At 42.3% G+C, this 72,089-nt stretch overlaps 1 protein-coding gene across 1 annotated transcript; it reads right to left on the minus strand.

Moving 5' to 3' along the window:
- Positions 1-22,440: 22,440 nt before the first annotated feature.
- On the minus strand, positions 22,441-27,770 carry LOC128270491 (uncharacterized). The gene is made up of 9 exons (XM_053007896.1): positions 27,698-27,770; positions 25,490-25,606; positions 25,139-25,386; positions 24,879-25,017; positions 24,506-24,655; positions 24,214-24,357; positions 23,888-24,115; positions 23,530-23,837; positions 22,441-23,136 (listed from the first exon to the last, which is right to left on the minus strand). Exons 1-9 carry the CDS (start codon positions 27,768-27,770, stop codon positions 22,441-22,443), a joined length of 2,103 nt encoding a protein of 700 aa, XP_052863856.1.
- Positions 27,771-72,089: the final 44,319 nt, after the last annotated feature.

A 72,089-nucleotide genomic window follows, 5' to 3' on the forward strand; every position in this document is an offset into this window, starting at 1 on the left:
GAGTAAAATATATTTCACTCACGTCTGAAAGTAATCTGTAAAACAATACAATGTTTACACTATCTCAAACGTTAAGCTCCAAAAACATCATAATTGTTGCTTAAGAATTTTTTATAACGACCTGCTCTCGTACTAATTGTGTACGTTTTATCGACGGTACCATCAATCCATTCTCTCGAGTTTATATTAGGATTAATTTAGGGAAATATGCCAGAACATTCCACGCCTAGCGCGAAATTCTAGGCAATAAAAACTCTCTTTAATTAAACCCATATTCAGCAGGATACAGCACTAGCGAATCAAAAACCCGTTCCACATCTGCCAGAAGTCAAGGAAGTTGGTCGACCAAAATGGCCACTTTCGTAGGCGTTAGCGTACTCGCTCCGTAGGTTAACTTTCCGCTACACAAGGGACCACTTTCGACAGGAATGCCGATCCCTTGCCTTACAGTGGTACAGGCCACCCCCAAGATACTAATACAGCACACACAAATTGGAGGTTTTTTAGGGCCGAAACGTGAATCTGTTTTCAGAGAATTGCTTAATTGCTATATTTGCGTGCTGATGGAGGGAGTAATAGTACTGGAGAAGTTTCCAAATATTTTACGCGTAAATGATCCACCAGCAATGGCTGCTAATGGTCCAGCCTTATCCTACTTTGGTCGCACCAAAACCTCCCCCGAACGGAAGTCTCAAGAATTACTTTTAAGCGTAAACTAGACACCGGGGAAAACAGCGCCTAAGCTACACAAATATTCACACTTACAAGCAAGATGAGCGAGGTTTTCTGTAAAACGGTATGAATGGAAGAAATTTCTGACACTTCTTTCAGGTACTGCGAAACCGTACAATATATATTATATACCAACAAATGTCTCGCAATCGAACTATTTTTCGCATCACATTCTCTAATTCACAATCATTTGTGTCTTGGAGCAAACATATTTTCATTCAATTCTAAGTTTCAAGATGTTAAGTTATATAAATTACATGGTTTACGTTTCTTATGCAATATTCTTTACTTTTCAACGCATTTCCAAATGACCATATCATGGAACAAGGAAAAAATGGCAACCTGCATGCCGGGCGAGCAAGGATAGTTCTAAGAATAACGTGATACATCAAGAGTCGATTGAATTTTTCCATTCAAAACCGGGAACATCTGTTCGTGGTAATGAAATGTGTTCACATCAAACTCAATCCCGTGGAAAAGATATTCGTTGTAATGACTGCCGTTCAGTGTAGACGACAAATTTCCTTGCAACGGTTTACGGCCGCAAAGTGGAGGTGTTCAAAACACTATTTTCTTGTCCTAACACAACTAAAGCATTAACAATGTCAGGGAAAAAGAACCCTTTTTTCTGATTTTTTTTACTGTGGACAAAGATAATCATTGGGCAGTATCCTAAATTACGGCTATGAACCGTGGAGTTTTTTGTTCACCAGATTTAACTTTCAGAGGCTTACCTATGTAGTGTAGAAATGTTTCGTTTAAGTAGAAAAAATGTTTTATTTTTTCCTGGTCCTAGTCCACTACACCTGAGAACAAATATTCCGCAGCCACGTGTTTGAAGGTTGAGCACCATTTTGGTGCACCGCTGTTTCTGTTATACGGCTGCCCATAAAAGACCCATTTCAGAAGGACTACGTGGAAACCTGATACAACAATGTCCTAGTGGAACAAGAGCGCTGGTTTATAAATCTTCCTTTCGGCAAAAGATAAATGGGCACAGTCTGCTGAAAAATGAAGATTATTCCTGTACAGAGTTCGTCGCGAAACAGGTGATATTCTAGTTCTCTCGCAGTAGTTAAGCCTTTTGACCTGAATTTATTTAGTGATGCCAAGTGCTAAACGAACAGAAACAGAAATGCTAAATATAGTAGCACGGTGGCACAACTTTGAGTGACAAAGAAATGTCTTCATTAAAAGATTTATTGTTGTCAAAAGTACGCATAAGTTAAGTTAACGTCCTTTTCGAGGTTGTAGATTTTAAAAAGTGCTTCTGTAGATTAAGGATAACAATATAAATAGTTAAATGAGCTTGCAAAAGTTAGGGTCTCAAACTACTAAAAGTTAAGCATATACTCGTATAGCATTTGCAGGAACATTTCATGGAATGCTTGTAACTCTTGAATAACTTGCGACGTATGATTTAGTTAACCTAGTTACTTTCTAGTCATATGTCTCTGTTTTTAAGACTTCTAAAGTCTCGATAAAAATGCTTTTGATAGGGACATGCAACTGCTCTCACCATCGTTTCGATCCATGTTTAATGTCTTCAAAGAGTTCACAACAAGATCTAGGCTTGGGCTTCGCTGTTTCTGTCACTTGATTGATTGGCACTTTGTTGCCGACTTTAAACAATGGTAAAGAAAACTTGATGCAAGGCTAGTTTTGCCTAACCATCCGTGTGAGGGCTCTCGGTTCAACGGTAGAAAGTATTAACTCAAAACATTGACGTAATTGAAGTGATGATAATACTAATTGATTACTCAACCAACCGTGCATTAAATTAAAGTTGCCGTGCAATGTTGACTCACCAATAAATCAGCTTTATTCAATTTGTCACTTCAGGCACCATGGATGCAAGACGCAAGTATATGTATTAATCCAAAACAGAACGAAAAATCACCTCAAGAACAATGAAAATGCATTCGAAACTTTATATGATGATGGCTTGCAAGTGTTTTTAACGAAAATTTTAGTCCACCAACTACGTTAAATAAGGCTGACGATGTACCGAACCGAGAACTCTTGTCTGGTATATGTTTCAAAATGTATGATTCGTCACTACTGTAATCGAATAATTGACAAAAAATTTTCACGTAAAAGAACTAACTTCAAATAATAAAGTGTTTTATTAAATACCATATTTTGACTTTGAATTAATTCATGTAATTCTATAATAAACTACCAACGTCTAACAACGGCAGCAACAATAAAACATATGACTACTTTATTGAAAGTATTGTCCATCGTTAGTTACTGCTTTCTACCATTTTCTTCCCGGATTCCGTATCACTAGAACTCCTCATCTTTCATCGTGAACAATAGATCTAACTAACGAATACGGTAACTTCTCGCTTACTTTCAGAACATTGTTAACCCTCACCGATTTTCCGATGAACGATATAATCCAATTTATTAATTATTCACTATTTCTAACATTCATTTCGCAAAGTGTCAGACTGACTAATGCTAATCAAGAGTTAGTTCGGAGAGTTGGAAGCTTACGCAATGCATGTTTAATGTAGCCCAAGAACCGGAAAAAGGAAACGGAAAGAGGTTGTTCAAATTAAGAATCATCATCAAATGTAAAATCGCAAAAGGCCGCCCATAGCATTAACTCGATGGTCCTTCATAGTTAAGCACAACATCTTACCGCACGTATGCTCTGGCCACATTTATTTGATCACGGTCTACGCACAACAGATGCGCGAATAGAACCGTAACTCCCGTTGATGCTGCCAAGTGCGTACTCGATTTTTGTTTATGAATGGACTCTTCCAATGTCAACCTGCAGGTAACAAGAGAATTTTATTTCACAATTTTCTTCGACTATAGCTAACATTTTATAATCCTAAACGTAAAACGCATCTGCGTCCAATTAGCAGCGAGAAAAAGTACCATTATTATAAAATATGCCTAAAAGCATAAAAGCATCATATGTGGAAGCGTTTTGGTAACGAAGATATGTTTTGTTGCTAAAAGAACTGCTGATCTGACCGACCGACCAAACAACCAATTTTGCTTTCCACTTGGTTGACACAGGTTTGCCGAATAGCTCCAACCTTTTCTTGCTCTTATCTGACATCTTTCAATTAAAAGACAAGATGACGAATTCACTTTCATTATCATTGCGACTCAGAAGGGTGCGGATTAGGCATTTGAAAACCTTCAACGCAGGCAGACTTTTACATTATCCATTTTAAGGATGATGTTTTCGTTGACAAGAAACAGAAACAAAACAAATTTCTTAGCAATTCCAACCATCGACAAAGAATCATTAAACAACATCATACATCTTTCGTAATCCATAGACCGGTATGTTTCGTATGTTTTTTTAAAGTTACTTGAAGCGTTGACAAGAACACTTGTTCAGGTTGATGTAACACAATTTCTTCCTTTTTAATAAGCAAACAGTTATCCAAGATCATGGATGGTACGGTACAATGCGTGTTACAGCCTGTGTTGTACTCATCATCTCGGCAAGAGTCTTTCAAGTAGATTAGCCATAACTTGAGGCCAAATTAATTATGCTTTCTAATTATAATCATACATTTACCGCACATGCCACATATCAATTACGAAGTTTAAGCTAAGGCTACACAAAGTTTCGCCGACACCGAGGGCATCCTCGGTGTCGGTATATAACTCAGAGGTTCAGGCACTAAAAACCGTCGGTACAAAATGATACCCAGCAATACACATATGCTGTCCTTGGCTAAGCAAAAATGTACAGCTCTTGGCGACGTCTTGAAACGGAATTTTCGTCTTGGAAGGACTCGCACTGTAGACATTTTTAATATCTGTCTGTGGCAGAATTTCAGCGATGCACCGGAAAAGTGCAACTATAAATATTAATCAACGAGACGGCGGTGCCTGAAGAAGGCAGAAGACGATAGACACGGACGTGCAAATACGAGGTTGCCGGACCAAAATTAGGCGTAATAATAAGAAAAAAGTGCATCACTGTTTCCACTAGGTGGATGCAGATAAGTTCCGGGCCTATTTGCATGCTTTCGTTTCGAAGTAGTAATCTTTTTTGAAGCACGATTTAGCTAGAGTGACCAGGAGTGAGAAGACATTGTAAGAGAGTTGCTCAAATGCTTGCTTTCGGAGTGGTTGTGGACAAAGTTCGTTATTTTCAACTCTTTTGTGATTTATTAGTTTGTCTACACGTTTTTCTGTTTTGTTGCTCGTTCGTCCATAAATCTTTTGCTTTTCATTGGGCTCTCCAAGAACTTCTTGAAAAAAATATTATCTGCGATCTATCACAAAAAAGGACAAACTTTATGTTTGGTATGCCGATCGAAGAAAGAATGCCATCTTACTTTTTTTCATTTTACCCGAGTTTTTGTGGATAGCACAGTAGGCTACTTTCGAAAAAGGAACTCCACTTCTTTGCTTTTACGGTAATTTATATTAATTACACCAACACAAGACGGAAACACTAACGACGCTCGTTGAAACCACCAGCCGATGGCTACCACTATTGGTCGGCCCCCAGCAGGCTGCACTTTTCGGTGTTCGTTTAACATTCGCCGTACGGTTTTTCTTCCGCCCCCGAAACATTGTTTCGGTAGCTTGGACCAAGCTGCGGGAACAAGTTTTGAGGTTATGTTTCACATGGGCTGGATGGGTTCACAGCCGCTAAATGGTTTCCCAAAATTGTGGCCCTGCTGGCCGAGATGATGGTGGTGCCAAAGTTTGTAGTCCAACAACCGGTTCCGGAGAGCGGGCCAAAAGTGTAGAAAGAAATCTTGTTAAATCCGGTATAATGTTTTCGTAATTAGCAGAGGCAGCAAAGTAAGTTGCCTTCCTGGGACCTCGTTTGGAATTCACCAGAAAACACCACTGGCAAGCTGCTCTGGAGGGCCAGTTCCAGTTACAGAAATGTAGCAAACTGGTATCGGGTAAACGAACTTCGGGTTGGTGGTAGGTTGTAAACTCTTGCCCCGTTGCTAGAGATGGCTTCCGGCAAGCATCCTGTTTGCGGCCTGGTATGTGCAGCTCTTTGACCGTTGACTCTCAGCTGTGCCCTAAAATCGTCAGTGAATAGCAGTTTTCTACATTTCGGCCACTCAATCCGATCTTTGCCGCAGGTGTCGAGAGACTCCGAATGGTGTGCGAATGAAAAGGATTATTTCAACACCAAACCGGCAACTTCACTGAGAGCACTTCGAAGAACACATAAATTCATCAACCAACCACAAGACCGAGATTACTCAGGACGGAGAGTTCTTTACCGTCTATGTGCAAAAATTAGCTCAACGCTTCGCAGCTTCAACGCTCTTCCGATGGCACTGGGAATGACTGAACAACCGGTGGCAGTCCAAAGAGCTTCTCAATGATGGCGCAAGTCATTAGTTTGGGAAGAAGCCTTTGTTGTGTTCCAGACACATTTGGCGGTCGGTCTGGTTGTTTTCCAAATTCTGCCTACCGGAAGAACAGTCTCCAATGGGCTTGTGCTTCACAACTCCCTATGCTATCGAATTGAAAAACGCTTCCCTGCTCTAACACGATTGCATTCGCATTAATATCGCTGGACGATGTTCAAGGCATCCCGAAACGGTAGATCAGGAAGACAGCTCCAGGAGGAGGACAAACATGATCAGTTGGATAGCAACTAACTAGCTATTGCAAACTAGCTAAAGAAATACCATCGTTAGGAGTTGCTCTTGTCTATTTTGTCATGTCGGACCGCTTGGTTCATTTAAAACTCTTCAAGTCCGCCATCTTTTGCTCGTGTAAATGTATTTGCTGCTCTTCGCACCTTATATTTCCGGCAAACAACTTTCATTGATGTCATAGCTACATTTGCAAAAGCAACAACTTATCAGAATGGAACAAATAATTCCTGATAGTGACACACATTTATATTTCGTCAAGAGAATGCAACCAGAGGCGTTACTGAAAGAGCTTAAACATAGTGCGCTTCACAATAAACGTATGCAACCAAAAACGTTGCGTTACGATGCTTTTGAAATATAAACAACTCTATCTACGTTTTCCAGATCCGAGTTAAGACATGACAATTAAAGACAATTAGAGACATTAAAAAAAAAGATCTCATATATGTTCCAAGAGAGTATTGAGCATATAATTGACAACAAGAGAGTACTAAAATTGACAATATCAATCATAACAAAAACGCTCTGATTCAGAAATTTGTTCTATGGTTTTTTATCAATTACCTCACTTCGGGAACCCAATGCCTAGATATTTGCCCCACAGATTTCAATTGTTACGTTTATCTTCCACGAACCTACTACCCGTAGAGTACTCCCGTCCCTGGTTTTGAAAATAAATTATTTTGCACAAGGCCTTTCTTTTTTGCACAAAGCAATACGACTCAGTCCTAATGCTATCGAAAATATAATATGAGCCACTAGGGTGAGCCTCTTTTATGCATACTTAGGATCGAGAAGGACATTTCTCAAATCCTAATAGAAGAATTGCTACTTGGGAAACACGTGCGTTCATGCTGTCTTTTTGGATAGTTGCTAACTTCTGCACTGCGAAAGGACATGTTGGGGGATACTTGCAATTCTCGTCGCACTATTTCGGAAAACGAGCCATGGGGAAAATAATTTCGTACTCATATTAGTTTCGCATAGCCTTGCGTTTCTAGCAAATTTTTACGGAAGAAATATTCGGCACAATTGCGATGAAGTAAAATTCAATTTCCTACCACCGATGTTGACCGTTTGAGAGGCGTGGTATTTTCGCATATTTTGTAGATTGAGTCCGGCATACTTCTCTACAGCTTCGGTGACGTGGCATGTGTGTGTACGCAATACTTCTATGAACCCCACCCCCCTTTCAGAAAATATGAATTCCTGAGGAAATGACATTTTAAATCATGCTGGCCACCGCAATAAAGATGTCTTTCCGTTACGCCTTTTGTCTGGATACCATCAAATCGAGTCCCGTAAATCAGTAAATGGAGAACTAGAACTTGTGAACGACTGACTGGACTGCATGGCGAACGTTGTGAAGCACTATCGAAACCAGTTGAGATAAAACGGATAGAAGTGAACAATTGTACAAATGATCGAACTCAGCAATGTTCATCCAATAGCCTATTTAATAAGTATAATGTTACGCAGCATATGAATTTCTCACAACCGCGAACACTGATCAATGAACAACGATCACAACGGAACAAGTTGTACGGCAAAGAAGACTCGCCAAACCACGACTAGGTTAGATAGATCACTTCGCATGCATACACTTGAAAATGACAACTGCTTCACTGGCTTTTCACCACCTGCTATTCCAAAATATCTCGTGAGCTCTGAGTGATCCCCTCTAGTCCAGCTTATCCACCACCTTCAAGTTCAACTTTTCGTTGCAACACAAGAAGAAATGAAAGTCGGGCATCGACATTGTTGTTGAGAATGAGTAAAGGTTTGGTTTGTAGGTTGGTTGAGGTTTACACTTTCGTGTAATGTGACCAGAGTTGTTACTGTGTCTTAAGACAATATAGTTTGGAGTACTTTTTTTCAAATCTTTTTCTATGTGTATCAGCCCTACGTTTGATGCATACCCATGAAAGAAACAAAGTTCTGTTGTTCATTTTCTACCCTAACAAAGGCTTCGTTGACCGTTCAAACATGCAAACAAGTATTCCAATTTATTGAAGAAAAGTTGCAAATCTTTTAAAGGGCGTAGTGTTTTGCCACATTTCAAATACGGGACATGTGATAAGTTGCTCTATTAAAGCAATGAACTTCGCATGAAATATTTTGTCAGCAGTATCAAATCTGCTCGTTGACATATCAGATTGAGAGAATTGTGACAAGTGAACAGAACAGTGATTGAAAAGCTGTACATCTGATGAAAACGTCACTCAACTTTCTTTTGTAAGCCTTGTTGCTGAACATTACGGGTAAGATGCCTTGCAGTGTTTCAAAGGTGGTCTTGTGGCATCAGATGTTTAATAAAACTGAAAGCATTATCTCGAAAGGCATCCAAAAATGACACAAATATTGATCTTTCTTTCCAGTCTTTAGTTCATGTACACACACACAGCACCGATATTTCATCCTGTACTACCAATACAGTAGAATACTATAGGACGTGTCGTTGGTCTTATCATGGGGTAGGCCGTGCCCAGACCATGTCGGTTATATTGAGTGCAAACTTTATTATGCTAATATTTTTCAGAACGTCATAACTCGATAGAGCCTTGCATACACGAGAACGATGTACACAAGGTAAAGGTAGCTTATACGTAGGGCAGTCGAATAAATTTGATGGTGTAAAATGGGCGACCAGGCGCCTCCATTATTTCCGTTGTTTGAAACCCTTTCAGCATTCATGGAAAGCGAGGTTCGCTTTAAGCGTCGCTCTGGAAGTAAACAATAGGATATTGCTGCTCTCAATCGTTACAGCATTTCGCAGTCGATTCGGGTTTTTTCATCATTCTGTTTGCACTTTTCTTGTGTGTAGCCCCCGTATACACGACAGTCGCTGCATTTGCTAGTGCCTCGAATCAACCCTATGGAGAGTGGACCGTTGGAGTTTGTGCTGTTCAGTTCGTGTGCCTGACGGGTGGTTTTCGCTTAGCCTGGTGATTATTTATGGGCGTTGATTTAATCCTGGGCCGTTCTCGCCTGGGGGACTACATTTCCGACTCGAACGCCAAGCTTTGATAGTTGAAGCTGAACAGCGGAGAACTCGTTTTATTTACTTCCAGCGTTATGCAATTAATTATGCGTTTCTTTTGACCATTTGGCTATCCATGAAAAGGTTTTAATGGACTATTTGTAGGTATTCTGGAAATTCTGCAAATGACGGTCAAATGTAGCAATTAATGGTGAATTTTTCCATGTAGAATAAAAAAAAGATGGACTATAATCATAGAAAGAATAAAAGTACATTTAATATCATCACACATTTGGTCGACTGATCTAAATTTTTATGTTTATTACGAAATTGCCAATAGTTCATCATTAATAGAACGTTCATTTAAATTTTACGTTAAAATCAATCATTATCGATCGATTTTCACATCGACGAAATTTAAATCTCAAGCATAGGCACAAACAACAAAGTCTTAAGTCCCTTTATGAAATATTTAATGCAAATCGTTACTAGTGTTCGCTTCTTGCTGAGTCAATTATCAAAGTCTTGAGGATGTGTGAAACCGTTTCTTGCTGATAAATTTATTTGGTGGCAAACTATTGGCAATGAATAGTAAAAGAACTGACCTAGGAACCATACTCATTCAAAAATCGTGGTAACGTTTGCCAAATGAAACGCTCTGGTCATTAACTGCATTCGGGTTTCTTGCTATCGATGTCATTGTCGGTACCGTTCTGCCTTTCATTTGCACATTAAACTCTCAAGATAAGTTTTTGCAGCTAGCTATCTTATTTCCGGCCACCACCTGACTAGCGTATCAGCCGGTCAGCTTCATTTCCGTTTGCACATTGCTTCTAACTGACCAACATAAGCCACCTTTCCCTGCGGTCATGTTGAAACTTTGTACCATCGACCACAAAATGGTGGAAAGGTTGTGTGGTATTATGCTTGAAAAAAACAGGCAACGTCAAATGCAAATGCAGCAGAATTCCACACTTCCTGCAACGAGATCCTTGCAGCAAGAAGTTTCACATAGGTGTTCCACTGCTTCGACGTTCATGAACGCCATGGATGCGCTATCCTTGTGACCTTTCGTTATGTGAAAGGTTGTGGAACTTCGAGCCGTGAAATCTGAATGCATCGCCAACTGTAGCAACGAGCCGTCGGGCGTCGACTTGAACTAGTTGCTCTTCAGTCATCACATATCAACAAATGGAACTGTAACAAATGCTTTGAAACATTTTCCAGTACCGAATATTAGTTTTAATGTAAAAACTAAATTTTCTCCAAATGATGATAATTAATTCTTTTACCTGTATTTTTCATTAGCTTTGGAATGGTATTTATATTTGATTTTTATCGTTTCTTTGAATGCAAATATAGGGCACAGTTATTGAATAAATCCATAATTATTCTTTCAAAGTATGTTTATGATCTTTGAAATGAAAAATGTAATGGAATAAGTATCCTGAGGTGCTCTTGAACTAGAAGCTATCTTGTGAAAAACAACGCATACAATTTAAGAACGATGTGCGGTTTACCAAACGACAACATTCAAAATATATTAAAATGCAAATTAATACGACAATACATTCTATTCGAGAAGGGCATTATCTATTTAAGTGGTGGTGGTCGGTGCCTGCAGCGATCAGATGCTCGTACACGGTACTGTAAAATATATTTTACCGCTTTGTTCCCAGTTGAGTGGTTATTTACATATACATGGTTTCGAATAATTTTAAGCGATGCTATTAGGCCATTGAAACTACTGGATATATAACATAGTAGATACACTACAGAAACACACTGTACTCAATGACGAAGGTGGTCGGTAGTTCTCTCACGATGACTTCCAATCTTCGAATAACGAACAATTTCAACGCATGAAATAAATAAATTCCACAACACCCTGAATGAACACGAGAAATGTTCCTGTTATAGTAATAAATTAGTCGCAAAGAACATCACTTTGCTTCATTAACAAGAAAATCGCTAATGCTGCTAGAACCATATTATTTTCAACAGTTGTAAACCACGTAAAAATGACCAACAAGACGGTTATTAGAAAATTATGCATATTCACTGTTCATATTTCTAAAACAGTGTTGAACTCTTCTATTAACGCGTAGTACGTATACGTAATCACGTTGAACTCCGTACGCAAACTGTCATCTTGTGATTCATAAGAACAAATGGTCAGTGTCTTTGAACAACTTTAACTTCCTTTTCTTCCATTTGCTTCAAGTGTGCTAATAAAAGGGCTTAGGGCAAAGTAAAGTGAACCTAAGATTGGTACCAAACAGTTAGAAAAAACATAGCAAATTAAACGATAAATTTGTAAGATAACTTCTATGGAATGATTTGGCAAATTATCTGCTTTTCTAAACTACAACAGATGTTGGTGTTTCTCTCCTAACTCATAACGGTTTATAGTGGATGGCTGAATGAATAAGCAACAAAAAAATGGCTACACAGCAATTTGCTAAAGTAGAATTTCAGAGGTGAATAAATTGTTAAGAGAAATACATGAAAAACTTTTTTAATCGCTTAAAAGCAACATGATTAAAACAAACGTTTCGCTGAAAAAAGGTCCGCACATTGCCATAATTCAGTAATACTCTAGAATGAACAAGAATCGATCTTAAACCAAAGCATCCCTCGTTGCCGTTCGTTGCGTTTGCCAAAAATTGCTTAGTGTCGGACCATGCACGGAACGCATGCATGTATGCTGCACCTTCACCCGAATTTTGGTGGCGAAGTTTTCGGAAACATTCTTCACCTGATGTGTGAGCTCGCTGGTAACACTGATCGGGTAACTCGCTAACACTAAACGTAAATTTCGTTTGATTCAAGTGCCTCAAGTGCACGCAGCAGTCTCGGTCACAGATTCTTCGTACGATTATGTTAAGCCACGGAGCCAAGCTTGATCAATGCGATAAATTGCCTATACATTTGTTGCAGTTTATTTGTATTTTTGGAAGCTGTACCAACAGATACAACAGAATTTGTATACAAGATTACATTGGACCAAATTTACAATTGATACTAGAATTGCATTAGAGATAATTTTGTATTATCAGAAGAACGGAGTGGGTTGTATTGATTAGAGAAAGTTACAAAAACAACAAACTTAGAGAGATATTTTAGAGTAGTGCGGGTATAGAGACTCTGACATTGAGACTAGCAACGTGATGCTAATGATAAATGTAAAATCTCTGCAAATATTAGCAGACTTCCAACGACGCGAATATAACACAGACATGACCTTATCGTTATGCTGTGTTCTCATCCGACAATGATTTAATGACGTTGAAAACTAAAAGACAAACTATGTAGGAATGTACATCTGTCATGCGAGCAACAGTGGTTGCTACCAAAGCACATTTTCCGTTCACACGAACTATGGAGTGATGCACAAGCGGCTTAGTGGTTTGACATACGGGTGCTCCTTTTAGAAATGTTGCGTGTTCTACGAATCACGGAACATGAGTAATGTGAGCATGTGAACATATGTTATCCTAACAGGAAATGACGTTTTGATTTCATCATTTCCTTACGGACTGTTTAAAATTCAATCGTAATGCAATCTCACCCATATCTACCCAAAATGTCCACACCAGACGTGCTAATCTCGCTTAAATGTTACGCTTTGTAGCATGTACCAACCAATACAAGCATTTAAAATGACCTTTACACTGTCATCCCATCTATCATAACTTAGCACGGAACCAATGATTGCACTGGAAATGAATACGAGATTTATGCGGCTGATTAAAATTCGGAGCTCCTTGGTTTTAATTGAGATTCTATTGGAAATTGGGTTGGATTTTATTGGAGATTACGAAATTAAGATCAAATCATGAAATTATCGAATTGGGTAACATCAACAAAATGGCGATTTAGGCGATTGGCGATTTAGTGATCGATTTCTCGTGAAGTTTCGTACAGTTTTAAGTTTAGGCTCGTTTTAAAGCTAATATTTAACACTTAAAAAAATGCCTTCATTGTTTATTGTTTGTTCGTTTGTGAGTTACAGGGCGTAAACAATGGAAGTCAACAAAGAGAAAATTCGGTACATTTCGATCACTGAAGGCATCTATCGTGAAAAACGTCGATTACTTATTCCCCAGCCTTATAGTTTACGGCATCCTAGTTCCCAGTTAGAAAACCTTGTTCTCAGTCTTAAAGTGTTAAAGTCCTTTCTGTGTTAGAAATTCAATTTCAAAACTATGTGTAACTACTCTATAGAGTGAGGTATGAAAATATTCGAAGTTTAATTTTCTTGCCGTCTGGAATTCACAGCTAGGGTTGCTTTTGGTTGCGCGAGCATGGTCGCAATTGGAATGTGGCACATATTGGTCAATGGAACATGGAACAGGATCTGCTGAGAAACCGGCAAGTGCCATTGACGTTATTCGGCGTAATACCGAGAACGTGTTTTGTAAGTTGTACGTTGCATTTGTGGAACGTCGAGATGTAGTTGGTTTATCTCTTAACATGTCGATATAGAGACCTTCGACTGAAGTAATAGGTCTTCTATTTTACTAAGTAAAACTATTTCCTTGCGGAGCGTAGAATCTTCTTCACATAGTGCTTTACTCAAAAGCGTAACATTTCTCAAAGTAATATACCACGCATAAAAGGTATAAAAAACCGAAACGAACAACATAAAGTGTGATAAATAGGCCCAGTACATTCCTATAAAATAAAAAAAATACATTGGGCGTGAAATCAATACTTGACCGAAGAATTTTTAACGTCGTTGGGGTATCGGTTCTGAGGATTTTGCATGATAATAAATGCATGATACTTACTGCCACGCTGTTCTCCATTATCATTGCCAATGCTTATCGTAACTTATTATGCTTCATCAGACAATCGGCATTTATGCGTTTGATATCATATTGCGTGCAAAAACACAGACTCAAATCAACACCTACTTAAGGCATTTCTTACTGCCAATGGTAAACTGGCCACACTTAAAAGGCATACGAGATCTCTGTTACTGCGAAATATAATGTTTTTTAAACAAAAACAAAAAACGATACAGACACACGGAGCGCATTCGTATGCTGAATTTTTCCTGCCTAATTAATCTGATTGGATTGAATAATGCGGCTAGGTCGGTGTAAAAAAATGGCCAACAACAGATTTAGAAATTGGAAAACATTCGCATTATTCGACTCAGTCCACCGGAGAATAACAAAATAATAAATCCAATCATTATTCACAAACGGAAAATACCGGAACTGGTTAAAAGGAAATTACCAGAAAATGTCACTTTAGTATGTCACAGTAACAGAAAAATTAAATAGAAAAGAAAATTATGAAATTCCAAAATTCGTCTGAAAATGTATTGTTTTACTTTGTTTCTTACATTAAAGCTTTTTCCTCGACCGCTTCAAACCGTATCACAATTTTTTGAAGGATTTCTCTTTCGTTCCGCAAGTGCAGCTTGGAAATGTAAAACTTCGAGCCTAATCAATCGACAAACCATTCATTGTGACACAATTTCACCGACAAATGATTGCCAAAGTATAGCTGAACATATTTTTTTGAGTCACGAACTTTGACCGTTGAGTGTTATGATTAGATGAGAAATATGAGTCACAATCATTCATAGATTTGGTGAAACGAAAGGCGAAGAAAATCTAGAAAGAAAAATGAGGATCATTTTTCGACTAGGTATTAAGTTGGTTGAAGAATATGTGAAATACGTATGCAAAGTAGGAAATACTGACAGAGCCCCTTTTGCGACAAGCAAGCTCACAGCTCACCGACTTCCTGTGTGCATTACAGTTACCGCGAAGCCAAAGTTACCTCGCTTGGTCTACGGATTCGAGAAAAAGTTTCTGCAGGAGAATGTTTGGAAATGATAACACCTTGAAAACACCTGCACAAATGGTCCCAGATACGGCAGAGGAGCAACTCAATGCCGCTATTTTGAGCTCCGTCTACCGCCTCTAGTTAGTTAAATCATAGTAAGTTTAGGATGAGCTGCTCAGGATCGAGGATACCATTTGTTTGCGACACACGCTATTTTCTTTATCTCGGACAGCCAGGCTAAACGATTTGTAGTTGGCTTCTAGGATACACTAGGGGACATTATCACTAGTATCTGAAGATTATGTGTAATATTGAAAATTCAGAAGAACATTTTTCCTATACCGTAATTATATGAAGCGTCTCACGTACATTAACATAGTTAAACTCCTAAAATAGTCCTAAAACGTATCCCACGTCATCAAAGTGATTCTCTTTCCAGTGACGTAAAGTGACGTTCTTCAGCATCCACCCAGCATTAGCGGATCGATAAATAATATTATTAAACATGTTATTGTTGTTCAAAGTCAAACACATTTTCTACGGTTCTCATGCATTTTTATCAGCTAACACTCTGAAGCACTGTAAACCAACCGAAATTCAAAGCTATTACTATCAGATAAGCTATCATAAGAGAAGCAAGTTCTTTATATTCAAACAAAATGACCTCACAACCTCAAAAGAAGATTCTCAAACGAGTGGCATTATGCTGCCAATAGATGGCTTTCAAGGTAAGCAATTCTAGTCCTTGGGGGACTAATCTGGTCGACTATCATTATTTTGCGGCGAGCCATTTTAGTATGATGGCTTATTGAAACGACCGAATGATTGGAAAATAACTCTATGATGGTTTACAAAATCGGTTTCCAATAAGACTAAAATATGCTCGTAGGAAGTGACGAAGTCTTTACATTTAGTATGATGATTCAACTGAATAAACAATTGAAATTTATTTTCTTTTACCGTATTATGATATAGCGTACCAAGTTTTTTTTTCTAGGATTGGGCTAACCTTGGATTGGGCTAAGGGCTGGAATTCAAATGACAAAACGTGCTTCGCGATGGACAAGGAGAAAAATGTCGCCAGCATTATCCGACTTAACCATTCGCCATTTCAACACGATCAATATTTTATTTTAGCGCAGTCATCTGCACGTCTGCTTGATGTCTCTTTCGATTCGTCACGACTTCTTACTCGTAGCATTCTGTTGGCAACTTGGCAGAAGTGTGATATCTGTTTCGCGTATAGTACTCATTCTTTCAGATTTACGTTATTCTCGCCAGCCATCTCGCTACGCAGTTCCGTTCATGTGACTCTCACCAGCAAATGGATGAGTGACTCGCGACTTCCGCTTCCGGCTCTACGTTAGGTCGATGCCCTGTCTGTACAGAATAAATTCGTCAGTGTCAGTTGGGCTTTCACTAATTGAGAGATGGCCTATTACTAAGCCGTGTTCAGCAGTTGAAACGAAAAAATTAACGATGACTCCTGACCACGTATTACGTTATTAGTTCAATGACCAGGTAATGATTCTTGTTCTCGAACAGCAAGTGACAAAACCGTTGAAATCGGTGACAAAAGTGACCGGAGACAACTCAATTTAATGTTTTTAACAACGACTCCGCTAACTACGTTGCACTCCGGCATACAGATGCTGACCGATTTGAGTGGTGTGAGCTCAAATGTTTTGCTGAACGAACATCTTCTTGGAATGTGTGGTTTACCATGTTGTTGCTTGGAATCATGACATCGTGAACTGTTAACCCTGTCCACTGCATTCGACTAATAAAAGGAAGCTTGGTTTGGATCACCATCAGTAGTTTGGTTTTCAATCGCCCATTCTTATGTGTCTCCAAGTTTGCATCACCCATAGTATACTGAAACGCAGAACCAACGTCTTGACTACCACGAAGCACGTTCGCTACATGAATGTCCGATGTGTCGTACTAGCAACACGCTCGGAACAAAACTTTGCCGCAAGATATTTCACGTCCTCCATTTGGTATTTCCGTTTTTATTTCTGGTAGCGACAATCCCTCGTCAGTTCATTGCAAACGTGCTGCAACCTTCATAGAAGTGCTAACGATCGCATCAAACATCTTCACGTCCCTTGATGATGATGGGTTTGTTGTACGACCCTAGTTTCGCCAGTTGAAGACACACAATGCACTGTGAGAACGATGATTGATTTGTAAAGTCCATAGATCGTTCGAGAACCTGAAGTTCCAGGGATTCATAAGATATGACACAAAATGTCGCAGTGCAGCAGAACATCATTCAGTTTGTTCCAGATACACGAAGTGAAGTATCAATTCTAATAAAAAAACATTCATCAGATTGAAGTAAATGCTACAAACAGCAAGAAAAGCTTATCATTATCATTTGTTTACTTTACAACGGAGCATTTAGTTAGGATAAAAAGCCTCGTGAGAGTTTCATCAAATGGCGTCGTTAAACTTGTATGTGTTCTACTTTATTAACCATCAACTGTTTGTAACAAAAGAGGAAAATCACAATCACATCACAATAAAACGACACACAGTTATTCTCATGCCGATTGTTCTTACCTTACATTTTATTCAGCAGGTGCGATGTTATTAGTCTATTGAGTAAAACTGCAAAATACAAGTATAATGTAAAAATCGGTATATGAACTTTTGTCTATTACATATGTCCTACTTGACACGTGCGCTGTAAATTAATTGGTGAGCCGTAAAAGAGGCCCACTTTGAAAGCTTTTTTAACGTCATTAATGGAACTAACGATAGAGTAAGTGGTAACCACGCAGGACCCCAAGCAGCAAAGCTATGTGAAATAACTTTCTCAGCAAGAAAACCTTTTCTCAAATTGCCATTAGCGCCAACGTCTGCAAACAATTCAGTTTCCCCGTTTTTACGTTACGCAATCGACACCAAGGAGGATCCCTTTTCGGGTTTTCAATTGACTTTCAGTTCTATTATTGTCTGTTGCGCCTGAAAATGGAACAATTACTGTAATTTCATTCGATCCGTTTGCTTATTTGTGTCTTAACAAAAGGCCACAAGTATAGCGTTAAAATATCCATCTTAAACCGGGTACCACCTATAAACCCAATTTCAATTGCCATCGACTAGCTTCGAAATTGCTGCTTTTCCCATGAGCACTGTCCAGCAAATCAATTGGTACGACAAACAAAGAAAGGCTCGAAAGAACAGCTAAACCCAGCTTCCAAAGAATTCTTTTAGCGCTAGCAACTAACTATAATGAACATCGAAAAGCCCAACTGCTGCGAACCGAACCAAGCTATCCCGAGTGTATGAAGGGTCTCGAGAACGGTATCAGGATTGACCTGCAGAAAAAATAAAGAAAACTCCATTAAAAATTAATTCAATGCAAGCTGTCCTCGGTGGGGTGCACAGTGATGCCTGGCGCATAGGACCAAATGATAACCTGTACTGAACAGTGGCAGGATCGGACAAACGTGAAGCAACTCGAAAACAAATGGGAAAGAATTCCCCATCCGGACCGAAACAACAGTTCGGTAATCAACTTTACTTTCCAATGCACTCCATCCCGGGAAATAGTTTTGTGGAAACGTATTTTCCCGCCAGGTTCAGTGCGCTCTCAGCAACACTCATAATGACTGCCACTTTTAGCCGATACTGACTTTAAAAAGAAGAACAAGAAGTTTGGTACCATGTTTCAACCCAGCGGAACCACTTCGATGTAACACCCAGTCTTAGCCCTTCGCTATCATTCCAAACTTAAAAGGTTCACTCCAGAGCTGAAACTGCTTGAACTGTGTGCTTGAAAACTGCACCCGTGATATGTTGAACATTATGCTCCCAACTCCAAACTAAACCTGATTATCTAATCATAGCCCACGCAGCGATGAATATGAATTTCACATATTTTGAGAAAATCGAGTTACATGGTACATTCAAATTAGAAAATAAATTGCATGTGAAGGTGCTTATACGAATGCAGAGTTTATTTTGCACCGCGTGGAATTATTAATCGATAAAACCAGCGTTGGATTCTTGCAAGCAACGCCTGCAATAACCCGCATAGTTGCAATAAATCACTTTACTTTCGAGGTATCCGGTACCAATACACACATTGCAAATCTCATTTGACCCATTTTCTCGATTAGCTTTTCCGACAATCATTCATCCTTCGAAAAGTACTATCAACACCAACCCATTTTGCTGTAGATTTGCTTCCTCCCTAGAGAGGTCGTATATAGAACCCGTTGGCGATAGTCTAATGAAACGCGAAAAAGTTTTTTACAGCGGCGCGAGAAAACACATTTGCACGAAAACTTGTGCTTTATTAGCCTCTGGTGTTCGGCACTTTGTGAACGTAGAATTATGTAATGTTGCAAAAGTTTATAAAGCGAGGAACAAGTTCAGCTGTTTGCAGACAGAAGTGTTGTTGTTAAGTTCTTTACTGTTAAAACATCTGTGCAGTCTGTTCTGGAAGTATAGATTGTAGACCATAGAGGATATTCCTTTTCCAAGAATTGTGAAAATGGAAAGTTCAGCATGAACGTACGAAAAGTGAATACAAAGAGTTTACAAAACGTAGCTCACTTGGAATAATCTGACTCGAGTGAGTTAAGAAATTGCCGTTCACAACACATTTAAGGAAAGAACAATATTTGCTTCGTTTCAAACGCAAAGGATCTGATCTTTTTTATCAAGCAATTTTCGATCCATATAATCTGTGATTTTTTGTTTATTTCCTTGAATTTCATATTCCGTGCATAACATACATTCTGTTGGTTGTAGATATTGCGTTTTCTATTTACACAAAGCATGTAAGCAAATAAGTGTATAATGAGCACTTGAATAACATGTAGCATTGCCGGTAAATGTTTTAGCGGTAATAGTTTTAGGTAACAAAATAGCTTCAGCTGACAAGATCTGGAATTGGATTTCGAATTCATCACCGGAAGTTCGTTTGGCAATAATATATGTTATTCACGCAGAAAAGTGCTACTAATACGAAGCATATTTGTTTATTCGAATTCTTAGACACCTGCTGGTGAATGATCGCATTAATGTCAGTTCGCTTCCGTTTATGAACACTGTGAAACCGACCGATACGACCGATTACGTATGCCGTCGTAACTGTGGTAATCGCTGGTACCAATACCTAGGAACAAAACAATCGCCAAACTAAGCTCCATTTTGCCGCATGGATTAAAAGCTCTATACGGAATGAGCGCATTTCATATGAACACAAGGCTGTGCGGAAATTACCCTGTAAGACGATTACCACTCAAGCTCAAGGAACAAACGGAAATCCAATTACACAATCAATACACCGCATTACGCAACGGAAGCGGACGATATGCATCCTTAATCAAGCCACAAAATGTATTATTGAACTTACTCCACGGCAGAAAACGTTCTGAAAATCAGGTATCGAAAACTATGTTTAAATCATGATATGAAATAAAAGAGTCGTTCTGAGTGTTTAGAAGACATTTAATAAACTACAATAACTATGCTCTAATAAAACACCATAACATCTTCCAGAAGCAGCATTTGTTTACTTCACTCTATCATTGCAAATTGACATGATTCATTATGTTCCGGGACACAGCATTTTAGATGGAAGGCATTAAGCGTTCATACAGTAATGTCCGCTACATAAACAAACGAAGCTGAAGCACTTTGAGGCAAAATTGTTTACAGTCCTTACCGACTTTTTTCGTTCAGGGCAAAGGACCAAAAATCAACATTATTTGTCCTTGTAGTGTCCTTCGTCTCGTGTCCGCCAATAACACAAGAAACTGGAGTATTCCAGAAACACAGCTCAGATGTCCGGCCCTGACACAACTAGCCAGTGACTCAGCAAACAACCCTCACATATGGACGGTATCCGTTAACGTGACTTCGTTTACTCTAACTACCATTTTGTGGCTGTACTTAATCTTCACCATAACACTCGGATACGACGCACAGAGGCAAAGGAAAACAACAGACGTCTTCCGGAGTTTCGATTTCGACTACAACTGTCCAGACATGGCGTGTGGTGAAGTGTTTGAACACGAAACGCAATGCTCCATTAGCTATCATTTATTTTGCTTCCCTCAGCGTCAAGTTTGACTCCACCAAAAGTAAATTTGGCATCTTTCTTACTTTAATGTTGTGATTTTCTGGTTTTGACAGTCACGCATCGAAGCATCCAACGTTCTTGTGGGGATTTTCAATTTATTGCCGAATAGATGGTAAAATGCTGAATCACTTTGACAAGTGCTGAATCAATTTTGGTATAACATTTTGGTATAATAAAAAAAAACTACAGAGTGTATTGATATAGTGACTGCATGTCCGATGATAGTTCGATTGTGTCATCTCATTTGGTTGTTGGCATGAATTTCTAGTTGGTCTACTTAGGCCAATACATTAGCTTCGACATCCAAAGCTACTAAATACCAACAAAAAATGCAATTTGCCGTTCAAACTTACCTTTGTTAATTTTATCGCCCCTCAATGTCTTCGTCATCTGATCGTGATAAAATTGGGGTTCGAAACCAGAAACATCAAGTTGAATAAAACTGATCCACCATATTTGTGAATAGTGAATTGAATTGTATATTTGCATTATCTGTGCTATTTTGTTTCAACTATCGTTAGGATTCACGTCACGATTTACTAACTAATGGACAAAATTGACCTCTCATATTTTACAAACGCACCTCAGAAATTTAAAATAGAAAATTAAACACTGACAACAGATTTTTCTATTAAGTTTTGACAGCCAATAATTAACCCCTTATTCGAATGGTTGTCAATCAAATTCGGTTTCCATTGAGTTTTGTATCTGTTTGCTGTTTGCTGAATTCAAATTTAACCTCTACAACAGAACAACAAACATCCTTTCATAGGGTGGTTTAAGAAGGCTTTATAAATGTAATGTCCTACACAGGATTTCTTCGTATTCGCTTTATTAGGCCCCTAGGCTCATTTTGGTATTCAACACTGGTTTATATACATTTCGTTTCGACGAATTGTTACGGATAAAGCTGTCGAGCAGGGTGTTGGTTGTGTCACGGAGGTCTTCTTTACGTGTACAAATAGCAAACACATGAGACAGCTCACAAAACGTAGATAAAAAATTTAATCAGGACATTTCCGGGACGACTAAGAACAAGTGTTAGATGGAAAGAAACGAAGGAAATGGGTCCTTGAAAAGTAAACCGTCAAACACCGCGAGCCCCCGGATCTGTTACAAGCCCTTCACACCAATGAGGTTTAAAAGGTTATCCGAGGAATTATCGAACAGGTCGATCTCGACAGCTTTACCCTACAGCTTTACGTCAGCCCGATCTTCAAGCCTAGCCATAAAAAAGAATTCGACTTTGCTAGAGTGATTGCAGAACCTTGCGCACCTTCGGTCATGTCCTTCTTGCCATGTTCCTCGCACCTTATCAAATCAGGCCGTCCCGACGCGTCACTTGAGGACGATTTCAATGATTGATTGCGTTGATACGGGTGCAACGCTCCTGTACTGGTGACCGGTGCTGCAGGCGCATTTCCCTGCCCTGCATACATCACGGCATTTGAGGTGGATGATTCAGGGGACCAACCGAGGGCCGCACACTGTGTGCAGGAACCAGCATAATTCCCGGATTTGTGCATTTGCTGATGATGAGGATGTAGAAGGGTGTAGGATCCCGGTTGGCTCGTGATTTCGGTCGTTGTAAGCGTTAAGGTGAGATTTTCACTCGGTTGTGCCATTTCCCGTTCGTCCAGAGCTCCTCGCGTCGACCGAGGCGGTCGACAATTGTTCGGCAAGGGGCCTGACGGAAGATCGGTCATCAAATAGTTGGGCAAGATGAACATCGTGGTCGAGATATGCGACAAATGCGCCCCACGGGCTGGTTGGACTCCAGCAAAGCTGAACGCGGGAATCGTGGTACTGTATGAGCTGTTATTGGTGGTTCCAATGCAGGCATTACCGAACGATGAATTTGAGGCTTCGATTCTTCTGGACGGTGTTAATTGTTGCTGGGAGAGGAACAGGAAATCCCCAAAACAAACTTAGTTTGGACGACATTTATAGGGTTTTGCAGAAAATGCTACATCCAAATAATGTAAACGGTGTATGAAGGATTTAATGGCAGATGCTAGCTGAAATTGCTTCCGGCTCACTCGACATTATTATATGTATCAAGCACAAACGATTGCCTGATGTTGTTATCTCAAATAAAGTTATAGCTATAAACCAAATTATCAAAGGAATGTTTAAGATACTGAACATGGTAACTTCAAATATCATTAAACTCCAAAATGTTTCTTATTGAAGAGCAGAGATAATTTCTCACTTTCAAATCGATCGTGGCAAGTCGATGTAGACCAACGAAATAATTTAAACTTGTTATCTGGGTTATCGTCACTTACCTCCACAAGCTTCTCGGAAGAAACAACCGTTTTAGGCACACACTCTGCAAGGTCAAAGTCATCGCTCGTCGGACGGTAGCTGGATGGAGTCGAGCGGCTGTCGATCGAATCGGAATCTTTGTTGCATCGATTCCCGGTTCGAGACGGAAACAGTTTCATTTTATATGCCAGTAACGTACCAAACGACAGGCAGATACAGCACAAGAACAGCGCCGCAACACTCACGATAAGCAGTTGTCCCTGGTCTAGACTGGCCATCGTCTCCTGAGTCTCATCTGTTTCATTAAATGAAGATGGAATGGAGCAGATATTGGGTATCAATTATGTAATCGAGATTTAAATATCCATTTTCAAAGCTCACCGTCTTTGACGAAGGTGACTATGTCTTCGGCCCTCGACGACTCGCCCAAGTACTTGTTGTGGATGCCTTTGGTGCCGGAGTTACCTACGGCTGCCGAGCCTTCAATGAGATTCGGAACCGGCGTTAACTGCTCATCGTACTGCTCGTTCGACTCGAAAGGCCGTTCGTCCAACTCGTCATCCTCCAGTGGCGTAACGTAGCGCTCCCGGAACACGTTTCTGGAAACTGGTGACAACAATGGAAGGCCCGAGAAAAACTAGACAAAATTTACAAAGTTATGCCGAATCGTGTGCCAAGTGACCAACTGTCTTGGCGCCACTTACCACAGGCGTATATCACCTTTAGGTACACGCGAGTGCTCTCCGGGCAGGGATTGCCAAATGTTGAGCTTTCAACTGCCACCGTACACTTCCTCCGGCCTTGGCAGATTTCCGTCAGCGTGTGACTCGTGTGCTCCGAGAGACACGCTGAAAATAAAGAATCATCCAAAGACGGAAGGTGATTGAAGACAACTATTTAGGCATGGCGATAACTACAGACAACGCCAAGGTATTGTGTTTGTGCTCTTGTGTCCCAATTTAAGGACTTTAATACTCGTGGTTGCTTGGAACTTACTCTGCTCTTGCGAGGTTGCTGCCTGCGCACAATGAGAACTTTCGTACGCCGTCCGCCCATAAGTGGCGCTGTAGATCGCTATGCGCGTGTACTGGCCACACGTTAACCGAACGATGTCCTTCTCGCACGAAGTCATGCTTCGGAATTCAACTGGCAGGGAAAACATTAAAAAAGAAGAGTTCAACGACAAAATATAGAATACAACCATCTGCAAAGACACTGCTTCCACCACCATTCGTATTTCAAACGTAAACGAGAATCATGACGCAAAACATCTGACAGCTCAACGAAAGATTGAAAAGAATGCGTCCAAAACGTTTTCCGTGCTGACCGGAAGCAGGTGGAATTTAAACTGAAAGGTACAGTAACTCACATGGCCGGCATTTGTGATTGACCTCCACCAGCCGATGAATGCCAGGACAAGGACTTGTTTCGAATATTTTCGGTGCAGCATGTAACCGACAGCTTCGCTTTTTCTGGCACGTTTCAACAACGGTCTGCAGGATTGAATACTGTTGAGGGACGAAAATTGGACGAGAGTTTAAAAATTGATATAACCTAGAAAGCAAGTCCAATCGTCCAGTCTTACAATAGTAAAAAGGCCAGGTGTATGGTAATATAACACCAACTCACCTGCAGCACGTAAAGCGGAGTGCACTTGTCTTTCGTCCTATCCACAGAAAAACTGGTCAGGCTGTCGTTCATGGCGACATCCATTTCGTTGTTGTTTGGTGTCGTTGACGTTATCGTCACGTTTCCTGATGGTAGGATGATGTCCAACATACTCGTAGAAGGTGACGATGGAGGCGATTTTTGAGCATAATAGAGTTCATTGAGTTCGCTGTAAGGACACTGTACCGTATCGTTGTCCTCTGATTTGCATTAGAAAATCAGTCAAAAATAAAAAAGACAAGAGTGAAAGAAAATGCAGTCACGTTCTCAAGAAGGCGCCTTACCGGTCCCATTGGGAATTATATGTACCTCTAACACCATACTGAACCAATTCAATAGAGATGCTAGTTCCAAGGGGACAGGCGAGTTTCAACAAATCGTCATCACAACAAAATGTGCGAAACGAACGCAATGTACTGGACAGCAGTCCTGTGGAAAACGAAGCGAAGCAGGAGTGAAAATAATATAAATGAATTTAAGTTATTTGCATCCAAATGGATGCAAATCTACAACTTCCAGAATGATACAGTGTGCAATACCAACATACATTCTCCTCACTATTACCACAATAATGTCATCATCATTTCACAACGTGTCTTGACCGCGCAGTTAGCAACATTTGTGGTGACCCTCGTCATTTGTTTGCTTGGATAACTTTCTCGACTTTCTCAGTGTAAATTTTGCTTGTTCTATCAGGGGGCCTATTCTGGAATAACCTGGAACATATAATGATTACGATAGCGTGGAAGAACTAACTTTCGCTACGTAGCAATGTAGAACTATCTTTTTCTACATTGCTCACAAATCCTTTTATTCGGTTTTCTTTTTTTTATTCTTAGAAGAACGGACCGGGCCGTATTTATGCTTATCATAATTGTTGAAGATATTTTTTACTACTGGTACAAAGAAAACATTGGAAAACATTTCAAGAGTACCTCACGTCGAAAAATGTTCGATGTGTTCGTTATTCGGGGAACAAAGCTAATTCAGGAAACGGAAAAGAGAACGAAGGAAAACAAACATACAAAAAGGATACTGAACACACAGTCAATGTTAGCAGAAGCATTTGGAGCCATGTTTTGCGATAGCCACCTTCGCCACAATGTTGTCACAACACAAGCCAACGAGGAGCAGTTGGTGATCACGAGGGAGCCACATTTCGTTCGTTCCTCGACAAGCTCACAGGCAGTGCGTGAGAGCCATAAACATATCTGGTTTGTAATTTTATTGTGGCGAAACAGAGAACTTTCCTCTAGGCTCACGCTTCTCGTTAATCGTCCCTCATCATCGATTCGCACCCTCTTCTCTGAAACCGACAACGTGTCGACGTGGAAGAGCACATTCAGTGCCTTTGAGACGACGACTCAGACCTTGTGAAGCTTCCACGAATTCAAGTACATAAGACAAAATGTTGTTTTTCATCGAGGCTCGTTTCTTGGTGTTTTCAGAAAACACTGAACCACTACTGGCCGACCAAACTGTATCCAAGATGGGTCTAACAAGCTCCAATACATCATCAATAATGCAATTGTGTCAAGCTGTCAACAGATCCAACGTACCACCAGTTTGGGCTCGCTGTGGCTTTTAGCGATTGGCGAAGTAATGTGCAATCTGTTTGAGAAAGGCCCACGTCTCGTGTGGAACAATCGCGGGTTTCGCGGATCCGCTAGGGGCGTAGTATCCAGCTCCACTCCACGATGAAGAGGTTTTGGAAATTGATATTCCATCTTTCATTTCCGATGCCATTGGTTTAGTGTTTCAACGGTTCGTTATCATGATTAACGAGACGCGCGGTGAAGTTTGAGGCCCAGGAGGAATGAACGATTCAATGTGTTTCCCGTTTGATCAATCAAAACAGCCATTGGCAACGAGCCACTGGAGAGGCATTTTTGAACGATTAATCCTTTTCCCCGATTTTCTACCGCAAACATTGACCGATGAGCTGTTGGTTATCGGGAAAACATTGCATACCAGCAGCTTGCTGAATGGTGAAAGGCGTAGATGGTGGCACTTGTGAAATTTAAGCGAACTCGTGGTATGCTTCTGTTTATTCAAGTAAATTATGTTTCGCTGCGTACTAATGATTGGATCGTTAATTAAAAATATGCGTTGATATTGTTGTTATTTGCGATAAATGTTTCGAATGGTTGAGTATAAACTAATTGAGTTGAGTATAATAGCAGATTGAATCATATTGAGAGGTTTTCGATCATTTATGGTTAGCTACTCGTTTGAAGTTGTTCATTATATTCGCTCTGATTTAATTCAAAATCCAGAGAGTCTATCTCTTGGGGAAAATATATTCCCTTTTTGATACTGCATTTTGCGTTATTTGAGAACACAATCGTTACTGTTATTTTTTTATTATCGGCTTCGAGATGATGCACTATCAGGGTTCGAACTGACGTCTTTCACACAGAAACCGTTTAATCGGTGCTGCGCAGAAGGATGATCTACGGATGAGCCACGAAATGAACGAAATCGAGCCGAAAGAACAACATCTCTTGAAACATTACTCACCTAAATCATCTCCGGTAGTATTGTGTATCAAAATAATTAATCCAACAACTGATTGAAACACTTTTGTATTCATTGTTTTATGGAGCACGTTTGACTCTTCGGAAGCTCACCAAATCATCGCGAAGGAGTAACATCTGCTTCGTAGCAATTTCGCTCCCCAATCGTGTAACGTTGATCTCATCATTGGCATCATTTATGAAACGATCGTTTCCGGAAAGGGTTTTTTGCTTATTCCTTATGTATCCAAACATATATTTATTTCGCTTATTCTTTTCACTAAACTTGGCCCCATTGGCTACCAAGTACACCAATATTCACACGGCCCATCAGGATGATTGCGCTATACACTGTTTTAGACACCACATTAATATTTGAAGAATGGCGCCAGCTCGGTTGAAAAACACTTCTGGTAGCTACATTATGCTTTTACTTGATGGATGATACGCTTTTACTTGATGAGATGCGTTTTGATAATTTTTTCAATTCACTTTGGGTTTTCTGACCACACTTGCGCCCGGTCGATCAACGTTCAAGCAATATTAGGACATCTTAAATACTACACTTCAGTTGCAATAACACGAACGGCGATTCTACTGTTTCGGTCATCATTGTTTAAGGCAGAGGCATAAACAGAGTAAGTAAGAATAATCCATTAAGGCTTTAATTCTCCGACCATGATTACACGCATATAACGAAAACAGAAAACGAAGAAAAACAGACGGCTGCTGATGAGAACTTTCCGCACAATTTAACGCCTTTCGGTGAGGCGAAATTTATGCCTCATCAATAATCCTGGACACGGATCGCAAATTTTGCACTTCTCACAGTTCCCGCCGTCGATAGCACTTCCTCATCGATGGGGCGAGAAACTGGAAATTTCAATTGGCCGGGATAAAACCAAAGCACGGAACGATGAGAAAGTGAATGCTTTCGAGGATCGATTACATTAGAATATATCGATCACGATAAAATCACCCAAACTAACGCAAATCTCTTCTCGGCAGAAAGACACAAACGTTTCGCGACACGACCGTACACTAAACTTGATAAGTCCTAAACACATTCGTCCTTCGAACTGTCCTCAAAGGACCAGGCGAACTTCACGACTGGCAAGCTTTTCGAAATAATCTCGTGGTTTGCGTCCATCGTCTCTCTTTACGGAGCACTCGCGAGGGACTCACTCTCAACCAGCCTTGTTTGGGAAAGTTGGAAAAGTCTGGAAAATTTCATCCCGCACACGGAATGAACCTAATTCAACAAAATGAATCAAATTCTCTGTTAACGGCAAACAGTGGCCAATTCATGCGTGAATCAGCCATATCATTAGTGGTTTATTTTAACAACCCTTCGATATTGGTAGATTCATAAATTTTCGATTTTAGATGCAATTTCAAATTTCTTAAATGTGAATTAGTAAGTCTGTACAAGTAAAACATGAATGGTATAAAGAAAATAACAGGAATAGATCAGAAACGAATGAAGCCCTGCACTCAAAGTCTCTATAAAAACACAACAATAAAAATAGCAGGAATAGAAAATGGGAATTACAAGGCAAGGAAAACGGAAGGTCAATTTATAATTAATTGAAAATTGAATCGCAATGGCATTAAAAGACACAATCGGTGGAATATGGGTTTTACATTTACATTCTCATCGACATGATTACCAGCAGAAGCATGCATGCACCAAGTGCTGGTAATCAGTGCAGTCAAAATCTAACAAAGAGCCGAAGTTATTTCAAAAGAATTGTCTGCGGGAAGGATTGTCGACACATATTTTTTGCACTTTGCCATCGTTTTTCGTACAAAAAAAAGGAAACACTCAATCGAAAGGTAGATTTGGTTGCAATATTTTATGCTCGGATCATTATATTAAAATCACATGAAGCAATGGCGACTCAGACCACACTGGGTCTTTGTTGACCTGACCCTACAGCGCGCAGCACCGATGGCGAAGCAAACCCTTGAACATGGTACAAAGTAAAACAAACAGTGGTGGAAATGGAAATTCTGCCACGCCTGAAACGCGTACCTGGCATTCCGGTTTGCCTCGGAGTCCGGAAAATCGGGATAAGCTGACGAGTGGTAAATCTAGCGTGATACGAATGGCGGGATTGATGCAGAGCCCGTTGGAACCGGGATCAGATTCGGAAGTATTATAGATTGGCCCAACCCACCGGTGGGGTAGCAAGGTGTCGTACCTTCTACCTACACGACAGTTCCGCAGCCAAACGTGCGTAGCATTAAAGCCAACTACGTGATGTGATCACCGGAAAATGAATATTGCTCCTTTCGCTTGCCTCCCAGCACAACATCGTGTAGTAAAAGGCGCAAAAAGAGTAGAGAATCACACAATGATGCAATAGTTTATGTGTATGTGTGACTGGGTGGTGTAAATAGTCCCGAAGATGGAAACTGTTATTCACGTATCTCGCGGGTGTTCGTGTGATGCGACGATGTTAACCGAGGACTTAGGTTTCATCTAGGGTTTGGATTTTATCCAGGCAATTGGGATAGATTTCACGATGAATCTATCGGAAAGCAAATTGAAAAGAAACCGAAAAGAGAATCGTTCTTACTCCGGTGTCCTCTATACCGTTCCGAGGCTCCACAGGAAGCGTAACAAAATGCCGACTTTCTTTTTCGAAAGGTGCAAAACATGGATTTCCGGTGCAAATTACACGTCCTCAAAATGAAACCGAATCGTTGCGTGGTATTGCCGGCGTAGTTCTAGTGTTACAACACGAATGAAATCAATTCGATTTGATTCTCCAGCAGGGGTTTGAACATACTGTAATACATTACTATGATGAATGGAAAACATGTAGCCACACCAGCGCCTGTGCTGTTTGGCGTCAGTTTGAGGGTGACCATCAAAACGAAAGGATGTGTAAACAACGCGGTTGTACTATTCACTCAATATAGCACCCACTAGTCGCCCGAAGCTATTTCCAATTCTATTAGATGCGACACACGCGAGATCTGATCGAGAGTCCCCACTGCGGGATGGCCGGAAGACTTGGAAAACACTTTAGTTGAGGCCTAATAGGGGTGGGTGCTTAGCAAACAGGTTCAAGCACGCTCATGTGCTACGTGTCATGCTTTTCACCCGAAACCGACTAATGACTAACTCATTTGCCAGTTCCAACATCGTGTCATGGGATCGAATGACTAATCGGTGTGGGAAGGATGGCGAGGAATAGTTTGGATTTGATCACCTTAATCAGCTGTGTAGCAATTATACGATAAGCTTGCTGCGAAACATCCAGTATACGCTACGCTATACATGTATAGACCCACAGGTGCAACCAACTTCGACCAGCATGTTAAATATTTTCTTTCACCAAATAGAGAAAGTCGGAAATCATGGTAGTTTTCACGTCCAAGTCCTCTCGGTTTCTTATACGCCTTGTGATCATCTCCCATTCGAGATCATTTATAACAAGAAAACATTAAAAAAAATAAAAAAAATTTCCACTTTCTTTCTCTTTTACATTTCAACTTTCGTTTGCTACTCTTTACGGTTCCTGCCTGTTGACTAAATGTAGGCACAAGACAGGAATATGCAAATTGATGAGCAATGAGATCAGATCCAGTGGGAAATCAGCGATCGGACAAAATTTAGAGCATAAAGCAGGATACTTTGAACGTTCAGAGCTCCATTTTATTGTACGGAACTGCTGACTACAATAGCAGCCGTGAACGGGTTGTTGGTTTTCTGAATAATGGAGAAAGCATTTCATTGGATGACTTTCATAAAATATTCAGTAAAAATGAAATCCCAAGCTGTTCAGCTGAACAACCAAATCAAAGATTTGTTTGTTGGAATCCTTTCGAATTGGGCTGGATAGCATTCTGCTGATGCTAAAGTGCCTCTGCAGATGGATCAAATGAGCAACTACAAGCAAACAAATGTGTCGATAGAATACAACTGAAGAAGCATTAAACTTTCATCGCAAGTTAATTGAAACCACACATCAAGAACTTGCGAGGTTGGAGGATTGAGGGCAGCGATTGGTGATAGGATGCAATCGAAAGTTAGTTTAATCATTCATTCATGGCCAATACAGCATCTTTAACAGACATTCAATATCCAGGTAGAGAGAGGGTTCGATGGATCTCTAGTAACAGGCGAATGAAAGGAATCTCTAAGTTTGCCGTTCAGGTGTAAGTGCTACTTGACTCTGTTCAGCGTAATGCAATAATAATGCAACCCTTACCTAAGGTACATAACATTGCAGATTCCAACCTTGATGTTTGCTCGAAAATACAATTGTGTAGTCATTTATCATTATATCTGACTCATAATTGCTTTTAATTCATGAAAGCAGTGATACATTTACACCCCGTGGCTCGTAATTCACTTTGTCATCTAATGTGCTGCGGCAAACGAACGGTTCACGTCGCGCTACTTATGATTCGTGACAGTAAAAATTTAAAATTTAAACCATTGGTTGTTGTACCTCACATTAATTTTATGGTCACAATTAATTAATGACTGCACGAATGATAATAATTTTGCCACGGGCCGACAGCACTCCCAAAACGCAGCGTGGGCAAGCCCGGTGGTGACAAAATAAAAATCAAATTAAAAACAATAATTGCGCTACCGGTTTGGTCTGGCCTTTTCTGCGATGCAAATAAAATGTTTAATTATCAGACCCGGTAATTGCTGCGGTACTAGATACTTTTTCGCATGTGATAGTTCCAGATTAACCAAACGAGTTGCATTGTATCATCTTCTTTTTCGTACTTTAAGTAAGTAACTTTGAGTAATACTAATCGCTACTACTAATACGCAAATTTAGCAAACGTGTTCATTCTATCATTTTCTTAACTATTTATCTTAACCCCAATTTTAATATCAATGTCCGATACCTATAATCGTATTTACTATGCAAAATGAACTATTAGTTGTAACAGTAACTTCAAGATGTTCGCAAAATGAAATCATTCAGCCACGTCCCTTTAGATAAACTGGAATAAGCAATACAAGCGCCATAGCAGGGGAGCGAATACATGCCCGTTGTTCTGAATTCAAATTTCGCCCAAGATTTGATTGAAATTGTCTTCCCACTTTTGATGAGGCGTTCATTGTGGAACCCATATCATTTCAATTGGTTGCGAGGCAATTCGCATATACGATTTGCTTTTGAGTTTTATTGCACTTCTCCACTTATGTGTTAAGCTGTGCTCTGTCGCGTTGTCAGTGCCGAAGTCATGGAAGACACAGCGAATGAAACAACCATAAAATTGTCAGAAATAAATTGCGAATATTCAGAGACAAAGATCGGCCGTAAAATATGTGTCCGACAAGTTTGACGAGAGTTACAAGTCATGTCAGGCATTATAATATCTAAACATGATGTCAATATATTTCCATTTTCATCACGACAATTGCGTCGTTGAAAGAGGTTCTGCCGAATTGCAGGAGCACGGTTCAATGCCACGCTAGGACCCAATGCGCCATAACCCATCCGCTATTTTCATACCAGTGCTCCCGTTTCATGTTCGTTTTGTTGAAATGAAATCTCAAGGTGGAACAAATTCAATGTATGCTCGAATCTTCGGGCACATTGGGGAACCGAAATGCACGAATTTTAATGTATGTTACGTTCCTGGTCGACAGACTCTCACAGCCTGAAGCTCGTTGTTTATGTTTAACTGTTCTACTTCAATTGCAATGAGTGACTAACAATGAGGTCTTGGTAGAAATGGAGATGTGGTTCTTTTGCTAACTCGGTATTTAACTGTAAGCAAACACGGTTCGTGACCAGCGACAGGATGTTCACCATCCAAAGGGAATTTATGATGCCCTGGCGACATGTGCATCCATAATGTTAAATATTGACATGGATCCAAAAATCACCGCACGGCAGGACGGCTGCTAGGCCTTACGAAATAACGTTGGTAAATATACCTTTCGCTAGCGGTTCCTATAAACAAACAACATTGCAACGAAAGCACTCCTGCTCGCGAATTTCTCATACGCTCATAGCGTACCATTCGTAAGCAGAAACGGTTCTATTTCAATGAACAATTTCTCAGTCAACTGAGAGGAACACCAACCGGACGGACTGGTCGAATCCCCTTCGAAATTCCCATCTGGTAATCGGTCATCGAATCCGCTCAATACTAACTCTACCCAGTTTCAAGAAGCACGCCATCGTTGAAAAGATGCCCCAATGTTAGTGTTCGTTATTCAAACTCGATTCCTTCCAAGTCGTAAACATTGACGATACTGGGAATGTGATGATGATAGCAGTAGTCCTATCTCGTAGTCATTTCTCAAGCCTTGCAGGACTGCTTGCGCCGTGATTCACGATGTGCACACGTAGCATAAATAGGCCTCCGCCAAAACCAAGAGATGCGCATCATGAATCTATTGTAAGCATTTCTGTCGGATGAGCGAAGTTTCGTGTTATTGCAGCAAAGCAGTGAATATTCTTTGACAATTTTAGAACTTCCAACAATAAATTTAAGAAAACTCCAAAAATCAAATTAGAAGTGAAACGCTGCTCTACATTTTACGTTCACGCAGATCATGCAGGATATCGAGCGATGTTTCATAAGTAGCTACAACAAGAACCTATAATGTATATTTCTTTATCGCGGTAGGAACTTTCCACATCCGCCGTCTTTCTTGCTTTTAAATTTTCATTAGCCTACTTCGAAGTATTTTACTAGCCAATATTATTACCAACCCCATCTTGTGGTGATAGCGCCGAAAAAAACCTAGATAACCTCGAAACGCTTTCAGAACATCACCGTGGTCCGTTGAGCCATCGGAAAATCTTTCAACAGCGAAAGGTTGGCAAAATCTTAAAAATGTCACATCATCAAATGAGCGGCGAACAAAGTTTCTGACAATATCACACCCTGACCACGGTTTTCAAAGCCGAAAAGGGCGGCAACCGCACGGCAAACTCTCTGGCAACATAACCGTGGTCAAATAATTTTCGGTCCTGCAAATCTCCGACGCCAAAATGCCGTAACGAAACAAACATTATGAGCCATCTTGGTCGACAATAGGAGGAGTCACCCACACAAACCAAATGAAGAAAGTTTGGCCGTTTCGCCTGGAGTTTGAGTGAATCGCTGAACCACAATCCGGCGTACCCATATTGGTTACACCAGCAGTCAACTAAGCAGCTTAGGGCGAACTGGACTCCCACTTGATGTGTTTCCTTCGTCAACGCAGGCTCCTTGGGGCCGGCTCCACGACACAACACGAGAAACGCTCGGAACCGAGCATCTAGAAGAGTCTTATAGCATTTTGATGTATTGACCAAGTTCGAACGTTGTTGATGTGTACGCAGCACTTAGTCAAGATGGCAGATGGTTTGCAGATACAGAAAGCAAATTTATCTTCTTTCTCAGTTCATTTAGCTCTCAGGCGGTAGTGTACCCTAAATAAGGACAATAAGAGGTTCAATCAAAATGCGTACCACTCTTTCATCATTAGTGGCCCTCAAAATGCTTCACATTTTTAGTGGCAGTTCCGATGGCCATCAGTGGACTTAAATGTTTCCAGTCAGTCAGACACGGACAGGATGCTGATGAACGAAAGTAAGTACTATACCGCAAGATTGTTAAAACGGTTTCAAAAGAGCCTCTTGATGCCGCTTCATTCGTAGGCAATATCAGCGATAGAGCCCACATTTTAATGACTCAGTTCAAGGCTCTCGAATCCATCGCAAGTACTCGTACTGTCTTGGAATGAAAGTGATGAAACTAAAAAGCGTTCTTTATGTGGTGTCTTCTTATAGCTGCGCTTTGCTGTACATGTTTCGGTACCTATCGAAGATACGCCATTTTGCATTTGCAATAATGGACAATGCATAATCTAAAATGTCAGGACGCGAACTTGCGCCCTCGACTTTCGATAGCATCGAATGGAAGGCAGCCACTCAATAATGTTTTCCTAGACAGTCTTAACCGAAGACGACGATTCGCTTGGCGTATACCTACAGAACTCAGAGTGGATCGACACAGTACATCATTATAGAAAGCAGGGTCACCATCTCTCAATGTCTTGACATGGGTCCCCAGCTGAATTTGAAGTTTAAAACTTGAAGTGGCCAAGAAAAACGCAAAAATGGCACTATGAAAGATCGATAACGAGATACGTTGGTGGACAGAAATTTATTTACTATGGTGTGCCAGCGCTGTACTGATTTCTGGTAAATGGTAAATGCTTCGTCATCTAAATAGAATGAATCGAGCTGGCTTGGACTAAAAAAAAAAGTGAAAGTAAATATAATAATTCATTCGTTCGAATAACTCAATAACTCTACAACATTAGACCAACACACCTTGTTGCCTAGGAAAATGCGTAACGTGACTATAAATTTGGCATAATCGCAGACTCCAACACGTAGCGAAAGTAGATAAGGTAAGCTTATTTCTTCTGATCTATTCAAACACGTCAAAAATGTTAAGAAATGTTAGTGCGTAACAAACACTAAGTTAGTTTGTGAATTATAATGTTAAGAAACAAGCCTTTGGCTTGACTATCAGAATATTTTGCTAACTGCACCGGATTTATTAAATTGACATATTTGGAACACTATATCTTTCAAATAGATCTCTATTTATTAAAAAGCTCAGAAACAATATGAACAAACATAAACTTTCGATTTGTTTTCCCGTTGACCAGATAGGATGAAGTAGGTTCAAAACGAAGAAACCGTCTACAAAATCTGCAATGTCTTGCGAGTTGTTGTTTTTTCTGCCCCTCTTGTTTATGTCTGTCTTCTATTTTTTGTCCCATTATTTTCTCTTGTTGGAAACGCCATGAGATATAAAAACGAATCTCGTCCCGCCATATCGATTGCGGAGCAAAGAAGCACAGGAAACAGACTTTAAACGATGCTTCCGGGCCATTCCACATCGCTATGCGTTTTGTGCGCAAGTTGCAATGCGGATTGCAAAACGGTCTGGCAAGCACTTGTGTTTTTGGCTGTCAGGGCAATTTCTCTCTCTCCGCAATAATCCAATTTCTTGATTTTTTTACTGCCGGTTTCACAGGATGGGTTTTATGACGACGAGCTGGTTGTTGGCCGATAGCCAAAAACCGAAAGAGCTTTAGGAAATAACATTAATCATGCCTTACAAAAAACGGAGCGTATAGAAAACTGTCAATTGTTATTATACTACTTATTAGTAACGACGAATATTATCAGTTGTAGTAATGGGTACTTCGGTTAATTGTCTGTATGCTGTAAATCTTTTATGTTTGCACATTCTTCAATTTGCTCAACTAGAGTATTCAAGTTTGCCAAGTAAATCTAAAAATTCTCAAAATTTTAAGTGAAAAAATGACGACAAAGTTAAGAGTAAACGGAACAGAAACATTAGTGCCACACTATGGTTTTTTGTTTGTACAAAAGATGTAGAGGAAGAACCGAATGCAGCTGAATAAGCACCAAAAGCTTCGTGTATTGAAGCCAACCAGTTGTGGCTAGTCTTCGCCACAATTCGACACTTTTCGAGCATTTGGCTTTTTGTTCGATGTGGTTTATGTAGAGTGCACGCTTTCATTCTACACATAAACGGATACGATGCAAAAGTTTGCGGGAAGGTCATCAGTACGAAGTTCAACGGGTTAATTCTAGGTGACATAATCGTATTACTTTCACCGCCAACAGCGGTACACTGCGTGCGATAGACTTCGTTTGCCATTGATGTTAATTGCTGCCGACTATACGGCATAATAATACCTGCCCAGAAAGAGTAATGATCACATTGAATAATTAGTTTGCTGCACAGAACAAATATAAAAATAACTACTAAATAATATTTACACTATTACAAATGTAGAGTATTTTTTTAATCACATTTACGTTTAAAAACCATAAAGTTGGTAATCCCCAAGTGCGTTCATATAAAAACCAGAATACACACGTTTAACTACTTACGAATGTCAATACATCGCCTTGCTTTTTCAAATGAACAAAATTTGCTCAATAATATCTGGGTGACCATCTAAAACGAAATAATTCACATAAAATATTGGATTTTGGCTGAAAGAAGATGATAAAAAGCAAGTCAATTCCCATTTCGGTTTACGTCCCTATTCAATTTTCACTAGCAGAACCCTTTTTCACGCACCCGAGTCTTATCAGTATTATTCCATTTCCCTAGACAGGTCTCCCCAACAGGAAAGGTTTCCTGGCATACGCCATTTTAGAGAATTCCGAACAGATTGACTTCGGTTACTTCAACTCAGTGTCTATCCCAACCACGAATTCGCACATGGTTTTTGCGACCTTCTTTGCAATTTTATGGTGTAAAAGGATATTTTGAAAGGGAGATAACACATTTCTCTTTCTATAAATTTTGTCAACCGAACATGACAGCGATGCAGAATTTTCCCTGTATCCTCTCTTCTAAACTCAACTGCATGTTTTTGTATGCTTATTACCGTAAATTGTTTATCGTTTAACAATTTGTGGCTTAATCATTAGGGAAAACAAAACAGTTATTCTGTTAATAGCACATGCACGCTTTTTCGTCTGTAGGCTGTCTTAGTTTCCTGACCGTGTAACATTATATGGGCAAATCCTATGACTGTTCATTTGATGTTCCCTTGCTAGAGACCTAGAGCTAAAACAATGTTTGCAGAGGATGCTTCATTATTAAATTGTTCACCACAATTATGGCTTCCGTATTTCCCGCTGAGCTTATGAGTGCACCTGCCAGGAAGACCCCTACATAATTAATGTAATTGTGCACATCAAGTACATGGATTGGAGTTTTTCTTATTTTTCTTATCTCGTGGAATTTTTCACGCTTTCAAAATACAGATGAAGAGTACAATTAAACAAAAAACAAACCCAGAGTCTATCATTTTTTGTATCATGTGTCAAAAAACAAACGTGGAACTCGGACCAAAAGTGCTTAGAAAGTTTTCAAACATTGTCCATAATGTTCTGAACCGGAAAAGAAGGATTTTGTTCTATCTCCTTTGAGGATCAGCCAAACATAAACGTGAAGATGATTTGTTGTTATTTAGAGATTAGTTGTTGAATACAAGCGTAGAGAATCATTCGCAGAGCAAGTATAAAACAATAACATGTGTTCTACACTTGAAAATGCTTCACTAACAAAACTGTGCATCTTAGAACAGTATTTGTCCTTGTTACTAATATGTGGCTTACATTTATTTATTTTTATTTTTATTATTATTTGGACCAAAACATTCTCACATTTTTATCTTTTTTAACTTTTTGTGTGGCTTTGGGTTGTGGCGTGTGTTTTCTGTTTTATTAGCATAATTTCAAGCCGTTACTGGAAAACATGAAAAAATATAGACTAATGAATTCTAAACTACAAAAAACACCCATTCTGTCACCTGTTTTGCGTTGGTTGGTATTTTATGAAAATCCGGTGCATGCATCGACGCGTAGTACTCGGCACGGTGCATTCTGGCTGCCTAGAGCTGCGATACAAAAGAGAAAAATAAATAAAAGTTTCATGTTTTCACTGTGCTTTGCAAAAACATTTGCATCGAAAATTGACTCTTCTACGGTTAGTGCACAGACTGCGCCCAGTGAACAATTTTGAGTGCCCGAGCCCGAAATTTCACGGTCCAGCTCACGGTTCGTTTACGATCCTATACGATTTCTTTATGGGTCGCTTGCTGTGGTTCGCCAATGGTTCGCGAAAGGGCCCAACTGAAGGAACGCGAAAAATGAACTCTCGAGCGTGCCCCTTGTCTCCTCCCTCTTTTCTATGTGTCCCCTCTCTTTCTTCGTATTCTCCCATTTTCTTTCTCTTCTTTCCTGACCCCAAATAAAATAGTTCGTGTTTTTGATCGGTTCCAATTCGGTATATTTTCTCTCTCTTTTTTGGGATCACTCTTCACTCTTCACTCTTAACTTTTCACTATCGGTCGTCGTGGTGCTGCGTATTAAACGATGCCGACACTTGTTGTTGCATGTTTTGTGTTGGAATCCCATCCATAGTTTAGTTGGACATCTGAAACGAGCAAAGTGAAAACTTTTGAACATTATTTGAACATTACTGAACACTGTCCAATAAACTTACCTTTATTATTTCTATCAGCATCATACATGATGGAACGAAAAGCACGCACTTCCACTTCACACGGGACACAAAATTGACTGGAAAATTCATCTCGGACTTAGAATTTTTTCTCGACCTCGCTGTCTCTTTTTTTCTATTCCTTTTCCTTTCCCGCATTCGTTCGTCTTCCACATGCTCGCGTTCGCTTCGCCTTTCCGCCCTTCCCTCTCCGGGTAAATGAAACCCACAAGCTCGCGTTCGGCCCGTCTCGGCTCTTCTGCCCTTCCATCTCCAAGTAATTCAAACCCACAAGCTCGCGCATGAAACTCCCTCCTCTCGTGGTTTCTTCCGCTCTTTTCCGCCGCTGCCTACGAGCGGACCCTCATGAACCGGCCCCCTTGCCCCTTCTCGGCCTCGTCGCAGGCAGCGGGGGTTCGGTTTCAGCCTTCCTCATCCCTTCCTCAGGCGGAGGGGTACCTCGGGCACTCAAAATTGTTCACTGGGGAGCGTATGTGAACGCGAAAATGAAGTTCCGATGCTCCGGCACCAGCCGGAGTGAATCCGCAGAGGAAAATATCGAATCTAGTCAATTTTGGTTCACGATGAGGACCACCGAAGTGGCACAGCCTCGGGCAGAAGTGGCTTGCGAAACGGAAAGACAGGTTGGCCACTGTTTTTTGTGTACCGCGTGGTTGCATATCACCGTTGGCAGTATTTGAGTGTGGACATTTGTTTTTGGGAAAAGCGACACTATGCGAAAAAAGCGGTGAAACACATGCTTCTCTTTGTTCACATATGTTTTGCGGAAATATGCTGAAAACATGTCGGTTATAGGTAATTTATATGATTGTCCTGTCGCGGGAAAAAGCGCTCCTAGTTGGACGGTGCCGAATATAACTGTTCTAAGAAACAAATCGTTGCTGCATGAAGCGATTAACTAATTGAATCCAGCAATTAACAAATTATCATTACTTGGAACTTGTTTATCGTTCATGGTGTATATTATTTTGAGGTTGAAACTAATACGAAGAGACCAAAATTAAATATTGTTCTAGTTTTTACAAACTGACACGAATATCTAACATGTACGAAATAACTCTCGTTGGAAAAATATTAGTAAAAAACCAAAAACTAACACACATAATTCCATAAAAGGCTATAAAAGAATGGAACTACCAAAAACAGTCATGCCGGCTGAACGAACGAAAACGAATGAGGTCATGCCGTCAAGTAGACATACAAGGTAGAAAGAAGATAGATGAAGCTTAGCGTTTGCTCTACTACTGACCAAGAAATGCAAGGCACTGATAAACGGTACTGATGACAGACTGGACACTTCTTTCGTTTCCTTGCGGTAGTTCGTGTGTTGAAGTGTCAAAAGTCCAGCACCAAGCCAAGGACAATTGGAGATTCTGAACATTTTTCATCCCAGAACATTAATCATGCAGAAAATCATACCAAGCAGGTATGGAATGGTATCGCAGGCAACTCCCAGGAAACTCCAAAAGTTTTCCACCAATACGCAGTACCAAAGTACCACGTCAGTATGTCGTCGCTATTATCACTATCACCACCCACCACTTGCTCAACAGATATTATCACTACCCATTGTTCACAATCAACACATTTTCACTCGTTTTGTTGATCTTTTTGGCTCGGAAAAAACTCTCTAATGCAGAAAAATGTAACGCTGTGTCAATGAAAACAAGGAAAAAAGTTAGTGAATAAAAGAAAAATATGTGTTTTCATCGTAGTCGTATCATCTCTTGAGTGTCACTTACTAAAACTGCACCGCCACTAACGTACTGTACTACTACGAAGCTATTCAACCTTTTAGATTTTAGTTTATCAATTCACAATCGAAATTTCAATGAAACTAAAGTATGCACCTTTAAACATAATTTGTTAGTCATAAACATGAACTGATGTCCTAAATTTATATTGATACAGTTAAAAGTCAGTGAAATATATGCAAATTTGTTCGTTCAATCCTACACATCTTGTACGTAAAAAACAATATTTATTAATTTCATTCGTCATTCTTGAATCTCCACCATTTTGAACTGCCTGATACCAGTGGGCTTTCGGTAAAATAGATTACAGTAATTACTGGATACGGAAAACTAATGATCCCAGCGCGATGAAACTTTTCATATTTGCTTTAACATTTTACCGTCACGTGGCTTAGAGAAGTATGAAAGATGCTTGCAAATTTGCAATCCTTGTTATTGATCGAGAAAGTCGAGCTCAAAATAAAACTCAACTAAACCCCTGTGTAATGCATAAGTAATTAGTGCAACGAACGATTACGGAAAATGGTGTGGAAACGAAACATTAAGAACCCCGGGCAACGACTGTGTGAACCAAGTCGAAAGGACTTGAAAAATTGCCACATTCTGAGCTAGCAGCCCGAGCAAGCAGAAAACGTATGACCTGGAAAAGATTTCCGCTTATTTCTTGTGCTTTCTTTGTGCAGCTATTCGTAGGTCATATGCTCTCCCGCCATTAGCTCAAGAAAAGCTTGAACCTTTCTTCGATAACGGTAACGTTCAGTTCCGTGCTGTAGCATTTCAAGTATATAAAGAACGATGCACCGCACCGGGAGTAATGCTTCCTTCAATGGTGGTGACGTTCAGCTACAGTCACGGATTCTGCTTCATTACTCCGATAATTGCTCGTTTTTATGCGGACCACAAAAAAGTAAGCGTCTCCGTGATGCTTCATAGCTCGTTGCATTGCAGTATATTTTCTAAAGTTCGAGCAAGAAGCGAATAAATGATCGGAATCATAACAACGATAGCAACATGATGATAGGCCATATGACTTAGGCAAACTACAATAAGGAATATTCTAATTTATTTTAATGGAACGCATGTTGATAAAACATTGTGAAAACTTTAACTTCACGCTTCATGCGGGTATATTGTTGAACCAAATAAGATTTCCCTGCCACAGGCATTCAGATTAAAAATTGTTGTTGTCATACATTCTTGCGCACCAAAATCACCACCCGATCGTTGAGATTTTCTCTTCTCAACTATCCCAAGTATCCAAAGGTTTTCTGCCAACGTGACATGCTGGGAAGCAACCGCTTTCTGTACAGCAGCTGCGCTTGGATACAAAGATTGTTTCCCGGAGCGTTAGCCGAAAGAAAATTTTGCAGAGAAACGGAAAGATGCTCTCTGTTGGGCACCCAGCAAGATCATGACTACAAAACAATTATGCAAGTACAAGTTCAGCAACAAGGAGTAAACGTTTTGAGCTGCAATGCCAAGAATTTATTCATTACAATGGATCAAACGCCTTGGAAACTGTTAGCGGCTTCCCAAAGCTCTTTATCCCGACACCCTTTGGCAGAATTGAGACAAAATATCAAATACTTTGAACGCGTTTAACAGGAATTGGAAGAGTTGGTTTTTTTGCTATAAGTTGTATTTATTATACGATCAGCTGATTACAAAACAAATAGTTCAATTATTTCCAAGTTCGTTGCCATCCGTATTATACATTATGTATTATGCCGCATTATGCATGAGAGAAAAGAAAAATAATATCTAATTTTAATACGGAAAGTTTCAAATCAAGAAGGTAGCTTAGGCTAGGGGTGTCGTTTTGTGGTTGACGAGATTTTAATTACTCTTGAGAAAATGTAAAGTACTCTCTGTCTTCGCACTTCACATTGAACGAGTGTTTCGAGCGAAGGGCCGATATTCGTGAGGCGCAAAGTTCAGCTGGCTTCCGGCGATTATGTATCCTCATCCTTAACCAGACCATTACAAAGAAATGGCGTTGCGAAGGGCGTTTGAAACGTGAAAAGAACAGGGCATTTTCAACATTAGCTGCAGTCTCTGTCCACCATCATAGCACAAAAACGGTAAAAAGGTCCCTCGGTACATTGCATAAGGCATTTAAAAACACCACAAAAGGATGTAATGCTTTCCCCGGTGCGAAGGGTTAATGTTTTATTTTGGGTTGGTGGTGTTTTTAGCCGCAAGCTATTTGAAAATTCATTTCACTCGCTGGCTCTGGTTAAAGGCTCAAATATAGTCTAGCCGATGTCAATTTTTTGGGGCATCAGAGTGAATCATATAATTCACTTTTTACGTGAATTCTTCGTGCCTAATTGTTGACCCTAGTTAAAGGTACAATGTTAAGATCCTATCTTTTGGAGTTTGAATAGAACAGACGGATAATAGTCCTTGAGTTGGCTTTGTTGGGTTTCGTTACTGCTGAATATTGTAGCTATGTTCTGATCTATTGCAAGGTCCGTTATGTATTTTTTTGGTATTTTTTGTAGTCCATTACGATCTTAGGATCAAAACAAAGGACGTATCTACAATATTTTTCATGGTAAAGAGGATAAGTTTTGATCTGATAAGCTAGAGATAAGCCACTTTCGTTATAGCTATTAGTTCTGCCTGTCCAGCAGGACCGATATTTAACACGGTATGCACCAGACTGACATTGATGTACGGCCATTTTCCTGGCCTGTGACTGTCTATTTGATCCGTGTCTGGTTTGGACGGTGGTTGATTCCTCATGATGGTTGCTTTCCAACTGCATTTAGCAAATTAGTTCTTTGTTCAAAATACTCTGTGAAACGAAGCCATTGCTGAATGATCTAAAACTGTGAGCTACCATCACATCTTCATATTGTTGTTTCAAGGTTTTTTCTTTAAAGAACATTGCAAACCGCAATTCCTGATCAGTATGTTTTGCCACGGGGCATCGGTTCCTTCGAATTTTATTCGTGTTGTTCCCGAGGCAAGCATAATACAGTATGATGCCAAGCGAGAAATCCTAGGGGATTAAATTGCTTCTTTTGGGCTTCCGCAGGATACAGTTTTGTCGAATCAAATCTCTACCACAAGAAGTGAAGGCGGATGGTCGACCTAAAAGCGCACTTCCACTGGTATTAGCCTATTCGTTAAATAGGTTAACAAATTTGGCTATGCAATGAACCATTTTCACCCCGGGTTTTTGATTCTCACCACACCGTAATACAGGCAACCCTCGAGCTACTCGTACACCACACAAAAACTGGGGATTATTGAGGACCTAAGCATGCCTCGGATTTGAGAGGATTGCTTAATTGCCATATTTACGAAGCCTTGGAGGGCTTACGAGCACTGAAGAAGTTTTGGGATTTTTACGCGCCAAACGTCGATCCGAAACGATCCGCCAAACATCAGCCGGAGGGCTGCTAACGGCTTAACTTCTTCTTGCAGCGCTCGGCCCAAAACCTTTCCCGATCAGAAGTTTCTAGTTCTTCTTTATGAAGAAAAAATTTCACTTAAAAAGATTCCGCAGGGTGAGTACTTCGGTATATGTGACCGCTTTTCATTAAATATGATTAGATTTCTGACAATAGTTATAGTTGCTCAAGAAAACTCATTTATAGTAATGTTCAAAATATGTTAAACAATTTTTTGGCTTGTTCATTGTCATTGTCATTTTTTTATTGCTGAAGGTTAATCTGATAACACTTTGCGGAGTACATAGAATGGAACAACTGTTGCTAACGGAGTTTGGTAGAATGGAAGAGGTATTCTTCATATAAAATATTCATTCGCTTCAGAAAAAAACCTGCAACCCCGCATTCCGAGAGGCGAAAGATAATTCGAAGAATTTCACCTGACGCCTACAGCCGTTTGAAGTGTTTCATTCAAAACCGGAAGCACCTGTTCGTGGCATGGTCTTCGCACCACGCTCTGACATTTATTCTGACGATTGCCATGCAACCCAGAAGGACACTTTTTTCCCACAGTCCCATCACTTTTTTTGTGCAACCAGCATTAACAATGTAAAGGTAAATTAAACCTTTTTCCACATTTTTTTTCTGTGAACAATGTTAACCATTCGGTAGCATACGGAGTAACAGCGGCAAAAGCGTAGAAGTTCTCCTCGCTCGAAAAGATTTGGAAGCTGTAGACAGAGCCATTTTCTGCAACCCGTTGATGAAAAGAAAGGGAAGCGTTAGTTTTTTTTTCTGGTACACTGCACCTAAGAACAAATATTTCGCAACCACGTGTTTGAAGCTTGGGCACAGCTTTGGTGCACCGCTGTTTCTGTTATGTTGCTGCCCATAAAAGTCCCATTTCAGAGGAAATCCGTGGGAGCCTGACACTCCAATGTCCAAGTGGAACCGAAGCGCTAGTGTGTAAATCTTTCTTTCGGCAAAGATAAATGGCCACAGGTTGGGAACGAATGGAACACTAGTCTATACAGAGTTAACCGCGAAACAGCTGGAACCAACGTTCTGATGCCGTAGTTGAGCATCTTGCATGAAAGGATTCAGATTAGACTGTTTAAATAACAGAACAAAATATGCCACAGATAATGTAAAAACTTGACACGCAGATCTGACTCCCACCAAAATCCGTTCTACATCGTAGAATCCGGCTAAAGCTAAAAATAAAATCACGAAAGCCTCAGCAAGGAAAATATCTACGTTTTTGCAAATTTATTGCATTTCGTCAAAAATCAATGCTGATTTGAATATAAAAGTGTTAGAATTCAGATCATAAAAACGGAATAAAATTTTCAATCAACAACCTAAAAGGAATACGTGGCACGAGAAACAACTGGTGCTATTTGGAATAGCAAAAGCATGGCCCTACAAAGGTTACTAGTATCAACTTTAGATTCTTTTTGATACTAGAACGCCCAAGGCGGATCCCTATTGCTACATACTCGCGGATAGCACATCTTAAAGATTGTCGTCTTTATCGCGTTCATGGTCTTAGTTTTTGCAGTGATGCTGAGGCATGTATACATTTTTCATCCTTCTTTTGCACGACCCTCATCTGCATGTCCTGCCCAACGCTCGAATTACATAGCATATTCAGACACTATTATGGGGCTTTTTTACATAATCTACCAACAGCGCTCTCAGCGAAGTAGCCCACTGTAGCTGTAGTGGTCCAGTGTATGATGTTGTCTCGCCAAGTCTTACGTCTCTGTTTCTTCGGTCGCCTAGGGTCTCGACCCAAGCGCATTATATTAGGATATGCAAATCTAGTCACCATCGCTTCGGTCAATGGCGAAGGCTTCGACGAGTAAAGTTCAATGTTACCACTAAATGGCGTAGTTGAGCGTCTCTGCCCATTGAAAAACCACACACAAAGCACCCTTTAGCAACACGAAGAACCCTTAAGCCTAACAACTCAAGAAGTTTCCTTATAACTAGATAAATGAAATTTTATTATTTGATATCTATTTGATACTAAACTTTCTCGATGCTACCATAAAATAAATCAGATTAAGACTTTGAAGATGTTGAACATGGTTGTTCAACTAACCGCAAACTAATTCAATTATAATGTTAGATCCTTTAAGAATCACTCGAAAATTAAAGATCGGTGGCCCCTCAAACACTGCTTAAAAGTCGCTAAAAGGATTGGGTCTCTGCCAATCCACAACGTCGAACTTTCGATAGCCTCTCCTTCGAATGGTTTTCAATATTTACTTCCAGTTATGGTTCTGGGAGTTTGGCACTGGCGCCTCTGTAGATTCACGCTGCAAGGCATGCTTCCAATGTTTATCCCTAGTGGCAACCGTTTCTTAAGCCTTTCCGATAGCGGTTCGTTTTCTTAGAAGCATTCCCAGTTCGCACTTTTTGTTGATGTTTCTATCCGATTCGGAGCCGCAGCTTTCGTAAACATACCCCAAATCGTCAGAAACGCGGCCGACAGGGGGAGTCGCCAGCGTAAATGGTGCTGCTCCTTGTCGGTCAGATCTTTTCCGTTCTTACTGGTTTCGCTTTAATTTATAAACAGGACGAGCTTATTGGTTTTAGGCCGGCAGGAATTGCTGCCAAAAACACTCGCACTTTGCACTAACGGTCTTGGTACGATGATATTCTTCAAGGAGATCAAGTTTTGACTTTCAAATGGGTTTAACAGGTCAACTCAATCCAATCGGATGTCTTCGGAATGCCGTGCCGAGATGAATAATCAAACGCAAGAAGTCGCCAGTGTTTCGTGGCAACATTTGTTGCTCTGTGTGCAAATGTAAAACACACCTTATGCCTTAATCGCATACTAAATATAAAGACGGTTACTCTGAAAAAGTGTTCCTCAACTCAAGTTTGTCACTCAGTATTATGCGAAAATTCTAAAAATGTTCAACCGCAATTGATCGTTTGAACGGGGCGAAACGAGTACAGCGAAGAATTTTTACAAAGGATTCTTCAAAGACGGAATTTTGTTTTAATTTTTAAACGAAAGTTAAAACAGATTTTTCGTGGCAAAAGAAAAAAAGTAATGTCTCTGAAATAATGCCTCTAATGGGAAGAATATAAATCCTACTATAAAAAATAACATCAAAATAAATTCAGGAGAAAGTAATTTCTTGGTCGTGCTTCAAACATCGTGCTTCTACCTTTTGAGAAGTCAAACGTGTTGAACCGTGTCTTGTAAAGCACTTTACAACTGCCACGATGGTTTAAAATTAATTCAACCTGCACAGTGAACCCTACCAAATTGAACATTTTAGGAACCGTTGGTGGTGGCGACCTTCAGTACATTGGAGGTTCTGCGATGTGAACCGCGCTTCAACCTTTTGATTGATGCTGGTGCCTTCTGCTCGTTCATAGAAAATCATGTTTTAATTAGGGACAACATGAAAGCCACTCAAATTGATTTCTTGTTCCTGGATTTCGGTTTTTCATTGTCGGAATTCATACAATGATTTTGTTTTAATGCTGGATATACGGCAACTAATCACCGATCCAACGACGCTGCCACAACCGAATTGATTCAATCAATAGAACTGTGATTTCCATGACGCTTGGTAGGAGAAGTTCCTTTTACGAGCCTTCATGGCAGTTACTGCGGGTTGGATAAAAATACGATCATTCTGGTCCTCTTCGACTCGTCGACGGTTTACTTCTCGTAGTCCAACTTACAGCTGATTTCGGAGCCTGCGAATTCGCATGCTGTTGATGTTGTTTTCATTTGCCCCATGAAGCACATCCATCGTACCAACGAAACTTAATCTAGAGCAGTTTCGATCCAGGAACTTTCCCAAGAGAGTCTATTATTGGTCTCTCCGCACATAAAACCTATGATGGGCCGTGACGACGGTAGGCCGAACCTTGATTGTCATTCTGAAGACTTGGTTTGGAGAATTGACCAATTTCATGACGAATGATTCGAACAGAGTGAATGTTCCCATGAAGGGATAATCATCCACTCGTCAGACCGATTTCGCTTCGTTGGCTTTGGATTGGCTCAATTTGACCCAAATGGTTGCCTTAATCGATTGGGCCTTTTCTGTAGATTTTATTTCTTTTTTCAAACCATATCGTAAAGTTGTGCACATATGTATTTTAAGTAATAACGTGCTGAGCGTCCCTAAAACAGTCCATCTATATTACGGAATAATTCGTTAGTTTTGCGTACATGAAAAATGACTGGTTGTGGAAAACTATATGTTCAAAGCAGCTGAGGCATTACAAATCTGGAAAATGTTGCTCGAATCAAGCATAGCAACAGCCCGCCATCAAATGGCAAGTCGCGCACGATGGCATCAAACTAATGGTTCTTCAAAGTTAAGCACAACTTCTCACCGCACGTATGCGTGATGCTCTTGAGACAATCCATTGAACAGGCGCCGCAATAGAACCACGAAGCTCCAATGATCATTGATGGCCAAAAGTGTGCACTCCATTTCGTTTGAAGCTTGTGCTCTTCACTGCCATGCCATACTGACATGCTGGAATATTACTGACTAACGAGTATTTTACTTTTTTTAACCCTTAACGTAAGAACGTACCTTCCCTCGACTGAGCAGCGACGGAAAGTAGCATTTTTATGAAGTATGCAAAAAAATAGCATAACAGCATCATGTGTGAAGCGTTTTCGTGATACGAAGATTCGTCTTTCTGCTAGAAAAACTCCAGGTCTGGCCGACCAACCAACCAAGTTTGCTTTCCCCACAGGTTAGCAGGGAAGCTCCCCCTTTTCTTGCTGTTATCTGGCATCTTTTAATTAAAGGACCAGACGAGGATTTCACGTTCATCATCATTGCGCCTCAGAAGGGTAAGGGTTCGGCGTTTGAAAACCCTTGAGCGATGAATTTTTTTCTACACTGTCCTTGTTGATGAGGATGTTTTCAGAACAACGTTCTCGGCAATCTTGACAAACGTTAGATACTCATTTAACATCGTCGGACGAAACGTTGGTATGGCTCAACGTGGTAAGCAGACTTCTTTAAATAACTTATTTATGGCCAGTTGACAGGCGAGTTAGTGTGGGAGAAGTGGGAAATGGTTATGGACCCATTTCTGGAGTTGTGTCTAGGCTTTAGTGAAAATCAGTTAGATACAACATCGCAACAGAAACGTTTAAATTCTAAGCATCAATTCTACGTTTGTGATTTTTGTCCCTTTAATTTTCCATTCCGGTTGGTTTTCTTTACTCGTAAATTTCATAAAATACTCTCTTCAGCATTACTTGCAATAACTGATGTATGTTTGAAAACTTCATCAACATAGAAAATTCGACCATCAGTAAAGTCTTAACTTCTTTCACTTGTTCTTTCCTTTATTCGACCAAGTTCGCTTTACTCTAGTTGTGAATAGAGATGATTCAAGTAACAAATTGGATTGAAGATAGTTTCTGTGCGATGATTTTAAACTTAAATTGCAACACTAAAATAGGTAAACTCGTGACACTATTTCATTTTTGCTCATTTCGGGGAACCATAAACTACGCTCGTCTACTACGCCAACCCTTTGAACAGCATAATGGTTGACATGTTGCAGCTCGTGTTATACCAACTCTTTTGCTCCAGGTACCAGATACTTTCGTAACGAACAAACACAATCTTCGCGTCGAGCCATTGGGTGTAAGGTTTATTCGTGTTTATTTTGCGCTAGCGACATGACAAAGGAACGTTTTAACCAATGATGTTACATCCCATGGCGTACCAGGGATATTCTCTAACGTATGTTTCGCTTTACCTCAACTCAAGTCATCTGGTGCTGCAAAGATATGTGGTTCAAAGTTACCCAGTTCATATTGTTACCCAAGGCGATTCCGAAGGACATTCTTCCAACAGCAGTTGCGCTAAGTTTAATCAGATTAATGAGATAGCTATGCGATACGTTGTTGTGTTAAGGCAATATTTCTTTTAGGATACCCGTTTTTATACTCTAGTTCGTTCGTTCGTTCAAAACTGTCTTGATATAAGTTTCTTACGAGAAAAATATTTCGTGAATGTCGTCGTATGCTCTTTACTGAAATTCTGTTAGTTATCTGTGTCAGGTATTTGCTACAACCCACAATATCGTTTAAAGTTCACAATTTTTAACTCGATTTGCTGAAAGGAAAACGTAAACTGAAGTTAAAAAATTAAACGAATACCTAAGAGGTATTTATATAGAAAAAATGCATAGACAACGCATTCATCAACTTTTATAATTATTCCTGGCGTGGGCAATTATTCCTGGGTCCTGGCGTGGCCAATTTACAGTGTTCTAACCAACCAACAGGTTAGTACATGGCAGTTAGTGTTAGAAAATTTTCTCGGCGTCGGTAACCATAATCCCATAATTATTCATCACAACTTCTTCAATAATCCTCTCTCACGACAACTCAACAAACTCGGCTTCGATCTCGAGTCGGATTGCGGCATTTTCCGCAAAAGAAAAAAAAATTATCCTACTGTCTCAAATAAAGGATTTTCAAATTAATTGAAATGAATTTAGATGAATTTAAATGTTCGGACTCATGTTAGCCCCAAAATGGTGTGCATTGACAGCGACGTTTTTCAGCCGTAATCGCTATCGATATCATTCTTGGGTTGGTCTTAAAGAGCAGAAAAATCAATGATCCTTAATATTCAAACACATACTTTATGATACAGTACAGCATGATCCACGATTCGTTATCGTAGTTCGTAAAATAAGATTAATACTCTGTTCAACCGCAATGTGCAAATCAATTATGAGAATTTACTGCATTGGCTTTACGACGGGTTTGTTAACCTTTACTCTACTTTCCCTGATCCATTCACTGTTTTCCACGCAGCGCTTGCCTAAGAGCGTACATCAATCTGCAGAAAAAATGGACAAATTTAATCACCTGAATACTTCGTTCACTATTTCAAGCGCGCGAACGGGTGCACACCTCCAAATAAAGAAAACGGACCATAAGTGGAATATTAAACAAACCGTTTGTTGCACCTGACCGGAGTATCCCAACATGAAATGGACCCCTACCCAATTTGATATCGATTAACTGAATGTCCGCATTGGCTATTTATGCTGGCGTGCAAACAAAATCCACGCGCTTCACGCCACATAAAGTGAGCATAATGGATTCCCTGTTGCACTGGTGCGTAGTTAATGAGTACATATTTTATGCATTGACCGACACGAAAACGGGAACCGGTACTCGAAAAGTGGAACGATTCGGAAATAAAAATTGGACACCAGACGTGCGTGCTGATTAAGTTTAACACCATAATGGGAAAAATAATGATCAGGCTCGCCGCATCCGGTTGTAATCAAAAAATCATCATATTTCGGCATTCAATCCTTGTTTCCCAAGGTACTTCAATTCAATCATCCATCAGTTCGATGATCGGACGGATTTTATTTTGGTGCGATGGAGTAATTAACACTAACACTAAGATGTTTGAAGCCATGAATGGACTGAAACTGTACGCGTACTACGCGATAAAATAGTTTTGCAATATGTTTTTGTAAAGTGAAAATGTTTTTCTAGTTGCTTAAAGCATTCTAAGGAACACCTCTTTTTTATACCCTGCGTTTTACTCAACATCTCGGCAGGAAGGTTCGAGCCGAGCGAAGTCTATTAGCCACAACTTGGAGTGCAAATTAATTAAAATTTCTAATTCTAATCATACATTATCCACACATGCCACGTATCCATTAGGAAGTTTAAACCTCTGCGCCACAAAGTTCGCCCGTCACCGAGGACATCCGATATCACTCACCACCGTGGAAGTGCCAAAGAACGTTGCCACAAACTGTGGCCCAGTTATGCACATGTGCTGTCCTTGCTTGCAGCGTGCTACGAATGCAGAGTTCTTGGCAACGACTTGTAACGGCTCGCCACGGACGAAACTCACACTGCAGAATGTTTTTAAACCCGTCTTCCGCAGTGTTTGAGCGATGCACCGGAAGAGGGCAACAACAGCGGATGGTGCCGCGCAAGGACGAAGAGGACGGGCATGAAAACGCTGCACTGTGCTCTCCATAGTCGATGAAAGTAAATGCGGGCCATATTTAACTACTTCCGTTAAGAAGCAGTTGCATGTCTTTAGTTTAGTTTTCCCCAAGAAGGCCCTCGCAGCAGAATGAATGAAAGAGAATTCCTCAAATAATATGTTTCGAACGGGTTGTTGATTAAATATGTTGTTTTTCATACTGTTGTGATAGTACACATTTTTTACGTGTTGTTGCATCTTTTCTGTTTCCACCATTTGCTTTTTGGGAAGCACCAACCAGTACGTTATTTTCGAAAAGGAAACTCCACTTGCTTTTACGGTAATTTATATTAATTCCAGACGGAACACTAACGAGACCACCAGCCGGTGACGGCTGCTGTTGGTCAGGCCACCAGGCTGGCGGTGGCTTTCGCCGTTTTGTGGGTCTTCGTCATTCGTTTCTTCTTACGCCCTCGAAACATTGTTTTTGTAGCTTGGCCCAAGCTGCGGGAACAAGTTTTGAGGTTATGTTTCACATGGGCTGGATGGGTTCACAGCCACTAAATGGTTTCCCGAAATTGTGGCCCTGCTAGCCGAGCCCTGATGATGGTGCTAAAGTTTGTAGTCCAACAACCGGTTCCGGAGAGCGGGCCAAAAGTGTAGAAAGAAATCTTGTTAAATCCGATATAATGTTTTCGTAATTAGCAGAGGCAGCAAAGTAAGTTGCCTTCCTGGGACCTCGTTTGGAATTCACCAGAAAGCACCATCAAGCACGCTGCTCTAGAAGGCCCGTTTCTCGTTACAGAAATGTAGCAAACTGGTATCGGGTAATCGGACTTCAGGTTCGTGGTCGGACGGTAAGCTGTTGGCCCCGTTGCTAGAGGTGGCTTCCGGCAAGCATCCTGTTTGTGGCCTGGTATGTGCAGCTATTTGACCGTTGACTCTCGGTTGAGCCCGAAAATCATCGAAAAATAGCAGTATTCTACATTTCGGCCACTCAATCCGATCTTTGCCGCAGGTGTCGAGAGACTCCGAATGGTGCGCGAATGAAAAGGATTATTTCAACACTAAACCGGCAACATCCCTGAAAGCACTTCGAGGAACACATAAATTCATCAACCAACCCCAAGACCCAGATTACTCAGGCCGGAGAGTTCTTTACCGTCTATGTGGGAAAATGAGCTTCAACGCTCTTCCGATGGCACTGGGAATGGCTGAACAACCGGTGGCAGCCCGGAAATCTTTTCAAAGATGGCGCCAGTAATCAGTTTCCTTTCCTGGAACACATTTAGCGGACGGTCAAGTCAGCCTGACGTCGTTGTTCCTTCCTTTCCTTTGCATCCACGCGGGTTTGCTGTGGTGTCTGGAGTAAAACCAGTGCTAGGAGCATGAAAGGTGTTCCGAAAAGGATCATGAATAGTGGAGTAAATACCGCAGAGAACCTTTTCTGCATCCACCGCAATCTCAGCGGAACTCTCTCTCTCTCTCTCTCTGTCCTCTCACGATAGTAGTTGTTTTGAACATTCTGCCCAGTCGAAGGACAGATTCCTGCTCTGTCTAATGGGCTCGTGCTTCACAACTCCCTGTGATGTCGATTGAAAAACGGTCCTCTGCGATCCACGATGCTCCTATAACACGAATTGCATTCCCGTTCACGTTACTGGACGGTGCTTTAAACCGGCAAAACCAGGAGGACAGCTTCGTAGAGCGTAGGGAGCATGGACACTTCGATAACAATTAAGTTGCCAACTTCGGAACGATGCGAAACAGCATCGTTAGCGGCGGTACTAGCTTTGTTGTTGTCTGTCAGTGCTCGCCTGGTTCGTATGATGCTAGGCGAGAATGTCAACCATTGCTTATGCAAATGTTATTTGCCAACTTGGCTTCTCTGCGCTGCTCCTTAAACCTTTCTTCCGGCGTACAACCATCTGGCTGGTGCAACATTTGCTACAGCAACAGACATGGCAGAATGAAGCAAACAGCAAATAATGGCAAAACAGGCGCCTCGTCCAGCGCGTGTAACTTGTAGCGAAAGTTTCTGCAAGAAAATGCACCCAAATGGGTCTTGTGTTGCGATGCACCGACGTGAAACACATGCAACTCGATCAGCGATTTCCGGATCGGGAAGGAAGCAGAATGGTGGTAGTGTTGGAAAATGGAACCCCCAAAGTTTTGCACTCAAAAGTGATTCGTTGGCACCCGAAACAGTATGAGCGTGTTTTAGGGTCGTGGCCCGTAGAAATTCAATAGTTTGTTGGTTTACGCCGGCTGCCCCTGAGGGAATGCGAATACGGAATAATGCAGCGTGCGCTAGGACATTGCTCCTCTGAGAAGGATCTATTTCAACTTGTTATGCGCAACTTTGACAGTGATGTACCGTTGCACACTCTTTTTATAACAACTTGCTAGCCCAGTTTGAAACTCGGGCGTACTTACATGAATCATCAATTGAGTTACTTCATCTTTTACTGATAAATTTAGCAAACGTTAGCAGGAGCATACAAAGCAGTTGAGATCAAAGTGGTACAATTTTTCTCACTATTTTATCAATCGCTTTAAAAGTCAAACTTCATTCCTGTGAAAGAGAGCTGGATAAGTAAGTAAGTAAAAGCAACTTGAACAACATTATTCACATGTCTTCGTCCTGATTATATTTTGAATACGGACATGGTCGAAACAAATTTTACGAATGACAGCTTTCGGGCAACATTTTGCAATATTTCAAATATTGCGAATATGGCAATATTTCACCCGACAAGCTACCCTTGAAATGGGCTTGAAATATTTCACCACGAACTTTCTATAGAACGTTTTATAGCACAACGTGGTGTTTGCTGTGCTATAAAAGCTCGTTCCGGAAAACATCGCCTGCAGGAAAGCGCCCCCAACAACTAAGAGTAGAATTTAAAACAAAACTCATAATTATTGACAAACTTTTTGTGTCCGTTTCCGGCAAAAGGGTAGGATCATAAATCACGCCAGCTTTTTCAAACTACCGCATCATTAGACGGCAACGAAAAGGAGTTGCAAAATCTGGCGAATCTGGAGTGCTCGCTGGCGCCTGGCGATGACCAACAGGCAAATGTGGGCAATAAAAGGGCGCTAAAATGTCCCTCGGCGCTCGTTTCCGTGAATCATCAGCGCGAAACACAGATGTCACCGGCCATTGTCGCGCCGAGGCCAAAGGGCCGCCACAACGGTGACCCCGACGACCGTGGTTGTAGATGTACAAAAAATAGCACAAGGATACTCGCACGCACGAAGGACAGCGTCGTGGCGGGCGTCGTGTTCATTAGCAAACATAAACATCATGCCGGGGCAGCAGCCTAACGGGCGGAGACAGCCTGGCCCCGGTGAAGGGATGAAAAATTAAAGAGTGGCATGAATCGTTACATTAGGCCAAACGCCCTTCCCCGCCCAACACCCCGCCGGAAAGGGGGCGCACCATTGTAATCACTTTGTTGCTTTACGCTTTCCCGACCCAGACCCACTGCTGCCCGACCCATATGGGTGGCGGGTTCAAACACTCCCCGCAGACCCAACCCCCACCCTCTCGTGGGCCTGAGGACACTCCAACGACACCCGAGAAACATGCAATTATCGCAAAAATATTCCCCCGAGCGCATATTGGCCCTGATTCGCCGGCTCGTGGTGCGCGTTTTAGGCGGATTAAAGTCCTCCACGGCGAAGAGAAGGAAAAACGCGACACGGAGAGAGAGAAAGAGCGAGAGAAAGATTCGTAGTAATGGCGGAAAAAAGGGAAAAACCGAAAACATTAATGCTTCGACTAAACCGACCGCAAAAAAGCATGCCAAAACATCCGCGATCCGTCGCGCTCGCGCCAATTCTAAAACCCTTCCCTTGTTCCTGGACGGTCGAGGGGTTGCGTGGAGCGCACTGACAGGATCATAATTTATGACACGCTCACGCGTGTCACCAGGTGCACGCACCGCTCTCCGCCGCTGTCTGCCACCCCTCATCGTTCCGGCCCGCCACCGGCGTGTTAATGGAATGTACTTGCGTGTGCGTGTGCTAAGGGAAGGATGCAATAATGGTATATTCTTGTGTTGCGGACGCTCGTTGGGGAATCGCTGTCATTGTTTTACCTTCTCGCCGGTGCGCACGGATGATGGCCGAGCCAAAAGGGGGAGCTGCCAAATTAGCAGCCAGCCTGGCCTGGTTGGTGCTTTGGGTTACAATTGTGTCATTCTTACGCATAATGATTTTTAAGCGGCCCACGCAGTGTTTCAATAATTTAGCACGCACCACCGGCACATTACCCTTTTATGATTCCACTATTTACTGAACACATAGCGTGTTATGTTTGGTTTTACGTGAAAAAGTGTATGGTGCAAAGTATGTTGGAGTAGAAAATATGAAAAATTTACGCTCATAACACAAAACCAAAACCATTTTTTAAGTCGCTGTTTGCGTTTGTTAAGCTTTAATGTTTATTTATAAAACGAATTTATGTGGAACATTACAATGACACTTCTCAAGGCTACTTTATTTTCAATGCTAGATCACCTTTTTGGAACTATTGCACAGTTGAGAATAAGTCATTAAACCGAAGCCACCCGTGACAATAAATATATTTCTGGAAGAACTACTAAGAAGTTTGTTAATTATTTATTATTAGCTATTTAATGCTTATTAAGCACTGGCTTAAAGTTATGCACTCAAGTTAATGTACTGACAGAGTTTGAAATGACGTCTTTCGCATAAAAACTGATGCACTATAGGGAATTACTATGAGGCAGGCGGATATGGTGATGGTTTCAGGAAGAATCTGCGGATGTTTTTAAGCTTGTTTGTTTGCTTCGCATGGGGTTTGATCAAATTCAACATTTTGTATCTATTAGACGCGGTCAGGAATGATAAATTATCCATTTTTCGTACAGTTTGAGTTGAAAACTCATGTTTTTTATATTTCCTAATTTTCTGCAACCAAAATTGTTTCTTCTCAAAAATCTTCAAATCAAAAAATGAGTCAACCTTTCCAATAAAGAAGTGTTTTCTTACAATAGCGGTCAAGGTAAATTGCAAGTGAAACTTGCTGGAAACATTCTAAACAAACTACAGTTTTATTTTTATTGCTTAGTTTAATCAAACCAACGTGAACAACTGTTTTGCTGCAGTGATCTATTATGATTCCCGGCAAAAATGTACAAGCAATCCGAAATGTGAATATTTGATTTTTTATACCAAAGAAGGATCTATTAGCTTTCTAATGATATACAATACGAGTATACGTTTCTCGTATAGTTAGAGTATCGTTTGTAAAGCGTGCCAACGATTGCTTTAAAGTAGTCAACAAAAGTTGGCTTAAAAGACCAATTTTTATCACTCTTGTGAATTTGACAGATCAATTCTCGGAATCTACGCAACCCAGTAGGGTAAAAAATGCGGAATAGTCATACTTAACTTATATATTTTAAGAAAATATAAATGAAATCCTGAAACTGTCGACTCGCCTCCTTTTCCCCACAGCGCGATGAAACGATGCAGCGCAGACGGTTAATCTACGGACGAGACACTGAGAAGTTGGTTACAGATAATCCATCTTCCATGTTAGTTTCTGCAATAAATAATTCTACTCAATGACTGTTTCGGCTCATCAATGTGATCGCTTTTATTTATGTCATCTCAAGTCTACACTGAACACAAGAGCATATCATCAGAAGAATGCAAATCTTTTCTCGCAAAGAACATTTCGGTCTTCGTAACTGATTCGATCTCAAAGTACAACAGGAAGACTTTCAAACACTTGCTGCGGTCGGCCCAACAAGTTTAGTACTTAAACTGTAACAAGCCAGTTGAGATCGAACTAAATCGAAAATCTTGATTCAATTAAGCGTTTCGCAGTCGTGGTGCTACGTGCAGTCATTGAGTGCACCAATGCTGTTGCTGTTGTTGGTTGGTTGGATGTCAACAAACCACATTTTGACAGCATAAGTTCAGTGGAGCCCGAAGCAACGGTTGACTAACAGCATTAGGGTTCGGTAGCTAAATTGAAGATCAAACCGAGGATGGCAGCCACGTAACACGATACACTTCGAAGGGGGGGCGGATAAGAAAACTTGGTAACCGCGAAAGAGTTGTGGGCACCAAGTCATGCCTGCGGCCGCCGACCGACCGACGGGCCCAACTCGAGCGGGGTATGGAAAGAAAAATCACTTTTCGGAAAAGTTTTCCAGATTTCTCGACGGCGCGCTCTCGGTAGTTGCAGCAGTAGAGCCTCGCCTTTGCCAGAGACCCATTTCGTATAATTTACCGAGTGAGAATAATTGATGATCGCACCGGGGATCCGTGCGGTTCCAGGCACCGGTTCCGCCGGGGGGACACCGATCCGCGCCGGCACCGGCGGAGTTACTGTTCTGGAGCGTGTTAAACACAAGTACTCCGCGCTCACCCGCGGGACTGGAGAATATGAAGCAGATACGTCCTACGGCGCGTCGGCGCGCGCCCGATGCCGAGAGCGACAATAAAACAGGAACCAATTTATTTATAAATTCTCGATGCTGGTCCTTGGTGGCGCGGGCTGGGGCGGAGTACCCCGCGCACGGTAGGCCGCCAAGCATTTGTGGGCCCGACCGGCGTACGATTTGGTTATGGGACATTGAAAGTTTATAAATTTTTCGCGCATGTCGCGCTGGGCTGTCCTGTCTTGGGTGTGTTGGGGTTTTTTTCTGCAAGCCTATCCTGCCGAAAGCCTGTCTTCTCTCCAGCGCTGGGACCCGCGTGGTGCGTGTTACAACTTTAATGCTTCACTTTTCTCGGCCGCGCTTCCGAAATGGCTCCCTGCAGGGCGCTTCAAGATCAGTGTCGTCTTGAGTTATCTCACGCGTGGCAAGATTTCGCTTGGGGTCTCGCTTCCTGCGTCTTTCTTGAATTCCTGGCCACGACGCGGAGTCTGTTTCGCTGTCGGCTTACGGCCCGGACTGGCAGCTTGGATCCGGCAGAGAGATGGTACTGATTTTGCTATTTACGGACTGTCGCGGGCCCTGACTGTCGGGTAGCTGTTGTCGGCGCTGTTGCTTCGTGGCAATGTTTCCCGGCTCTCTCTCTCCGCATCTCCAGCAACCCTCGAGGGGACAGTTCATTTCGAAATCAATAAGAATTGGGCCGGGAACCGGTAAAAGGTTTCCAAGCGGCCAGCGCGAATGGGTAGGACACAGAAGCCTTATAAAACGTCTCACCGGGCCCTAGCCCGATGAGCTACGGTTCACCTGGAATCGGTTGAAGGCGTGGGTGCTCCCACGGCCGCCGGCACTCGTATGCCTCTTTGAAGATCATAACAATCATAAAATCATAAAGAGAGCGCCGAGAGCGAGACAAAACTTGGGATTGACTTTTCCGCCGGCTACCGACAACCCCTGCCGAAAGTCGACTCCTCCCTTCCGATCCGGGTGGGACGTCCGGAGAAGGTGACACGGAGGGAGTCGATCTCTGTACGCCAGGGCACGCTCCCGGCGTTAAAGTTGGATTACACTTTGGGGATGGTTTGATGACACGACTCGTCAGTTCCACGGTTGGGCGATTAGGCGGGAACACTGTTTCGTCGGCTCCAAGGTTTTCCGAGAAACACGCGGTCTTCCCCCCCGGGCCTTGGGGCGCACTATCGCGACCCCTTATGACATGGATCTTTTGGGTGGGGTTGTTGTTTTTTCTTTTACTAGTGTCAGCCTTCAGACACACGGCGGCGAAGATTTTCTGGCGAGACGGTCAGAGAGATATCAATCATCGAGACAATCAATCATAGCATTTAGATCCCTCGATCGGTTCGGTCGGGGGTTCTGTCGAGACCGCTGGGCCGATTGGGGATGGCCGGATGGTCTGGAAACCTTATCCGGAGGCTTCGAAGGGGCGTATTTTATTTACACTAGCGCAGATGGGGATTTAATGCATGGATCTGGTTTTTGTTTACTGTGTGCTCGTAAACTGTGCCAGGCAGTAAAGTGAAAAGAGTCTTCCAAGAAGATCCTGCCCAAGAACCGATCGCATCTCGTCAGCAATTCATTCTACTGGACTGGTTGGTTGGTTGGGCGAACTTGGGATTTGAAGTTCCTCAATAAAGGTTTTTAGTACTTTTGTACTTTGTGCCTAATAACACTTAGAATAAGACTCTTGGCTCGACGCATTGATGTCTTTTGGAATAAACAAAACATCCAACCGAGTTTCCAATACTGATCAAGGCATTGAGGCACTTCGATAATAATGTCGATTTTTGTGTATGGTGGCCAAAAAGGGAGTAGCATATTGATTTTGAACTGTGATTTGTGATTCCGATAGGGACAAATTTTATTATCTCTATGTTGGCAACACTGTCACCAACTCCTCTGTGCCAAAAAGCAATAAATAATTAGTGTTTGCGAAACAAGTTCTTTTGTGAACAGTTAAAAGTGAATGCTTCGTTTTTCATAATGTCTGAAACTATGCAACGTCGCAGTTGTAGTCAATTTTGTGTGGTTGCATGAAATTTGTGCTGTCAAAACGTCGAAACGTATAATAACGCGATAACATAAAATAATTTCTTTAAAACATATATTTCTTTTTATTAGTATATGTAGTCTAACATAACTAAGCACACTGATCACTAAAATTGACTACACAACCATTTTACATAATTGAAAGTAGAAATGTTAGCTCCGCACATCCTAGTTTTGTATTTGACTCAAAAGATACTTTTTTGACACTGTTGCCTTGTGCCATCCATCTTTTCTGGGGTGCCCAAATTGAGCAACTTCATGGAAACGTTGTTAGAAATGACACTAATGGCTGCAGCTTATCTAGCAATCGGAATGTTTAATGAGTTTAGTTAAAAGCTTACAAAAACTAAACATTCTTCATGTACATCATACTGCATCAACTAACGCTTTGATAAAAAATAATTGACGACACTGCTTGTCCATGAACTATTTGTGCAAACCAGGGTTTGATCATCTCCAAGTTAAGTTTCAGAACGACAAAATAGTTTAAACAATAGAATAATAGTTTCCTTTAATATCTCATGGCCATAAGTGGCACGATGCCCAAAAAAACCTACTGTTCTATACTTGAACTCTTAACTAAACTGTTTATTTGCCAAAGGAGTAATTGACCGTAGCGAAACGAAGTTATGCCATCGCTGGGAGTTCAACTTCCCCAGTGCATCCTCCGTACCCCCCCTTGGGATCCACATAAACGCACACACACACACACAAGCACGCACGCCCAAGTTCGGTAATTAAGTGACTCTCGTTGACGATATCCAGTGGCCACAAGTTTGTGACGGTTCCATCGGAAGGTTCAACCGGTTCGTTTTACAATCTCTGCCCGCAGGTCTTGGTCCAGGCAGGAGGCGAGAGAAGTTCCCATTGCCGTGGCCACGCTAGTTGCTGCCGGCAATTAATATGCGCCCAACTTTCCCAGTCTCTTCCCTGACGCAGGGTGTTTACACTAGGCACGGCCCGTGCCTCAGTGGCCGGGATGGAAGCGTTCGGAGTTCGGAGTGTCTAGTGTTTGGGTGCCGATGCCGCCAGCGACCCGCCAGCGAAGACCTGGGAACGTAACACTCACCCCCACGGGGGATCATTGTCAGGATCCGGAGCTGTCCGGACGGCGGGCACGCCATGACGGCAGTCTGGTCCAGGGTCCAGCGGGTACGCTGTGATTAATTCAGACCAAGTGAGACGCCCCAGACGAGCGACGCGCGAATGCACCGTACCGTGGAATCTGGACATTCCCCCCAGGGGGTTCCGGCCGTATGGTGTGTGCTCGGCCGTCCATCGGATGGACCGTACGTGGGTTGCGACCGGATGCAAATGGGTTAATGTACGATGCCCGACTCCAAACATTAACATTAACCCGAGGCTCTCGTGGCTTCCGGGGTCGACTGCCACTTTTGTGTTATTTACACCTGCCGGAAGGTCCGGCCAGCCGCTCCCGGGCCAGGCGCTAGTTTAATCCGCTAACCCACGGCTGTCAGTTGCGAGTATCGTCCCGAGGAGTCCGACGGCGGCTCATCCAGTCGGGCTCGCAAATGGCCCGCGCAACAGCCCGTCTAATGGGACATTACAGGACATCGAGGGTCCAGGATTCGCTCGATGGTCATCCTCCTGGTTTGTCATTTTGTAACGGGCGCGTATGTCGTTAGCCTTTCGAGCCGTCGCCACCGGTCGCGCGGGAATAAAGATCCAAACCAGGACTGGCGACTGACCGGGACTGGAACATCAAAGAATTTTCCAGAGCACGGCCACGGATGGGACGGGAAAGTTACTTTTTTTAAAGCGTCCGTTCTGTGGGTGATAAAAAGCGTGTGTGTGTGTGGGGGGGGGGGGGGAGACGCAAACGGTCCGCGGGGAAGAGCGTGTCCAAAGTCGTTGGGCAGGCATGCCACCGACCCGGATCCGGGGTCTGCCTGCCGGTGGCCAGTTTGGCGGAACGTCCCGTCGGCCATCCGTGCGATCGTCATCTGTTTCGTCCCTTCGAAGGATCGGCGGTTCTTTAATTCTATTTTCATTCATCGTCCATCCGCTCGACGCGCTTCGCTCGCTCGCCACCAGAGGGAGCCGGCTGGTCGGCCGGTCGAACATAATGTTGGCACGCTTGCTCGCGGCGGCAACTTGTGCTTTTATTTTTAGCCTTTCGACCAATCGACACGGCCGATAGCCCGTCCCCGTGAGCCTCGCACAGGAAGCGTCGGGGAGATCCTGTGTTTTTTCCTGCTTCGCCCGGGTCCCACGTGGCGACTCTACCCGGCATGTAGCCCGACCGGCCACGAATGTGTTTTCATAATTGAACAAGAGCTTCCGGAAGAGCCCGACCAAACGGAACCGGAAGAATCCCGGTACGCTTGTGCCTTCGTTGCTGCGCGCCATCGAAGTCAGTCAGACTCGCCTACCCTGCCCCCGAGCCGCACCCCGAGCCAGCCGGCATATGCCCTCGGGGGAGTTCTTGGGTTGTTTCGGTTATTGGTTTCTTCCTTTTGTTGTTTTTGGTCGCCGTCGATTCGACGGTGGAACGCGTTAAGTTCCTTTCGCTATTTATTGGCCGTGTATGGGACGCCCCAACGGAGGCTTTTCGGGGAAAGCATCCGTGGGCGCCCAATAAGCGAACAAATTTGCGGTTTACTAGACATTGACCAATCATGCCAGAAGTACCCCACTTTAATGCACTCATCAGAATTCTTTCACCTTTCCTACTGGAGTCGAACATCGAACGAGGTGTGCGATAAGTTCACACGAGCGAAACTGGTGGAATTTACTAACAACGCAGCGGGCGTCCGTTATAATCGCATCCTTTTTACGTGTTTTTGCTAACGAAAATGTATTTAAAAGTTTGTGCATTAGGACGTGTCTCTGTACACCACAAACTAAAACATGAATCATATCCTTTGAAAACAGTTGACGTCAAGCCTTTCGATTACGTAATAATATTTTTTAATAATATTGATATTGCAATTAATAGTATTGGTCACCTTTTCAAGCTATACGACGTGCATTCAAAAATACAGAAGCGATGTGCTTTCCAGTCGACGTTCGCGCCTTCCATCGCTCCAGAATCGGACACCACCATGACTGATAATGTTCTTTTGAGACCTTGGAGTACAGTGCAGGATGCAATAGGTATAAGTTTAAATTACAGGGTTTCTTCAACGAAGAAAACACAAAATTTTCGGGAGAACCTTGAAATGATACTGCGGCCAAAAACAATGGGAATTCGCATACAAATCGAAAACTCTTTCGTTATTCTTCTAAATCTATGCCATTACCGTTAACATAATCCCTACTCTGTGAAGTTCATTTAGGACTACATTTGTTCCAATTTTCGAAACGGTCCAAAAAGTTCTTTGTGGGAATAGCCTTCAATACATTCTTAGTTTCGGTTACTATCTCGACTATTGACTGTAAACGGTGTCAAAGGAGCGATCTCTTGAGTTGAGCGAATAGCCAGAAGTCAGATGGAGCTATATCAGGAGATTACGGTGAGCATATGGGTCAAATTTGTGGCGAAATGATCACGAAAGGATCAAGAAAATAGTATGTAAACACATCACGAGGAAGGTGAATCTGCTATTCCTCATCTTTAAACATTTTCACTGCACCAGGACGCCTATTATCCTTTAGTATGCGCTTATTATGTCACATGTATGCTCTGCTCCACCCGCTTTTTCTTCAAATAAAAAAACAAAAGTAGTTAATGCCGAGAATGCGCTTTATTCGAAACGAAGCTTAAATAAGCTGAACAATCGGGATATTTTAGGCATTAACACTTCTTTTTAAATCTAAAGTCAAATGAAAACAAAATAACGTATAACTTAAATCAGAGGAATGCATTAAGAACGCTGTTAGCAACATCTTAATCATCAACGCAATAGTTTCAACTTACACACCTGGTAAGTGTCGACGCAAAAAATGCCTTTTTGCGATAACGTCGAAAGGTAAACTGAATCATCAACACGGTGCCGACTTTAAATATGGGACAAACTGGTGTGCAAAATAGTTGAAAGTGGAGAGAAAATAGAGTACAGCAAAATGAATGGAGAGTACAAATAAATCATGTGGATTTTTCGAAATCACTGACCCATGGGTCACCCACAGCTAACTTTCATGCCCACGTTCATAAACGCTGACAGAGACATAAAAACGAACTCATGTAACTCATTATCGGTTTTATTCAATTATCATTATGTTGAACCATATTCGTTAATTGGTATGTCTATCGGGCATTATCAAACAACGTTAGTTGCAACGAAAGATTTCGAATCTGCCGCTATTTGTGCCGCAAATAAAATCATAATTCGCGATGGATAAACGACACCCAACACTCTGATAGCATGGCTGGCGTTGAAAGGATTCAATCTGCAACCTTCATTATCGAACTACAAACAGAAATTAGTTTGAATGTTCCAAAAAAATGGTACGTCAAGGTCAATCAAGGATCACTGATTTGACTGTCCCGACACCGCGGACATTGTTCGGTAGCTGTTGGACTAATTGCCCATCTAATGCATACAACCGTCTACGCCGAGTATATCCTTTCCCTCGCGGTGTGGTACTCCAGTTTAATTGCCAGTATTAAAGAGCGGCTCATACAATTAGCTAGGAGCCGCGCGAAACCGAAGACACTAGCCGGACGGACTAGGCTCACGAGACCCGGCATAACGGCATAAAAAAATGAGTCCATCGGCTTTGGCAGGCAATTAGGGCAAGCAGCGACCGGCGGTAATTTAGACGTGCCATCACGGCCAGTCGGACCCTCTCGAGACATCAACCCGCCGGAACGCCGAGAGCGATCGATTGATCGATCGATGCACGGCCGAGCCGAAGCAAACGGAACGGTGAACGAAGCATCGTGGATTCTTCGAATTTTATCTGCAAATCAGCTGCCATCAGATCTTCGGGCCGAGAGTGCGGCCAAAGACGGCGGCACAGGCCACAGGAGCAGCTCGTCTAATTAGAGAAGCGTGCTCAATTACCGGGCGCACCGCCGGAGCGCCGAATTGTGGCCATCCTTTCGCCCAGGAACGTGCCCTTCAACGGGGACCCGGAGCACGCAGGCACCGCAGCCCGTGAAGAAAAATGAGCCTATGAAAAATCTATTAAAGCTAAATGCTGAACCGATGTAAGCAGACCATAAAACGACTTATTTGACAGGAACGACATTCTCGCGCGCCCCCTTAACGGCCGGATGGCAAGGTCTTGAAAGGGCGGACAAAAAAGGGCCCTGGGCGGGCCACAAGAGCGGTCGCTTCCCGCTGGCGCCTCTCCGGCGGCCCTAAGTGCTGCTCCTGGGCCTGGGTGTTCTAAAAATATGACCATTCTTTTTTCGGCCCTCTCCTACACACACGCGCGCGCGCCGTTCCAGGCTGCACATGTGCGCCACATCTGGCGGGCGGCTGCAACGACCGGGGTCTGCGGCGACATCTCGGACTCGGTCGCTGCAAATTCGGTGTTGACTTTGACGTCGGCCTCAGGAGTCGGCGGCTGGCAATCCGTGGTCCACCTCGCGGCGAATGCAGCGGGAAAAGGTTCCGCCGGTACAAGGGACCAGAACCAGACCTGGAGTGGATTAGGTTACCACTTTCGGAGGCTGGATAATGTCATCCGGGTGTGGTTGCCGCCGGTTTCGTGGAAGTCGTCGGTCACGCCACCAAGACACGGAAAAGGGGCGAAAGTTCATTGCCAAGTTATCCGACGCAGCACCGCCAACATTGAAACGTTCCTAGAGGCCTCAGACTCAGAGCAACAACGAAATGCACTCGCTGCTCGGAAATCTGATTCGTCCGCCCGCAGGGAGGCCCCCCCCCCCCGGGGGAGCGATGATCAGACAATGGGGTGGGGTGGGGGGTTGTGGCGTTATTGCCGCCCGTTGAAGTTGTCTGCGGTTGCGATGAGTGATGGTCGCCGGTCGCGCACGGTGTTGCTGCCGGTGCATCGCGTTCGAAGGATGCATCGCACTCAACCGCCGCCCCGAGTGGCTGTCGATACGGAACGGGCGCGCGGGATCCTGAAGGACCTAGGGGACGTTGGGCGCCGTTGGCAAGTGTTGTGCTGTCGGTTGACAGACGGATAGTTAACGAGAGAGAGGCAGAGTGAAGCGAAAATGTGTTTTACAAAACCCTCAAACACCGGAAACACGCTCCGAGTGCTGCTCGTTTGTGGCTTAAGACGGTTCAGGCAATTTGGGAAATCCTTTTAGGGAAATGCGTCCAATGTGACTTACGGTCTGTGAGGGTGAAGACGTTACTTTACGCCAATCGGTTACGATACACCCCGAAACACGTGTCCGGATGGTACCTCCCGGGACAAACGCCGGGTTCTGTTGTAACAATAAACACCATACAAACTTAAACGTAGACGATTTGCACGTTGGATGCAGTTTTCGTGCTTTTTTTATGCCGCGGTGCATCGTTGCACTCTCTGTCTGCTCGTTGCCAGCCAACGACCACCACTTCATGTACAACATATCGAACGCTTTATGGCGCTTTGTGGCACTCTCACAAGAGCACTGCCTCTCGGGTGTACATTTGTTTCCAGTCTGCCGTTTGAACCGTTTTGCTGCGCAACATATGCTGCTTGGTTTATGCTGCTCCTGGCGCTCGTGAATGGCGAGTGGAACGAGGATGCTCGGAGGAAACCGGGGGCCACTTGTGCGTAATTTCTTTCACTTCCGTTGTCGGTACCGCACCACCCCGGCAGCGGTGGTGGTGTTCAGGCATATGTTCAAGAGCGATGAGAGCTGCACTGAGCGGCCCGCGAACCATTTTTCATCGCGGGCGCGCTCCCGAACGCAACAACCAGAAACAACGATGAGGTGAAACGCCGGTCAAGGACACGACGAGTGAAGCGAGGCCACTGGAGGCCAGCGTGGAGCCCAAGAAAACCCATGCGGATTGTTTTCGGCTGGGAGTTGTTGGTTTTATTTTCATCCGTTTAAACGGCGCGAAGCTATAAATACAAACGACAGGCACTTAAAGCAATACCTCGAAGTGCAAGAGAAGATGCAGCAAAACAAGTAATATTAAAAGAATGATTAGTCTGCAGCAGAAGAGGGGGTTCGCATATTCAGCACCTCCATAAGTCCGTGTCATCACGCAGTACTTAGTTTCGTAAGCATACTTCATCGTTGTGTTTATTTGGGGTACTGGACTTTCGCGCATTTTCCCGAAAACATATCAACACCTCTAGTTTATCTAGTTTTAGTTCGTTTCCCAAGGGAAAGAAGTTCATTAGATTTCCGAGTCTTAGTAGCAGCAATGATTAATTAATTCTCCGGAAGGACTGTGTTCGTATGTTGCGAGCGAAGTCCATAAAAAAATTTGATCGAAAATGAAACATTTTAATATTAGTGACTAATCTCATGTTGCCTAAATTTAGGCAGAAATTCTACAGTCTGTTACCGAATCTCCAGTTTGAAACTTTTATGTTTTGGAATTTATTAAGAAAAAAACTTACCGCTACACACACAATAAGCGTTGATTGAAAGATCCTTTTTAAAGTGGCACGAGCTTGAAATAGGCAACATTGAAAAAAAAGAATTTTACAAAGTAATTTTCAACTGTAAAAAAACGCCAAACATACTCACAGAAAAAGATGTGATGTCTGGTCGTTCTGGTGCTGCAACCGAACATTTGTTTGATTTCTTTCCGAAAAGTTCGATATTGTAGATCTTCCACCACGTGATTGGCCGAACAAGACAAAGTGAGAGCTAGAGCAGCCTGCAAGCTACCAGCGGATAGTGAATACTTTAACAATCATCCTTGCCCGGATGTACTACTGTCACCCAAAACAAACGGGAAACAGTTTTCTTTGATTATCGAGGTGTGGTGCATCATGAACTCCTTCCAAACCGGTCAAACTGGCAACGAAGCATACTTTTTGAATTGTATGCGTCGTTTGCGTTATGCTGTGGGAAAAAACCCGGTCTGGATTTGTGGAAAGGCGATTCTTGGTTTTCACATCAGAAGTAAGTTTTTGCATTAAAGTTTCGTGATCAATTCGTGATCATTTCGATCACGCAAACTCGACCCATATCATTCCGCAACCACCGTATTCACCTGACTTAGCACTTCCGGCTATTGGATAAACTCAAGAAGCTTCTCCGTGGACACCTTTTACAGTCAATAGGGGAGATAGGAGCCGAAACGACGAATGTGTCGAAGGCTATTCCAAAGAAGGATTTTCTGAACCATTTCGAAATTGATGTATTGCATAGATGTTTCTTCGCCACGGTAGTATGCTGCTTTAATGGAGCTGATTACACGAAATCGTTCAATAAATGGACGTCTCTTGAATTACGCAAAAATGCCGGTCAACAATTTTGCTAATTCCGACAAACCCTGTAGGCAATTCCGATCGTCTCTGGCCTGCCATTTGTTTCGACGTTTGTAGGGACCTTTCGATCTAAAAAAACATTAGCCCAAAAACCAGCAAATTGAAATAGTCCTTGGTCGCCCGGTTGACAATTAACCGGTAAGATTTAACACGGAATGTTCTATGGCTAATAATAGTAAAATTGATAGAAGTTAGCCTAAAATTTCTTCAACGAACCAAGGACTATTAATCTTTTTCTGCTTTCTGTAACGTTGTGTTTTTACCGGCTTACAAAAAGCAGCAGTTGCCGCGCTTCAAAGCAATCGGGGAGTTGCGATGCCGACAGAAAACTCAAACTATTGGCGTCTACGTTGGCGCGTTACGGGGAACCGGCGGTGATCGAATTGGCGCCTGAAAATTCCACGCACGACCTGACTCACGACGGCCACGAGTCACGGCTCCAGTGAGCCCTCCTTCGCAGCCATCCTTTTTTTGGCGACTGAAGCTCATAAACTATCGAAGCGCTTACGAGAGCGTCTCTACGCGGTCGTGACATGCCGATGACAGCGTGGCGGCGGGGGGTGGAGGACAGCCCGCCGGTCATGCTGTCAGTCCGTGCTGTCAGTGTCGCTTTGGCGCGGTCGAACGGACACGGCGGAACAGTTCTCGCGCGCGCCGTGATTCTCGGAGCGTCGTGAGAGACGCTGAGATTCGAAGATGCTTCTCGCCGCGTGACACGAACGTTCTGCTCTCTTCGTGCGCCGGCAGGAATCGTGCTCACGGGAGCGTGAGAGAGAGAGCGGGCGAGAGAGAACGAGAGAGAGCTGCGTCTCACGCTGTGCGGTGTCGATTTTGCCAGCAGCTTGCCGTGATTTGAGCAGCGCATTCCTTCGCTCGCGCTCCCAGGATGGCCGGGGACGTGTCGGTGAATTGCGTGACCTGCGGCCCGCCAGTCCTTTGGCGAACGTTCGATGGTACGGTTGGTTGTGAGAGAGTAAACGGAAGCGGATGTGAACCGACGACGAGGTGAGTGAGCGAGTGTGTGACGATCGTACGTGAGAGTTGCCGATCGTCCTGACCTAGGCAGGACCACGTGTGGTTTCCAAAGTGTTTCACAGGAGAATGATAATAATATTCACCGATCGAAGGATGCGTGCGTGAACCGTGCCGTGTGCTGTGTGCGGTGAAACGCAGGAACGCCGATCGACCCGACGGTGTGCCGGGTTATCCTCCCGCGAATTGGCGTGCGTGAAATGTGCGTGTGCTAAAAATAGGTGGAGGTAGAGCAGGCCAAACCCCACTAAACGACACGACACGACGGAGGTGTGACGTTGGAGTGACCTGTCGCCGTGAACCGGCGGCCATCCGCCCATTTTGTGGTAAACAAAGTAGGCGAACACGGGTTAACAATAACACGGTGCGTTCGGCTGGATGCTGCCGGTGCCGGAAGTGGGGTGAGTGGGTTTGGTGGGTAGATGAGTGTGTGTGTGTGTTACCCATCGTCTTGTTACCGTGGCAGCGAGGTTTGTGGCCGAGTAGCTAGGTGGCCGAGTTCTTACGCTCGGAACGACCCATCGGCGTGCAGGCGACGGGCAGGGGTCCTGTGTGCAGAGCGTGAGGACGCGCGGGGCCAGAGGCCAATAAAAACAACACCCAACACACGACCGCATCGTAGCAAAACCGGAGCGAAATTGGATTATTAATCTGCGACGACGACGACGAACGAAGACGATCCGGGAATGTGTGTCCGAAAGTCCTCCTCCGAGACCATCCTTGAGCGGTTCAGACGAGCGTCAATCTCTTGCGTGTGTGTGTGTATATGAGAGAGAAAGAGAGAGAGGTTCGCTTTCTTTCTTCGCCGTGGAACAGATAAACCGCGGAACGTGCCTGAGCCCCCGGGTGCGGGCAGAGTGAGTTGTGAAGGTCTCACGCCGGGTCTCTCCGGGCTCTGTGTGATGATATGTGCTGTCCACGCGTCCTGACGGTGGAGTGTGACCAGCCGGCTCTGCCACCACCGCGGCCGCCGGGTCTCTAACCGACCGCTCAGGAGCTTTGATGTGATGTGCGAATGAAACAAACGTGAAGCCAGCCGTGGTAACGTGACGTGGCAGTAGCGGTGAAATCAATCCGAGTGAGCCCCCGTTCCCCCCCTGCCTCTCCAGGCAACAAAACTTGTGGATCCGCACCGCGCCACCGTTGGCCAGGTTGTGCCATAATTAAAGTGCTGTTCGTGTCATAAAAGGATTTAACGAAGTAGCTGGATTACCAGGCCGGGTCCTGGTCCGATCCGGCACGCAGGTATGGTGTGGGGCCAAAATTAGTTCCTCCGACCCCCCTTCCCAGGGTGGGGGAGGGGTGTCATGTGGAACTTTGGCCACTTTACGACGG

The sequence above is a fragment of the Anopheles cruzii genome, chromosome 3, assembly GCF_943734635.1.
Source record: "Anopheles cruzii chromosome 3, idAnoCruzAS_RS32_06, whole genome shotgun sequence".
Classification (NCBI taxonomy): Eukaryota; Metazoa; Arthropoda; class Insecta; order Diptera; family Culicidae; genus Anopheles; species Anopheles cruzii.

Coding starts and splice junctions, on each gene's coding strand:
- LOC128270491 (XM_053007896.1), bottom strand. CDS start 27,770: ATGAATACAAAAGTGTTTCAATCAGTTGTTGGATTAATTATTTTGATA. Junction 24,116..24,213: donor AAAGGTGATATACGCCTGTG/GTAAGTGGCGCC, acceptor TGTTGTCACCAG/TTTCCAGAAACGTGTTCCGG. Junction 23,838..23,887: donor CACCTTCGTCAAAGACGGTG/AGCTTTGAAAAT, acceptor TGATACCCAATA/TCTGCTCCATTCCATCTTCA.